Source organism: Humulus lupulus, chromosome 2 (genome assembly GCF_963169125.1).
Source record: "Humulus lupulus chromosome 2, drHumLupu1.1, whole genome shotgun sequence".
Classification (NCBI taxonomy): Eukaryota; Viridiplantae; Streptophyta; class Magnoliopsida; order Rosales; family Cannabaceae; genus Humulus; species Humulus lupulus.
Window position 1 is genome coordinate 56,622,122 of NC_084794.1, and position 72,089 is coordinate 56,694,210.

The 72,089-nt window shown below is 34.6% G+C and overlaps 1 long non-coding RNA gene across 1 annotated transcript; it reads left to right on the forward strand.

Annotated features, from left to right (window-relative positions):
- The first annotated feature begins 25,720 nt into the window (after window positions 1-25,720).
- On the forward strand, window positions 25,721-26,979 carry LOC133816045 (uncharacterized). The gene is made up of 3 exons (XR_009884978.1): window positions 25,721-25,782; window positions 25,880-25,972; window positions 26,693-26,979. It is a non-coding gene; the product is annotated as an uncharacterized LOC133816045 (long non-coding RNA).
- The last annotated feature ends 45,110 nt before the right edge of the window (window positions 26,980-72,089 follow it).

The following is a 72,089-nucleotide window of genomic DNA, read 5'->3' on the forward strand; positions in this document are numbered from 1 at the left end:
CTTGCGGATATGCTGCTAAAGAAAAAATCTTGGTGATGTCGTATTTCTCACATAAATTTGTGAAAAGATCACTGTCGAACTGAGTTCCGTTGTCAGACACGATCTTCTTTGGAAGTCCAAAATGGCATACAATGTTTTCACTACGAAGTCTAAGACTCTCTTCCAGGTTATGGTCACCAGAGGCTCAACTTCAACCCACTTCGTAAAGTAATCGATAGCGACCACTGCATAGCGAACTCCTCCTTTTCCTATTGGTAATGAGCCAATAAGGTCGATCCCCCATATTGCAAATGGCCAGGGCGACGATATCATGGTTAGCTCCATAGGTGCTTCTCGAGCAATGGTGGCAAAATGCTAGCATTTGTTGCATTTTAAGACGTACGAGGCCACATCTTTTTTTAGAGTAGGCCCAAAATAGCCTTGCCTCATTATTTTTAGAGGCCGGTTTTGACCCTCAGCATGATCTCCGCAAAATTCTTCATATACCTCTATTAGGATAGTTTGTGCTTCCTCCGACAAAACACACCGCAGAAGGGGCAGTGAATTTCCTCGCCGGTAGAGATTTCCGTCCACCATTACATACCGTGGAGCTTGATACAACAACTTCCGAGTGTCTTTCCAGTCATTTGGTAGCTTTCTAGTTGTAAGGTATTCTGCTAGAGATGTCATCCAGGTCAGTTTTGTGTCTATCACTCCGACCTCGGCGAACTCTTCATTTATACTTGGTAGCTCCAAGTATTCCTAGCTAGTGTGGTGGATACCACTCAGGTCGTGCCAGTGGGACCAGAAGAGACTAGACTAATTTGCGAGTTTTCTAGATGTATTTCCAGAAGATTTACCAAGATCATTTCTAGTTTTCTTTCCAATTTAGAGTACTACCAAAAAAAATTCTTCGTTTGGCTTGTACGAATTTTAATAACGTATATCTCACTTGATATAATTATATATATATACTAGATACAAGCAACGTATAATACATGTTTGCTTAGTTTTATTTATAGAATTTCTTAATTATTTTTTATTAAATTTGTAACATTATCATATAAATTTTAAATAAATGAACAATAATATATAAAAAAAAATGACATAAACATATTAAATGAAAAATAAAACCAAAACTTCATGATTTTTTTAAATATATATAATATGATAACTTTTTTAAATGATCATTTTTTTAATGAAAATTAAGATTATGTATTATAAATTATTATTATTATAAAGATATTTTATAATATTTAAATTTATATTAATATAAGTATTAAATATCTAGTTTTGTATTAAATATTATTATAATAATAATATTTTATAATATTTAATTCATATTAATATAATTAGCAAAAAATTAAGATTATATAATATTTTATAACATTTAAATTTATATTAATATAATTATTAAATAGCTAGTCTTGTATATATTATTATAATCATGATGTTTTATAACATTTGAATTTAAATTTACATTAATATAATTATTATATATGTAGTCTTATATTAAATATTATTATAATAATGATATTTTATAATATTTGAATTTATATTAATATAATTGATAAATATCTATTTTTAGTTAGTTTTAAAGGTATATTACATTAAATATTTATAATATTCCGTTAAAGTGAACAAAACAAACAGTTAAAACAAAAAATTTATGTTATTTACACACTTTTTATATAGAAGAGATATAATATGATAACATTTTTAAACATAAATGATAATTTTTTTAATAAAAATTAAGATTATGTATTATATATTATTATTATAATGATATTTTATAATATTTAAATTTATATTAATATAAGTATTAAATATATAGTGTTGTATTAAATATTATTATAATAATAATAATATTTTATAATATTTGAATTCATATTAATATAATTAGTAAAAACTTTGGATTGGTTTTAACTGTTTGTTTTGTTCACTTTAACGGAATATTATAAATATTTAATGTAATATAACTTTAAAACTAACTAAAAATAGATATTTATTAATTATATTAATATAAATTCAAATATTATAAAATATAATCATTTTAATAATATTTAATATAAAACTACATATATAATAATTATATTAATATAAATTCAAATTTAGTTAGATTTAAAAGTGTATTCCGTTAAATATTTATAATATTATGTTAAAGTTAACAAAACAAATCATTAAAACAAAAAAATTATGTTATCTACACATTTTTTATATTGAAGATATATACATATATATATATATATATAAATAAAGATATAAATAGTTCTCCACCTTCATTATGCATTGATGATTTTTCTTTACTATGTATAATCTTTGCTCCAATGATTCTGAAACATAATGTCACATATAAATAATATGTATATTTTCACTTTCTTATTTCAGATAATATTGAAATGTTGCTAATTTGATTAATATATTTACGCATAGCACAATTAGAAATTTTAAATATAAACAATTATATATATAGAGAGAGGAAATTGCATTTTATATGGGATTTTTAATAGAGTGTGTAAAAATATGGCTTTTTTAAAAAAAAAAAAGTTAATCTATGGCTTTTTTTTAAGAATTTTCACTTTTATGGGTTTATTTCCCCATATTTTTGTATAAAAGTTGGTTTATGCCATAGTTTTATTCTTAATCAAATTTGGAAGGGTATGTTTGTAATTTGATTATTATTTTTTTTAGGTTATTTGTTTTTTTATATTGTTTTTATATGACTAATTTTATAGTAAATTTTTCTTTGGTTGTTTTGCAAATTTTTTTTGTAATATGAATTGTTTTTAAAATTATTATTTATTTATTATAAACATGTTTTTTTTAAGATTGTACGTTTTTTCTTTTCAAATCCTGGGTAGGGTAACTAGTTACTTAATTGATCTTAAAAAAAATCCTAGAGCTAGGTTAAATAACATGCACCAGGAGGGGTAACCAGTTATCCTGAGATGAGTAACTTTCTGCCATAAGAGGGGTAACCAGTTACCTAAGAGGGGTGACGAGTTACTCATATTAAATATGAAAATAAACATCAAATTTGAAGGAAAAAATGGAAGAACACTTCATTAAAAAAGGAAGAAGAAGTAACTATGATTTTAGTAACATAAGTAACTAGTTACCATAAAGAAACCATAAATACACACACACCAGAATGTGAAAGTAATCAGTTACCCTCAGAAATATACATACAAAGAATGTGAAGGTAACCAGTTACCCATTCACGTTTTCATATTTTTATTAGTTTTCTTTCCAAATTTTGGTATTCCTATAAGTGTTACAATAAAAAAAAATGCTGAAAAAATTAATTTGAATTTTTTTTACATATAGTGGAAAAAACTGTAAAACAAATTACAATAATAAAAGATAATAAATAAAAAAAATAGTAGAATAATTATGTAATGTTAAAATATATGTGTGAAAAAAATGAAAAAAAAAAAAGAATGAGAAAATAATAAGAACAAAAATGAAAAAAAAAACAAAAGAAATGATGAATGAAAAAAAATAGATGAAAAGAAGAAGAAGAAGAAGAAGAAGAAGAAGAAGAAAAATAATGGAAAAATGAAAAGAAAAAAAATATGAATGAAAAAATTGGTAGAAAAAAAAAAGAAAAAAAATGGAAGAAGAAAAAAAAGCTCATGTGTGAAAAAAGAAAAAAAATTGAAGGAGAAAATAATAAATACAAAAATGAAAAAAAATAGAATGAAAAAAAAAATTGAAAAAATATGAAGAAAAAAAACAAAATAATACAAATGAAAGAAAAAAATAGATAAATAAATAAAAATAAAAAAAAATGAAAAGAAAAAAGAATGAAGGCAAAAATTGGTAGAAAAAAAAAAAAGGAAAAAATGGAAGAAAAAACAAGTAAGGAAGAAAAAACAAGGAAAAAAAAATTAAAAAATGATGGAAAAAAATTAAAAAAAATTACCTTTAAAATCAAAGAAAATATAACTATGATAAAAACATGTGACATTTCCATATTTTAGTTAGCTACTAATTGTGTTTTCCATACTTTAACTTTTTCTTTAATAAATTTCACATACAAATTAAAAAAAGTATAACTCCCATATTTTTGCACATTAATAGTATAAAAGCCATATTTTTGAAAAATTATCATATATATATATATATATATATAAACGAACAGTAGCTGACTAATATTTTGAATGTAACACTATAGTTTATGACAACATAAATGTCTATGCGTAAAATAAAATTATGAAATGCAAAAATTAAAACATAATATGGGAAGATAATTGGAAAGAAGACACGAAGAAAAATAACACAAATCAGCTAAGTTATTATTAAAATTAAAATATTATACCTAATGAAAATTTTAACTTGAAAAATTATGTTTACGTGGAGCTGAATTGTAACTTATGGTAACTAAATTAGAAACTTATGGTAATTAAATTCTACATTGTAGTAACTAAATTGTAACTCTTGGGAACCAAAATTAGTAATTAATAATAATTCAATTGTAACTCATTGTAAATAAATCACCACTCAAAATAACTAAACTGTAACTCTTTGCGACAAATTTAGAATTATAGTTATCAAATTGTATCTCTTTGTAATTAAATTGTATCATGCATCATCAATCTTCATTTTCACTATATTCATGTCCCCTGTTTCGCTTATTACCTTGTAAAAATGACCACTAATCCAAGCAAAGCCATGAGGATTTTTTCAATAATAACATATAAAATACATGCATTTCCTAGGTACTTAAGGTTCTTCGATTAGTGACTTATTTACATTCTTTAATGGTGGGATATCTCTGTTCATCTAATCTTTCATTCTAGAATTGTTTGCATGGCAGTAGTCTCTACATTTCTTTCATTCTCTTATATCAAATGTTTAAGTTCATGTATATTGATGGTGACTCATTTTTCTTTAACTATAATGTCTTCTCACTTTTTCCGGTAACCTTTTTTCAATCGATTTGGATTACACCTTTTAAGATCGATAGTTTCTAGGAAAACTCCATAAACTAACCATTTATTATTTACTCTAATATTATATATTCATATATCTCTCCCAAAGTTTTTTACAAATATAACCTCTTACCTAGTTGAAAAGTCGAAAATACCCTTAGTGCTCCTTCTTTCTTTTCTCCTCTCTCTTTTCGGTCTTCTCTCACTATTTGCAACCATACTCTCATGGATGGTTATGTTCTTTCTTTCTCCTCATCTAATTTACAGTGTATCTTCTTCATCTATTTTGACGTTTTGTCGTCTCTCTACTAAAATTTAAGCTTCTCCCTAATTTTCATTCAAAAAGAGACCAAAGTTGAAGGAAGAAAGTATTTTTGATGATGGGTAAGTGTTATTGGTGTTTATGGGCTATGGATTTGTTATATAATAGTTTGTAGTTGTTTTTCGAACTATTATGGGCTGAAAATATAACAAAAAAATAAATTTTATGTTGAGATCTCATATATTTTGCAATTTCTGTGATTTTAGGTTTTTTTGGTTCGAACCAAGTTCAAACCTTATTTGGATTTGGTTCGGACCTTATTCTGACCAAATTTGGATATAGTTCGGACCTTGTATATATATATATATTTGCAGTTTTATCTAATCACATTTTCTCATATGTTATACAGACCAATCACAAATAAATATTGTTGTGTTATATGACGGAGAGTGGGAACAACTTGTCAATGAAGATTGGTCATTTAGTGCGAAACAAAGCAAAGGGATGAAGCCAAAGACTATCACTTACAATAGTCTTGCTGATCATTTGTATACTTTAAATATTTTTCTAGTTTTCTAGTTGTAAGTGACATTGATGTGATAATGCACTTTGTTATTAAAGTTAGTTTAATTTTTATTTAGACCATATATTTATGCCAAATTCGGACCTGACCAATTTCAGACTTGATTCTGACCAATTTTGGACATGGATTGGACGTGGTTTTGACCAATTTCGAACATGGGTTCGGACATGGTTCTGACCAAATTCGGACATGGGTTCAGATCTGGTTCTGACCAATTTCAGACATGATTTGGACTTGGTTCTTACAAATTTTAGACATGATCCAATTGGCTGGGGTTGCAACCCCCCCGGCAAGAAAAGGTTGATGGCTGCTACAACAATTGAGAGAGGAAAAGAGAAACTAAGGGGAAGAGAAGGAACCCTAATGTTAACTAAGGGTATTTTCGACTTTTCAACTGAGTAAGAGGTTATATTTGTAAAATACTTTGAGAGAGATATATGGTTATAATATTAGGGCAAATAAGGGTTAGTTTGTGGGTTATTTAATTTGAATTTTTTTTAATACCTTTTAAAGTTAGTTGTTTGAAGTTATATAATTAAATTTTATATACACACTACACTTTTTACTAATTTTATCTTTTAAAATTAACTAGCTAATTTTTTTTCCAAAACTATATTATTTACATCACGTATCATCATTTTGTATTTCTTATAAGTTTTATTCTATGATTTTTTAAAAATATATATTTTCATTGATTATTATTAACTCTATATATAACTTGTAATTTTTATAATTATATATTATATGGAGATGGGTTCTATGGACAAAGTCTTTTACACTAAATTTTACATCAATTTTAGTCTACAGTATCAATAAAAGCAAACGTTAATGTTATAACTTAAATTAGGAAAAGATAAAACTTAAACAACTTAATTAATATTTATAACTTATATTTCATTCTCTACTGTGCGTTCACACCACTGTCTCGGGCACTTTAGTTGTCATCCTTCACAACTAGAATTTGAGCTACTATTTTATTTTTAAAATATAATTTTATACGTACGGTAATAAAATTATATATAGCTATTTGTTGAATGAACAAGTGTGAGCCGCTCTAATATACGAGGACTTCCTAGACCTGGTATTTTGTACATATATTTCTTGATTTTCTTTTTCTTTTTCTTCTGTTTCAGCTATGAAATTTTTGTGCAGTTAAAGGTTCGGTTTTTCCTATTCAATGTTTGACTTTACTATGAATAAAAACTCTTATAAGAAATAAATTAGAGAAAATCTTATGGCTTCATGTTTGATAAACTTGAAAAATTAGTAACTGGATTTAATAATCATGATGCACCAAAGCTTGAGATTTTGCTTTAACAACTAGAGATTATGTTTTTGGTCCATAGCCAGTCAATGAGCTTGATGTCTCTGCAACTAGTCAAGGCTCTAAAATAACTATATATAAATGTATTTAAACTCTTATCTTTTCTTTTGTATGTGTACAGGGATTTTTTTTAATGTAAATTATATATGAAAAATATTAAAAAAGAAGACATGAATACCACCTTTTGTTGCTATCATGGCCCATATAAAAAATTTCATAAATATATAAAAAAATGAGAATAGGGTTTGTGGGAATTTTGTACTGAACAGAACCAAATTAACAACTAAAACACAACAATCTAATAACCAAGAGCACAATCAAAATTAGAAAATTAAGAACTTAACAATGCAGAAAACAGTAAATAACACCAATGATTATACTGGTTCAAGACCAATAGATCGATGTGATCTATGGCTCTAATCCAGTTTTGGAACACCACCAACTTCCTCTTTATTGATAAGAACAATTCCTTGGTACAATACAGTCAAGTAGATTCAACTCTCTTGGATCCTCTCAAAGTGCTTGTCTTTCTCTCAAGAACACTCAGACCCGAGCTTGCATATTCATCAACATATGCAGCTCATTACAAAACCCAAGAACCCCAATCTCACTCTTTACTCTGTACCAAAACTCTCTCTCTTTCTTGCTCTTTTTCTGTGTCTCAAATGAGGAGAATGAAGCAGTATATATAGGCAGCTGAATACGAGTGACCTTGAAAGATTTTTCAGCTGAGATGGATTAGTTAGTTAAAACAGGAAACTAACTGACATAACTGACTTTCTGTTGCTAATCATTTATAGGAACTATACCACAGGGTTGAAAGAGTTGGGATTTTAGAATATTTAGAGAGAATTACATTGAAAATGAAGATATAGTTTTTGGGTGGATGGCAACGACTAAAGTGGTGGTAACGATGGCGTTGAGGTATGGCGACAATTGAAGAGGTGAGGGCAGTGGTGGCGAACGGAGAAAATGAATAAGGAAGGTATAACTTTTAATTAAGTTGTTTAAATTTTGTCTTTTCCTAATTTAAGTTTTAATATTATCCTTTGATTTCATTTCATTCAATGACCTAAAATTGATGTAAAATTTAGTGTAAAAATTGATGTCCTTAGAACCTATCCTTATTATATTTACAATAGACTGTCAATTTTATTTATTTATTATAATCATTCACAATTATCTAAGTTATTAGTTAATTGAATAGGCGAATTTTTGAGTTCTCACGCCTGATTTAAGATTAAAAATATAACTATAATCTTTGAAGCATCTAGGAATTAATGGCTTTTCAGAGATAAGTGTTGACCAATATTTTGCTCAACGACATTGAGTCAATTTATATGACACAAATTAATTAAACGAACTAAAATCAAGTAAAACAACACAAATAATTTATAGTGGTTCGGTCCCAAGAGTTGGTAATGACCTACGTCCACTTGCACTTTTATTAATCAATGAAGCATCAGACTCAAGATTAAGAAGAGGCAAGGTTCAACCGAGTTTCTTAAGCCTCAGAGAAAAATACAATTCAATAGGGTTTTATATGTAAAGTGTGCACTGATTCAACTTAGAGATAATGACTGGGAGAGATTTCTATTTATAAAGCCTCTTAATGAGCTATGGGCCCTTACAAATTTATATAGGTCCTACACGTGTAGTGTGAGATTGCTATAACTGATTACAAATTCAAATAATACGGGAAAAATAAATTCAAATATCAGTTACATAAATATCTTGGGATACTTTATAATATCTCCTGAAATCCAGATCTTCAGGTGGAGAACGTCTTGTATGGCGAGCAGGGTCTGTCTTCGAGCAGCTTCAAGGGACAACACCATCTTGCTTCTTCTCGAGCAGGATACTTGGATCAAGCAAATCATGACTCATTGTTATGATATGGTTCCCTCAAGCAGCTATCCCATCTCGACCAACGCTCAGGATTTAATGCATGCCAATGATTGTCACATGTCCTCTTCAAATGCCACGTCACTATGTCTAAATTTTGGTTAAAAATTTGCCCCCCCCCCCCCCCCCAAGTTTATCCTGATGCGACCAGCACTGGATCAACTTTCACACTTCGAACTAGGTTGGCACCTCTTCACATTCGAACACTTTAAAACTCATAACATCACCTATATAGGCAATGATCGCGTCTCCTCGATAGAATAATTGACGACTTTTGGAGTCCCTATGCAGTTTGACACCTTTTCCCAACGCAGTCATGATTGTACTTTTTGGAGAAAAGTTGGCAACTTTTCACCTACCCCACGTGACTGACGTCACATAAACCCAAAATTCATGATGATTTTCCTTTGCTAACACCATATGCTCGCATGCGAGCCATGGGCCTATAAATAGGCATGCATTTATCTTCACATTTTTTACACTTTAAAAAATTCTCAAGCTTTTTCTCTCAAAATTTCTCTCAAACCGAAGCTCTGGTCTTCATTTTCTCCCCTTAAATTTAATCCTTTCTTAAGATCCTTCTCACAATCTTCAATACAGTAAGTTTATTGAACTTGCAATCGTGTTTGCTTGAATTTTGTAACCTCTTGTATTACTTTGCACCCTGTGTTCTTGATGTTCTTGTTAAAACTTTTGGTTTTTTTTTGTAAAAATCGATGATTTTCTGGGAACATTTGTGTTTGGGAGGTAGGAAAATGATTTTAGGCTTCAGGTTTTACTTGGTTGTGTTAATGTGTTGAGAAAATTTTGAAGAATCGAGGAGATAGCGACTGTTAATTTTTGAAAAAAATTGGTAGCGACTTTTAAGTGACCATGGAGTCACCCTAACCCTATGCCCTTATCTAAGTGACCATAGAGTCACCCGAGGCCTATACACTAGCTAAGTGACCATAGAGTAACCCGAGGCACTATACCCTAGCTAAGTGACCATAGTGTCACCCGAGGCCCTATACCCTAGCTAAGTGACCATAGAGTCACCCAGGGCCCTTTGCCCAAGCCCTGGCTAAGTGACCATAGAGTCACTCGGGGCCCTCTGCCCTAGCCCTGGCTAAGTGACCATAGAGCTAGCCAAGCGAACCTGGCGCTCAATTTCCCAACGACCATAGGGTCGGTCAAATGTATTAGCACGTTCTTGGGTGGCCCAGCCATACGACCAACGCTTAGTGCGCTAATGCCTCCATTGACTAATAAGTCAATGCCTTAACCAAATAATCATAAAACTAAATAAATAGATACAAATACAAATAAGCATACTCCAGATAACACAAGTATGCATACATAATCATCATTTCTCAATTCATTAAGAACACACACGGTAATAACTATGCTCTTTAGCGGGGCCGAGCCGTAATCATACAGATATTCACATATAGCATGCACTGGGTGCAGTTTTCTTACCTTAGGTCCAATGCTAAGAAAAATAAGAACGACCCTCGAGGACGATCCTGGTCCAGAGCCCCTGGCGATAACCTAGTCACAACCAAAGTATAAAATCACATCAATCAAATGCAAGTAAAGGCTTCCGAACGGACTCCTAACCTTTGGGACTTTCAATTCTACTAAACCAAGTCTTAGAATCAGTCCCGAGCCCTTAGGGTTGAGTTCCCGCAACTCTAAAACCCATTTTGGCCAAATTCCCCAATTAGAGTTGTGGCCCGCTCCAAGTCAGAGAGCCCCGAGCTCTCCTTGGATGGACACGCGTCATGGCGTACTATACCCAACGTCGCGGCACTAAGGCAGTTTCGGAGACCTCTTCGTCCTTGTAGTTCATACAGGCCGCGGCGCGAGCCCCTAAACCTAGAAATTTCCAACATTTTTCCGAGCCAAAATTACAAAATTCTATACCCAAAATCCTATAAACCCATAATCATCAACAGTTCACTAAAGCATCAGCAATACTCCATAAATCAAGCCCAAAACTCAACCATAAATCACAAACTCAATCTTCAATTTCACAACTCAAGAGCACTCAATAAACTCATAAAAACTCATTGATTTTCTGGTAAAAAGTTACCTCAGATGCTAAAATTATTCTAGGGTGGCCTTAGCTTGAATTCCTAGCTTCAAACTTCCTTGAATCCCAAGCCAATCCTCCAGAAACCTAGAAGAGTGAGAGAGGGATAGTTACGGGAGAGAGAGAGAGAGAGAGAATGTGAGAGTTTTCTGTTTTTGGGTTTATATCTAGCCTTTCTTAGTGACTAAGTCACCTCTTGACACTTAAGGCCAAAAAAAATCATCCCCGATGGAAAAATTGTCATTAATCCCGAACCTCTCACAAATCCTCGAATAATAATATTATTCCCAATTAATCTCTCTATCTCCAAATATATTACCAAATATTCATTCCCATTACTCGATATCCGGTAATATACTAAATACCCAAAATACCCCTAGACTCGCCCCGAGTTAGGTATTAGGTCCCGTTGTGACTTTTCCGCTACCTTGTCACTAGAATCGCCTCGTGCCGAGAACTCAAATGCATCCACATAATAATGTGGTCTCAATCACATATCACACACATATATATATATATATACTCAGATATACCTTTATACTATTTTAATTGACTCTAGTGCTACACATTCGTTCGTTTCTAGTAGAGTGATTGATAGACTATGTCGGCCTTGTGATTATTATACTGTGGGGTTTGGGACATTATTACCTACTGAGGAATTAGTAGTCTCCAGGAGATGAATTAGATCATTACCAGTGATAATGGATGGCAGAGAGTTGTCAGTTGATTTGATTGAGCTAGCTATGGACGATTTTGATATGATTCTGGGTATGGATTGGTTGGCTAAATATGGGGCAACTATAGACTGCAAAAAGAAGATGGTAACCTTCGAGCTTGAGGGTTAGGATCCCTTTGTATTTGTTGGCACTGTGCATGGACCCCGTGGACCTATTGTTATATTATTTTATAATATAATGTAATATTATATTATATTATAATATAATGTTTTAGATTAAATAAATGTGACAAAGAGTGTCACATATTGTAACATATAATAGAGAGTTACAATATTTAGATATATGAGATATATCCAAATAATGTAACATATTTGGTGTTACAAATTTGTAACTTCCAAATATTACCCTTTATTGTGTAAATTTGGTGTTACATAATATTGAAATGAATTTCATAAAGCCATATGTGAAATGGCTGTTAGAGATATGATTTTAACCCCAATAATGTGTTTTGGGGGTTACAAAATCATTTGGGAGGGTTTGGAACCATTTGGAAAAACAACACATTTTTAAGTGTTGAAAATGGTCAGTGGCCGCGGCCACTGAATGTTGGTGGCCACAAGCTGTGGTACAGAGACTAGTGGCCGGGGCCACTAATGTCTCAGGCCGCGGCCACAGGCCAAAACTGACCATTCCAACAATGAACAATGAACTCATTCCAACAAGAACTGTAACGGGGTGGCGGATTTGTATAGACTACCGCAAGCTCAATAAGGCAACAAGGAAGGATCATTTTCCTTTGCCTTTCCTTGATCAGATGCTTGGCAGATTGGCAGGCCATAGCTACTACTATTTCTTGGATGGGTATTCTGGGTATCATCAGATCGCTATTGCACCGGAGGATCAAGAGAAAACAACCTTTACATGTCCTTATGGCACATTTGCTTTCAGGAGAATGCCATTTGGACTATGCAATGCCCCTGCAACATTTCAACGGTGCATGATGGCCATATTTTCAGACATGGTAGACCGATGTATTGAGATATTCATGGATGATTTCTCTGTTTTTGGCTCATCATTCGACCTCTGTTTGGGTAACTTGGAGAACGTGCTGCGTCGTTGTGAGAAGGCAAATCTGGTGCTGAATTGGGAGAAATGCCATTTTATGGTGAAAGAGGGGATTGTTCTTGGCCATAAAATTTCAAGTGAGGGAATTGAGGTAGATAGAGCAAAAAAATTTACCATTGAAAAGCTGCCTCCACCAGTTTCAGTCAAAGGAGTTCGAAGTTTTCTTGGGCACGCTAGGTTCTATCGAAGGTTCATAAAAGATTTCTCTAAAGTGTCCAAGCCTCTCTCAAATCTGCTTATGAACGGAGTTGTCTTTGATTTTAATGACGAATGTTTGAGGGCTTTCAATTTCTTGAAAGAAAAGCTTATTTCTGCTCCAATTGTGATAGCTCCGAATTGGGAATTACCTTTTGAGTTGATGTGTGATGCCAGTGACTATGCGGTGGGGGCAGTTTTGGGACAGCGGATTGACAAGGTATTCAGGTCTATCTATTATGCTAGTCGAACTCTAAATGATGCTCAGCTGAATTATGCTACTACAGAAAAAGAGTTGCTAGCTATTGTGTTTGCTTGTGATAAATTTAGACTGTATCTGATTGGTAACAAAGTGATTGTCTACACTGATCACTCTGCCATTAAATACTTGATGTCAAAGAAAGATGCCAAGCCCCGCCTGATTAGATGGATTCTTTTGCTTCAAGAATTTGACATGGAGATTCGTGACAAGAAGGGCAGCGAGAATGTGGTAGCTGATCATCTCTCTAGACTTGAGGTGGAGGAGTCTAAAAATAAGAAAGTGGTGCAAATCAATGATCACTTTCCTAATGACCAGTTGTTTGGGGTGAGTGAGACTTTAGCTGTCCCTTGGTTTGCTGACATAGTGAATTTCTTGGTTGCCAAGATTGTGCCTCCTGAGATGTCAAAGCAGCAATTAAAGAAATTCTTTTCTGAGGTAAAACACTATTATTGGGAGGAACCTATTCTCTATAGGCACTGTGTTGATCAGATTATCAGAAGGTGTGTTCCTGAAGAAGAAATGCAGTCCATTCTTAATCACTGTCATACTCAACAATGCGAAGGGCACTTTGGAGCATCAAGAACGGCGGCCAAGGTTTTACAAAATGGTTTCTATTGGCCTTCATTATTCAAGTATGCCAATGTTTTTGTCAAGGCTTGTGATAGATGTCAGCGAACTGGTAATATCTCGAGGAGAAATGAAATGCCTTTACAGGGGATTCTTGAAGTGGAACTGTTTGATGTATGGGGCATCGATTTCATGGGGCCCTTTCCACCCTCTTACAACAATGAATATATTCTATTGGCAGTAGATTATGTATCCAAATGGGTGGAGGCTGCAGCAACTAGGGCCAATGACGGTAAAACTGTGCTTAATTTTCTGCATAAACATATTTTTACTAGATTTGGCACTCCCCGAGCTCTGATTAGTGATGAAGGGAAACACTTTGTGAATAAGAAACTTGATGCATTGCTGGCTCGTTATGGAGTATATCACCGAAAAGCCTTGCCTTACCATCCTCAATCAAATGGGCAAGCTGAAGTTTCAAATAGAGAAATCAAAAGCATCCTTGAGAAGACCGTTGACAGTTCGAGGAAAAATTGGTCGAAAAAGTTAGATGATGCGATTTGGGCTTACAGAACTGCATTCAAAACACCAATAGGCATGTCTCCTTACAGGTTGGTGTTTGGTAAATCATGTCATCTACCAGTTGAATTGGAACATAGGGCATTCTGGGCTATGAAGAAGTTGAATTTTGATTGGAGTGCCGCTAGTGAACGAAGGCTGCTGCAACTGAATGAACTTGACGAGTTCAGAAATGAGGCTTATGAGAACGCCAAGATTTATAAAGAGAGAACAAAGGCTTGGCATGACAAGAACTTAATCAGGAAAGAGTTCCAACCAGGGCAGCAGGTACTTCTTTTTAATTCAAGACTGCGACTGTTTCCTGGAAAATTGAAGTCAAGATGGTCAGGGCCATTCACTGTTGTTCAAGTTTTTCCATATGGTTCTGTAGAATTTCGGGGCAACTCAGGTGATTCCTTTAAAGTCAATGGTCAGAGATTGAAGCCCTACCTGGGTGGTAGTTTTGATCAAGCAAAGTCTATCCTCCTTCTGAAGCCTCTCTGAAGAGGGGTTCCGCGTCCGGCTAAATGACGTTAACGACAGCACTTGTAGGAGGCACCCTATGTTTTACTTGTTATTTATTTTACTTTTGTATTTATAAACAATGGATTTTTGGTTTATTTTTGGACTGTTAGAATCGTGAAAAATGTGAAAAATAAAAAAAATGGAGAACCCTTAAGGGCCGCGACATAGCCATGTAATGTCGCGGCATTGAAACCCATTTTTTCCCAGACAATCGAGGCGGGCCGTGGCATAGATACCATCATGTCGCGGCATTCGAGGCTGAAAAATTGATGCGGGCCGCGGCATGGTCAAAGTAATGCCGCGGCCCGTGTACGAAATCTGGGGTAAAAAGCCCTAAATTAGCCATATTCTCATTCACTTTCACTTTCACAATCTACCATCCAACTCAAACCTCCTTTTCTCTCTAATTCTTGAGACTTCCATCAGCCAAAGAGACAAAAAGAAGAAGTTTTGTGCCATTCAAGTAAGTGTCTCATATCTATTCTAGTGTTTTTTTATTGGAGAATAGATTACATTGTGGTATTGTGGATTGTCCTATGCTTTTCTTGTGAGACATTTAAGGGGTTTGTCAATTGCTTTTCTGGGAATTAGTGGTTGGGCTGTTGATTTTGTTAATCAGAAAGTTTTGGGGGAGTGACACCAAGGGGAAGTTGTACTCAAGTTCTTGAAAACCAATTTGGGGGTTTAGTTTGTTCTTGTTTTGAAAGACACAATGGGTCCTAAGAGAAATCCTCCGAGAGGTACCTCCTCAAAGAAAGCCTCCTCATCCCGCACTCAACCACCACCAACACCATCTCCCCCGGCTGATTATGACACGAAATTATTTGTCAATAAGGAAGCAGCTGACTTGTTTAAAAAGATTCATAAGAGATCTGTGGTAAGGGAAAGGGGATTTGAGCTTCATGAGGCCACTGTGGTACAAAACCCTGCCTATGATATCATCAACGCTGAAATATTGCGACGTAATTGGGGTTTCTTTTGCGACTCTACCTATGTGGGATCAACCAACTGCTCTCAGATTTATGAATTCTTTGCCAACTTCCCATTTCTTGATGCAGAACAGAACAATTTTGTCAGGGGTAAATTGGTGCCTACGACATCTTATTCATTTAACCAATTACGGGACCTCCCTTCATTGTCTGCACAAGAGGACGAACATTGGCAGTTGGCCCATTTTGATGAGCCAGACTATGATGCTGTGGCTGCAGTTTTGAGTGTGGAAGGTGCACGTTTCAACTATCATAATGGAAAGCCCAAAGAGTTGTACAGGTGGTAGCTCAATCCAATTGCAAAGGCATGGGTTTATTTTGTAAGTTCACATTTATTGCCGACCTCTCATCTGTCTTCTGTTGATAGAGAGCGCTGCTTGTTGGTTTATGCTATCATGACCCAAAAGAAAGTTGATGTTGGCCGAATAATTCGCTACAGTATTCGCAACATCAGCAGATTCAATACTACAGCTGGTGTGGCCCATGGTACCTTCCTCTCGACCCTATGCAACACTTATGAGGTACCAGTCTACCCAAGCGATCTAGTCCAGAGGCCAATGGGGGCAATCAATCAGACTATGTTTACGGCTTTCCCTTCGGCTTCTCTTACGCCACCTGCCTCTAGCCAGCAAAACAAGCGTAGCCGGGCTGATGAACCAGTGGACATTGATCCAGCTGAAGGGGAGGAAGCAGATGAAGCAGGTCCCAGTAACCCACCTTCGAATTTGGAAATTGGTGGACCGATTGATGAGCACACGCAGCGCACGCATGCTCGATTGGATTACCTTATTCAGCAAAATCAATACTTAATCCAATCGCATCATGCGCAAAATCAGCACTATAATGACTTCATGGTGCAACAAAATGAGTATGGGCGGGTTCACATTGAGGAGTTGAATGCTTTAGTAACAAGGTGGACTATGAGCTCTGCTGATGAGAATTACTTCACTCCTCCGCCACAGTACTCTCCATACCAGTGGCCGCCTCCACCACCTCCTCCGCCATACTAATGTGGCGTCAGGTAAGTTCTCTTCCCTTGTCCTTTTCTTTATCACATTGGGGAAAATGTGCATCTTAAGTTTGGGGGGGAGCTTATTTTGTTTTATTTTTGTTTTGTGCGTTGTTTAGTTTAGTTTTTAGTCTGTTGCGTTATTTTCTGTGTTGTTTAGTGTAATTGTTAAACCATCATTCGTGTTTGTTGTTGCTTTGTCTTTGCTCGTGAAAAGGAAATTGAATTCAACTGTGTGCTTGGTTCAATTGTTTTAGAGTTTAATTTAAAAGTTTTGTGGGAAATTTTTAATATGTTTTGAAAATGCAACATTTTGGATTTTATTATATGTGTTTGACTAGGGTTGGTGGAATGACAATTTGAATTTGATAGAACTTGCATTATTTGGCCTTTGAGGCGAAATCCTTGATGACATGTGTTTAGAAAAGTGATTTAGGCAATTTTATTGGATCGATTGTGCCTTTCAAGCCAACCTTGATTTAATTATCCTTAGTTACCCTTTTTGAGCCTTAAACTTGGTTTTTGTTCTTGATTATACTATTTGAGCCTAAATTTCCTAACTTCATTATTTTTTTTTCCTTTTCCTTTGTTATCATAAGCATATAATTTGTGGGAAGGAAGAACGAAAAATATTGAGGTATTGGTATGATTTGAATGTATTATGATTGTACAAAAAGAAGAGAGAGAGAAGTTTTTAGATTATGAAAAAAAAAAATCAATTTGTCACACTCCTTGATTATATTTATATAGAAAATATTAAGTTTGGGGGAGTGTGATTTGAAAGAAATGATATGAAAAGAAAAGAGGAAAATGATGAAAGTGTTGTAATCTCTCTCTCCAATTGTAAAAAAGGGTGATTTTTGGTGTGGTGAAGAGAAATTTGGCTGGTTTCAAGGTTTTTATGCTTATGGTAACGACTGACCCTAAATGACAATTTCATCTACCCTTGCCCAAGCCTAACGCTATAACCTGTGAAAGTCATTTTGATTTCAAAACACGTGTTATTGACATTAGTGGAGAAGGTCAAGTAATGCAAGCATATTGAAGAATTGGTTTGTGGAATTGTCTGGAATGAGTTGAGCACATATGATAGAGTCCAATTGTTGTAATCATTTTCATCATATATTATTGATTTCCCTAATTGAACTTTACAAATTGGACTTTAAGGCAATTGAGCTGAAATTCTGGTTATAAATATTGCAATTGAGATTTCATGAGTTTTGGCAGAGCAGTGTAGATGGTAATGATGGTTTAGCTTGTTCATTTTGTGTTTGTTTCTTTTTGTTAGTTTAACTTGGTCTTTACTCGAGGGCAAGTAAAGGTTAAGTTTGGGGGAGTTTGTTGAGTCTAGTTTTTATCATGTTTTGGTGATGTTTTTAGTAGTCTTTTATTTCGTTTTTCTTTCATTTAGTGCGGGTTTATGCTGTTTTTGTCTGTCTTTGTGAATATCAGGAAGAATTGAGCACGTGGAAGAAATGTCATTGAAAGGGAAGAAATAACCAAGTTTTTCATCATATTTCGAGAAAGAATGGTTCTCAACATAATTTGGAAGTGTTGGTGAATTTTTGGGATGAAAACTTGAAGAATTGAGAAATCCGTTAAGAGCCACGGCATGAGCAAAGTGGAGCCGCGTCTAGGTGGGAAACAGAACCAATGTTTTTAAGGAAATCCTCGGGCCGCGACATGGCTAGAGAGGGCCACGGCATTGAAGGGCATCAACCCAGATTTTGTCGACGCGGGCCGCGGCATGGTTGACTAATGCCGCGGCATGGAGAGGATCTTTTGCCCAGGAAATTGGACACGGGCCGCGGCATAGTGTTTGGAGAGCCGCGGCCCGCCTCTTTAAAATTTGAGTCCTAGGTTTTAATATGGCGAAAAAGAGAAGAGAAACAGACGTACGGATTGGGGATGAAAGCTGATTTTGGAAGGCTGAAGCTTAGAGTATTTTCACATGTTTTTCTTCTTCTTCCTGATGTTATCTTTAATTTTTGTTGTGATTGGCATTATGATTATAAACTAATTTTCTGTTTAGGATGTTTAATTGAATCACTTGAATCCCTGTTATGAATTAATGCAATTTCAATTTTCTTCTTCTTCAATCTTCTTCAATTCCATATAACCTGTTCTTATAGATTGATTATTGATTGGCCATCTATAGTCATATACATATGTTTTTAAGTCAAAATCTGAGAAGTGAGATTTAAATCTACTGTGGTTATATTGGACATAATTCTAATTTAGAACGAAAGTATCTGAATTAATTGTGTAACTGTTATTAAGTTGTCGAGATTAATGCTACCTTTGTGGTTCAATTTACCATAGAAATATAGGAAATTGTCACTTATGTTGAGTTTATAATTCATAGTATGATTATAGGCTGTTGTATCAACTTGTTAATTGAATTAGGTAAAAAGAAGAAGAATTCACACTTTGCATTAGGGAATAATAGGGAGGATAGTTGATGAGATTAAATATCCTAATTGTTTCTTCAGTGATTAAATTAAAAGTTTTACTATTAGTTATTATTCCATTTAATTTTCAATTATTGTTTCTGCACTTTATAGTTTCTTTTGTTGTATTTACAAAAATCAAGAATTTTAATTCATCAAATAGAACAAGAAATTAATTGACTGGTAATTGATAACTCAGTCCTTGAGGACGATACTTGGTTTTACCATTTTATTACGAATTGCGACTGTGTGCACTTGCATAGCAAAAATATCGCAACAGCTTTCTTCTTATTCTCTTGTTCTATTTACTTGTAACTTTTGTTTAGAGTTGTAATCTTCCTTTCTTTTGTTGCAAACACCTTTACTTTATTTGTAATCTTTTGCTTAGAGTTGTATTCTCACTATTCTCCTCTTCATCATCATCTTCTTCCTTTTCTTTGTTTATTGTAACTTTCAGTTATAGAGTTGTAACTTTATTTCATCAATAATTATTTATTTGTAATATTATTGCAAAGAGTTGTATTATCTTACCATTTCCATTGAGGCAAATACTATTTTTCCTAACATTCAAAAGCTTATCCCTTTGTTTGTTTCAATGGAAGGTGAGACCATCAAGATAATGAATCAAGACCTAGTGAGGTTGGATAGGTTTGATGGGTCCAATTTCACTAGGTGGAAAGACAAGGTGAGATTCATTTTGACCACTCTCAAAATCGCCTACATTCTAGAATCCACTCTAGAACCTCTCCCAACGCCATCCGACAACAACACTCCCAAGGAGGTGGAGAAAAGAAGGAAGAGGGAGGAGGAAAATCTCTTTTGTAGGGGTCATATCCTCAATGCCCTTTCCAATAGGCTCTATGACCTCTACACCGAGACCAAATTGGCCAAGGAGATATGGGATGCACTTGAGAAAAAGTTCAAGGCGGAAGAGGAAGGTACCAAAAAGTTTTTGATATCTCAATACTTTGATTTCAAATTTTTTGGTGATAAACCTATTCTTCCTCAAATTCATGAATTGCAAATAATTGTTAACAAATTGAAAGTATTAAAGATTGAGCTTCCCGAGGCCTTTCAAGTTGGTGCTATAGTGGCTAAATTATCACCAACTTGGAAGAGCTATAGGAAAAGAATCCTTAATAAAAATGAGGATTATTCTTTGGAGGAAATCCAAAAACATATTCGAATCGAGGAGGAATCGATATGTAGAGATAAACTTGTGGAGGGGTCTAATGGAGAGACTTCCAAAGAAAATGCGGTGTCACAACCAAAACATCCCAAAAACAAAGGGAAAAAGGGTAACGAGAAACCTTTGGGTCCAAAAACCAACCCAAACAAGTTAAAGGGCGAGAAAGGTCCTTGCTTTGTGTGTGGGAAAAAGGGTCACTATATTAGAGAGTGTAGGCATAGAAAAGACCAACAAGGACCTAAGGTGAACGCAACTCAAGAGGAACATAGTTGCTACCCTTAGTGAGGTGAATGCGGTCCAAGGCAAGGTGAAAGGGTGGTTGTATGATACATGTGCCATCGTCCATGTCACCTACAACTAATCATTGTTCAAGACCTTTGAAGAGTCAAAGGGCAACCATGAGATTGAAATGGGCAATGAGGGAAAATCCAAGGTACTTGGCAAAGGTACTATTGAAGTCTTTTTCACCTCCGGCAAGAAAGTTACATTAGTGAATGTACTTTATGTTCCCGAAATGAGTAAAAACTTGGTAAGTGGTGATTTTCTTGGCAAGCCCGGCATTAAAGCCATTTTTGAGTATGGTAAACTTATACTTACCAAATCAAATGTATTTTTTGGAAAGGGGTACTCTTGTGCCTGCTGGGCCCGCGGCCCTTGATTTGCTTGGCAAGCCCAGCCCTGACTTGATGAAGCAGGTGGGGCTCTTTGTGCCTGTTGGGCGCTGCGACCTTTGCTTCAGGAAGTTCTGGGGGCCATGGCCCAAGGTGTTAGGGCCACAGCCCTTGCCCAGTCTTCACCCCGTTTGCATGTTTTGACCCCGAGAACATAGTTTTAAGCCTCGGGATCACTCCTACTACTTGGATTAGTTTGGATTGATGCCCCAGAGGCTAGATATTGGTTTGGAAACCTATGTTGATCATTTTATTGATGGTATCCTATAATGTGTTATGATTAGGTAACCGCTAAAGGACTAGAAGCTAAACCGTTCTCAAGGGTCGTTCTTTTATTCATTCTAGCTCGAATCAGAGGTAAGAAAACTGCACCCCATGTGTGACATGCATGGTTATTCTTGAGGCATGTTGATTTTGTAAATGTGGACATGAATTGGTTATTGAATGCCTAGCAAATCTTGCTCACTTGTGCATAGTACTGACTCATTAGTCAGATTTGGCAAAGGTGTCAGTATCAACTGTGAAGCTGTGACTCATTAGTTAGGTTCGGCAGTGGTACTGGGGACTGGTCACATAGTGTTGACTCATTAGTCAGGACGGCTTTAGCGTGTTCAACGCAAGCTAATAAAGATTAGATCTAATCGATATCTGCATTGGATGACTCAAAGAGGATTAATGCCGAACCCACCTCAAGTTCGATGAATATTATAAGCGCTTGTGTGACTTACCCATTAGTCACTCATTTGTTAAGTTAGAGACTTACCTAACAGTCTCTCGTCTGTTTAAGGCTAGTGGCTTACCTAGCAGCCACTCTTCTGCTTAAATTAGTGACTTGCTTGTCAGTCATTCAGTATGGTTTTCTAGAACCTCAAGTGATATTCACTCATCTGTTTAAGAGTTATAAGCTCTGTGTGGTTATAATGATAATCATTTGATATTGTTTATATCCAATGCTGTGTTTTCTTGCTGGGCTTTGGCTCATGGGTGCTATGTGGTGTAGGTAAAGGGAAAGAAAAGCTCACCCAGCCTTGAGTGGAGAGCTTAGGTGGTGATGTGTACATATGCGGCCGCTTGACCACCACGGCCAAGGAGTTCTCAGAGGAACTAGGGGGTTTACCCTATTTTTTCCGCTTAGGTCGGCGTGATTGTAATTTTGGAACAGTAATGACCTTTTTGAGTTGTAAATAACTTGTAAATGTTCTTGTGGGCCCATGAACAGTTTTATGTATTAAATAAAACATATCCTTTCCTCTTTATTGATTTTCACCTTAGCCTGTTAATAACACTTAGAACACGTTTTTAACCAAAGGACTCGGGTTCACCGTAACGGTTCTGAGGTAACCAGGGCGTTAAAACTTGGTATCAAAGCATGCCAAGGTTAGGGTTCCTGTAAACTGGCTGGGCATGTACACACATCACTGAAGTCAAGCTCAACTCATGGTTTGGTAACTATTTATGTAGTTATATGTATAACTGCTTAAATGTGGTATATGTGCTTTACCTGTATGCATGAGACCCCTTGTTAAACCTATGCCCTGAAATATTATATCCTCAGCAACTGTGTGCTAATTAGTACTGAAATTGCTAGAACATACTCATCAGTATTGTTGATTATGAATTATTATGTGATACATGCTGAGTGCTGAATGCTATAAACATGTATCTGCCTGTACATATTGTATGACTGTGGAATATGATAATTGTCTGCTTGTTCTTGGACCGTAAGGTGACAATAGGTTTAGTTATTACTACCTGACTGGCCGTATTGATCAATGTTTCAGCAAGGTATCATATAAGAATGAACCCAGGGCAGACAGATACTTCAGCTGGCCAAAGTGATCAGGGCCAGAATAACAATAACAGCCAGGGTCAGGAAATGACCAGTCTCAGATTCCACAGCCAGCTCCCATTACAAGAAAAAATGCTTTTAATAACACCAAAAATGTGTTATCAAAACCTACGATAACTCTTTCTGATGTGTTAAGACAGACTGTGTTATCGTAGGTCAGGGTACTTTACATAACACTTAATCAGTGTTCTACAGATGTGTTATTGTACTGTCAACGATAACACAATTTCTTTGTTATTTTAATATATAGATAAGTGTTGAATTATGTTATTTATAGTCGATACTATAACACTTTTTTTGTGTTATACTACACTTTAGTATAAAACTTTTTTTGTGTTATACTACACTTTACTATAACACTTTTTTTGTGTTATACTACACTTTAGTATAACACATTATTTGTGTTATATAATGAAGTTTCCATAACATAATTCTTTGCATAAAAAGTGTTATTGTAATATATATTATAACTTAATTTTCGTATTATTGTTATATTTAGATATATTTAAATTTTCATTATATATTTTATTTATATTACACTAATTTATTCTATTATATTTTAATTTTTTTATATAATTAAAATTAGCTTTCTAATATATACTAGCATCATCAAATGAACTTGATTTTCAAATAACAAAAAGTAAGAACATTCTACATTGAATTAACAATCCACAATTTAGTTTAAAACATGCAACACTGTCATTAACAACAAAATATTCTTTAAGTATTCAAGGAGTCTAAAAGTTACTACTTTCAACACAAAGAAATAAACAAAGTTACTACTTTCAAGGAGTCTTAAGTATCCTTTTATACTTCGCTTGTCATATCTGTAAAATAAACAAAGAAATATTTTATTGTTATTATCTAGCATCACAAATTACTTCTAGAAAAATGCTATGGAAATTATATCCAACAAAGGACACCACATACAAAATAATAGATTCACAACTACACCAAAGCAAACAAAGAAACCAAACACTAAATTATAAGACATTAGTTATTTTTTGAGTATGAAAATGTACCTCTTGGAATAACTTTTTTAGAAGGCCTTGCAACTGTGGAACCAACTGCTTCTTGTATTGTAAGCATTGCATGATTAGGACGAAATAAGTAAGACTCTGGTACAATAGCAACATCAACCCATACTCGCATAAAATCTGGTCCAAGAGGCTTTCCATGTACAGTTATATTTGGATCACTAGAACCCCAACGACCTTCAGCAACAATTGCATCTGCCCAGTCAAGCAAGTAGCAAGCATTCTTCCCTTCTGTAAAGTTATGTCTTTTTTCTAGTGCAATACTCTACCAAATTTATTTTAAAGACAATATATTAGTTTCTGTAATTGTTCTTCTAAAATGAAAATTTAAAACAATAACAACTTTTATAATTTACCTTAGGGGACTGAAAGTTGATGTCTTAGATTGTGACATTTGTTGCATGGACAAAGAATCTTGGCTGGAAATCCAAGATTCGTCATGGCTGTCTCAACAAACTCTCTAGCTTTTTGCTCATATTCCACCGTTACTCTACAATTTTAGAGCATACGTCAATAATCAAGCACTAACACTTAAACTTATATCCAAAATAAACTATATGATTTTGGTTACTAACCTGTTAAGATGGATCCAACTTTTATCCATCTCCAATGAATTTGTATTTGATGTTGTTCTCTTACTAAAATCTTGTTTTTTGTCTAGGTTTAACAACTGTTAGACAAGACAATCACATTATTTGCGGTTGTAATATCAGGGTCATGACAAGGTCATTCACACACATGCTTTTAAAAGAAAACATGCCTTGGTTGAATTTCAGTATATTTGGGTTATTGAAGTTTAAAGCTTTATTGAATTTCATTCAGGGGCAGAGTTGCTTGTTCAGAGTTAAATGATCACTTTTGCTGAAGATTCTAGAGTGGAGTTAATTAATTAATTCCAATTTACAAATTTGTTCTAGTTCCCTGTAGAGTGTTTGGGATTTCTTTATGGTCTCGTACCTTTTCTGATTGTTAATGGATATAAATTTATAATTGATTCCAGATTTGTGGTTTATAGATCATTATTAGTTCTCAGTTTGATTATATAACCGTGTATGGTGAGTTGTGTTCAGAATAAGTGGTAAACATTTCTAGAAGAACCGGGTTATTTTAGATTTAGAGAGAGAATTAAGATAGAAAATAAAATAGAACTTTAGAGAGAAATAGAATAATAACAGAGAAGGTGAACATTTAAAGAGAATCAACAGAGGAAGAATTCAACAATTCATTCATTTCTTACTAGTGTCAAAAACAGTGTCAAGAACTTGAAATGGGTGGCTATCTTCAACAATAAGTACTTTAGGGCCTTTACTTTGTCAATGTTCTTTTTCTTTTTTGATTGGCATTTGTGGTCTTTATATGTAATAGTCGCATATCTTATTAGATGTTTTAGAATGCAGTGCCTATTAATGACTTTCTAGGATATAATATAGGTGATACTTCATCATCTCTAGTTATTACAACTTTAAAGAAAAAATAGGTATTCTTAAATTAACATTCTATAAAGTCACTAATAAGCTAATGTTGTTCTATAGAAACAATTATACTGTGATGATTTCAGGATTATGTTGGGAACAAGCGGTTGGAGTTATCTGGTCAGCTTATTTCCCTACTTTTTGAGGTAAACATATATTTTCCCATCTAATGCTTTGCATTGTATAATAACTAGATCTTTAACTTTTTAAATTTTGTTTGGGTGTTTTTTTTTAATATTGTAGGATTTGTTCAAGACAATGATTAGTGAGGTTAAGAAGACTGTGGATGCTATTTTAACAAAGCCCAGCAGGTCTAGTCGTTTTGACTTTTCTCAGGTAAGCTCTGCTAATTACTAATTTTTTTTAACAGAAATGTGATGAGAAATATTTTTATCACTAATGTTTACTTAGCTCTCCAAAGTTTCTATTAGGAGGTTGGAGGATATTGGAACCAAAATGATTAACTTATAATTTATTTCTTTTTGGGTACAGATAAAAACACTGAATTTTTTTCCATTAATTTGATGGTTTCAAGTGAATATTTGTTATCTAATTCTTATCTAGGGTGCATGTGAAGTGGACAACTTAAAATTTGATTGACTTGACTAGGTTTTCTTTACTACTGGAAAAAGAAATAGATCTTTGATGCGTGTATGATTACACAGGAAAAAAACTATTGTTTGGTACTGTCCTAAGCATTTTTAGACTAGGCTTCATTTCATTCTAGTCTAGCTTGTATCCAAATTATTAGATTCATATTCAACAGATGTATTCAATTTTTCTGCAGACTGATTTTAATTTTAGCGACAAGTATGATAGGCTCAAATTGATATCAAACAATAGGATTAAATAAATAGAGAGAATTCAGGGGGACTGTATTTTTGAATAAGGAAATATAGAAAAACCTAGGTATGCAAGACCAAGTTCTCTCTAAGTGCAAGAATTTTACTACAGAAAACAGATTGCAAATATGAAATTTTGATGGAATGTAATTCGGTTCTTCTTTGTGTTATTTGAAAATCGTGTATCATTTCTTTTGTTTTTATGCTAATGCAGTGGATAGTGAGAGATAGCATAACAATGGGACTTGAGAGGAGCCTTTCTACTGGGAATTGGGATGTTAAGCGATTTAAGATGAGCCGGAAAGGCATGACACAGGTTGTATACTTCCCATAATTTTAATATTTTTTCCTGTATATATGTTCTTTCAGCCAATTTTAGTTTATCCAATTTTCCTGCATACTTGCACAATGTAAAACTACTTGAATCCCTGGTTTCATTACTCAAATCGTTTAAAATACCTTCTGGTTCGAAATAGCATTTTGTACTAGTCTGATTGTTTCTTTTCATCGAGTATTTAGGAGTACTGAAATATGTTTCTGCCATGATTAATAAGTACTGTTTCATGGGTCATAAACATTAAAACTTTGGCTGTTAATCAGGGCAAGCAACATGGGGAGGAGGCATTATTCTTGAATATATTAGTAGCTGGCTTCCATGCCATTATATGTTAAATTAATGGCTGATTGTACATGCATAAGAATTTACATAATTGTTAATAATGGAATCCAATATTCCATATGTAAAAATCTTGATTTTGTAAGAAAATGGTTAGGAGCTGACTTCTAGTGGGTTAAACGAGTTATGGGTCAAACTAATTATGAATTTTCTTGTATTTTATCTTGCATTTTAGGATGTATAGATGTCCATAATGTGTAAAAACGTGCAAGAAGGTTTTGAATTGACCAAGCGATAGCCTTTGCAAAATTTGTGTGTAGTCTGGGAAAAGCATTTAAAAAATGAGGTAAATGGCTGATTTTGGACAATTATTTCGGTGGAAAAATCATTGCATTTTTGGATGATTTTTGGAGAATACATTATTTTAATATTTAAGAATCAAATGGCCAAATTTCAAAGGAGAATTTTAAAAGAGCTGTGAGTTATGAATTTTCAAAAAATTTGATAAAAATTTATGAGAATTTACCATAGTTTCTGGATAGCCAACTTTGAGTATCCGTTTTACCAAGTAAAAATGCCTAAAATGATTTTATTTTTGGTGTGAGTGTTTTTTACACAGCCTATTATGGTCATAAAAAAATTTGGACCAAATTAATAAACCAAATAGATTTTATAAAGTCTCAAAATTTGTTAAAAAGATTGACCTATTCCTAGATAGCCTTAAAGTAAGATTTTTGAAAATAAATGTCACTAAGTAAAAATAATTATGTTTGTGTAAAATTTTACAAGAAACTGCTTGATATAGCCAAGGTTAATTCTGTGAAGTTTGAGAATTTTTGGAGATGTAGTTTTCCAATTATAATTTTCAAACTAATCCAGTTATAACTTAGGACTTATAAAGTTTATACTTAGAGAAACATATGAGGACTTTTCTAAGTATTTAACTAAGAAAGCTACAAATTTATATTGGTAATGGTAAAATTTACTTTAGCACACCAAATGATTATTATGATTAATTAGATATTAAAGGGGTAATATTTTAGTAACTCACTGTTTTATTTAAGAGAAAATTTAAAAAAGGTCCAATACCCTAACTTTTAGAGTGCCTATATTTTCAAAAGTAGGTGTGATTTTTTCATTAAAGCTTCAGCACATGTAGACATTTTACTTTTTTAAGGAAAAGGGTTTTGGTATATGTATAGTTTGTCTTTTAATTTGAGCAATATTATCTCAATCAGATAATTATCACCTCTTAACAGAATGATAATATTTTTTTACTGTCTATGGTTTGTTATGGTTGATATTCTTATTCATTGCTCACTTTGTTTTGACATACTGTATTATGTATATCTAAGTATGTTTGCGAAATTATAAGCCTACATTATTTGTATTAATGAATTTGTAGCAAAGCAGATTGTTTTGCATAGCAAAGTACTCCAACCCCATTCTGAATTTGTTCGGTCATATTTTACCCTTAGGTGGCTAATAACTTTACCATTTTCAGGAGCTCTGGGAAGAAAACTAGAGTGCTTTTGTTAGTCTTCGGGTTTTAGAAATTACTGATGTTTTCCACAATGGCTGCTTCCCATAGTATTGCTACAGACTATGGAAAACTTGATTGATTCTAATTTGCTATCTTGAGAACTAAAGAAAGCATAAAGAGATGATAAATTGTGTAGCTGGGTTTATAGCTATATGATCTAAAATAGCATGAATATGTAGTTTTAATATAATAACTGTAATCATAAAGATTTATATATGATCTAATGCTTTAATATATTTGTATGCAGTTGTCTAGTAGATTAATTAGAGAAAATATTATCAAAGAAAGTTAAGTATAGTTATTTTCTTCTAATTGTTTCTGTATAATCTTTCTAATTTCAGAAAATTGAGGATGGGACTTGAGAAGCTAGCTTGCAAGTTATGATTAAATGAGTTTCAAGTATGGTTCATAGTCTCTCTCTTTGTTTCTTCTTGGCTAGTTGTTTATCGAATACATTTTAGCGCCCCTACTGTTTAAAAGGTTCACTTTCATGAAGAATAATAATAGTAGGTTATTTTTTTAGCTTCAACTGTCCACTGATGTTTTTATTTTCATGTCATTTTATAGAAAGAACTAAATCAATAGTTTATTGGCAATAGGGATGGAGGAACTATCAATTTTTTTTAACAAGATAAGGTAATATTCTGGTAGGAAACTAATTTACTATCATGAGATATTGTTTCTTTTTTCTATTGTTTTGAAAGCAGATTTTTTAAATGGATTTGGTTAAGAATTAGCCTTAATATTAGTACTAATTGGAATTGTTTTAGTGGGACACTCTAAATTCCAATGAATAATCATTCCAAAAGCCTTGCTTTAATTTATGCATCACGTGTAGGACAAATCATGATGACTAATTATATAAATGCTATAATGATAACCAGATGCTATAGTGAATCAATGATAAGATCATCTCAGTGATTCATTCATTCTAAAGTTTATATATTCTCTTTTTCTTTTTTTACCTATTAAAATTCATTCCTTATTGCTCAAATGGTTTTGATTATTCTAGTGCTGAGATTTTTACTTGTATGTTATAGCAGTTACTTGATTTTCTAGTACCATGATTCTTAGTCCCACTAAAGATTTCTTGGTCTAAATCTATTACTAATTTCTAGTACTTTAGTTTCATTAAGCTTTCAAGAGATTCTAGTGTTGTTTTTAATTTAAAAATCAGATTCTAAAATTGTAGCCACTAACTAATTGGGTTTGGATCAAAGACAAGATTTTAGCCTGGGTTGTGGCAATTAAATCTAATCTATACATATGGAAATAATGAAAACAATATGACTAAATGAAAATTTTAATCTATACATATAATGAAAAATCTAATCTATACATATAAAAGCTTACCTAACCATCTATCAATACCAAGTCAAAAAATTCAAACAACACACAATAAGTTTTCTTCCTTATATCACCGCAGCACACAAACAAATTTTCCAGAACCTACTTCTCTAATACACACAAGTTTTCAACCTTCCGTTATCACCGCAGCACACAATTTTAATCTCAGAACCTACTTCTCTATGGATGAATATTTAAGATATTCAAACTCCTCTAACATTTTAAAGATATTAATAATAAGAGTTAAAAGAACAAATTCCGTACCTCTTGCAAATTACCTTTGCAATGCTCCTTGCCAATTCGATCCCCAGCCTAAAGAATATAATCAATACTTAAAAGATTAATACAAAATTAAAATTTGTCAATAGATATTAAACAAGCATGTATGATAAACTAACAAACTAAACAACATGGCAAGCAAGCTCAAACAACCAAAAATAAAAGTTGGAATATCAAAAAAATGTAACATTTCATGGGAGTGTTATTACTGCTACCAATAAGCCTTAGAAAAAACTGACGAGCAGATGTATTAATAACTCGCACACTATTGAGAATCTCATGTTTTGACCCCTGTATTTTTTTATTATTTGAACTCACCCACTTCGTCAAAGTTGATATTGATACCAAAATCTTAAAATAAACTTTAGCAAAGTAGACTCAACATACATATCAGCATATTTAGTCTCACACAAGCTCGTTTTTACAGATGTGATTTCTCTTTTACTTTGCAAAAGATTTATATACATTTTTTATTGTTTTTTAGACTAGTTTTACAATCATTATCAAAATTATGGAACTTTATAATTAACAATGATAGAGAACTTTTAGTAGAACAACCAAACACTGATATAAGCACAGGAAAAAGAAGAGTTGTATTCTCATTTATACATGGAAATGAAATGAAACATCAATGATATGAGCCATTCATGGTTCAGTGACTTCAGTATGAAACAGTATACTAAATGCAGATGAAGAGGTTTCCTACTGTAAGCAAATGCAGAGGCTATAAACTTATGTTTTTTTTTTTTTGCCTTTCACAATTTCAGTTGCAATTGGTCTGTTATGGGGCATTTTGTACTATTTTGCTAGCACAAGACAGCAATAGTGTTTTAAAATACCTATTTTAAGATCTTCATGTAATAAATCATGGACTATATGCATATGCTCTAATTTCAATTATTCTTGATCAACATGAAATGTCATCAAACTGTTTAACCATAAGCAATAGATGTACTCCTGATGTAGTAAGATTATTCCAATATGATTATGACCAGGTATTGTTTTATGAAACTACAGATTGGGATGGAGGATGGAATGCTGAAATGGGTTTTATGAAATGGATAGAAAACAAAATAATTAAATTGTCAAATGTACTATTTTTTTTTTTACTGAAATAGTCTAAAATTAATAACAATTACATGAGATAAGAACAAATAATTCTTATCTAAAAATGGTTCAATTAATGAATTAGAATTTCATTACCAAATAAGACAGCCGTGCAGCCATCACCACATACCAAAGACAGTTACTTACATGGAATAAAATTCCCTACTAAACCCAATATCACAACACTATCTTTAAAAGAACTGTATAAAGAAAATATAAATATAAATATAAATATATTTTATATTTAACAGGTAATATATGTAAATTTGTAGTTTATATATTTAAAGATATCCAAGAGACAATATATACTGATTCGATTTTTGAATATACGGATGACATCTAATGGAGTTGGTCAATATATTTGTAACTTATATGTTATGTTTTCTGCTTATATATTTGGATTGGCATGTTTTGGTGCTGGGAAATTTTTGCAACACAATGACTTGAGTCCATGAATTAAAAGTTCATTCATTTTGCAACTATTTCATATAAATTGGATTAATTTACATGTACTTTAGCTAAACAATAAATTTATTATGTTAAAAAAAATTAAATAAGGCACTCATGAAACAATAATAAAGGAAAATTCAAACACTGCATGGATGGATTGGTATCACACACCTAAATCCAAAAAAGAAAGACTTTTCGACGTTTTAAATTAATAAGTAAAACCCCATAAAGTTGATTTGATTAATTTTGAAAAATCCATGTTTAACTATAAAGGACACCAAATTCAAAATCAATGTACATTTTACCCAAAAATAATGATAGTATATCTCACAGTGCTTAATCAAATCATAAAATGTATATATAGACATGGTTATTTGTCAGAAGTTACAATTTTATCAATCTTTGATACAGATCTGTGAGAGTAGTGATCACATCAAATATTTCTTTTTTTTTTTTAAAGAACACATAAAAGATTTTATTTTTTTTGAACGAACACATCAAAGATTTCTTGAGCAACCAAGGTTTGAACTTTTACAGGATATTATTACAATGTTCAACATGCATATAAAAAAATTCTAATAACAACTAATTTTTTTTACAAGATTATTAGTTTATTAAAGACAAGAAGAGCAAATAAAAATTAAGGTTACTTAAGTTGTTTCTTCATTCATATATGGTCTAATAGAATAAGTAAATATGTAGAAATTTTCATGAGATTATTATTTGATTCATATTTACTTGTAAGAGCAACATGAAAATCTGCTTTCTTTTTCAGAAAGATTGATCAGTGATTCAGTGAAGTACTGAACTTAAACAAATTATTGACCCAATAATAATAAGTAAAGAAACAGATATAAAACAAAACCCATTTTCTGAAACATTATTAATAATTAAAATTCAAAAGTAAGTTTAATTCCACTCACCTTACATAAATATGCATAGATTAGATTATATATAGCTAACAGAATCAGAAAAACTGATAGTGAAAGCACAACGAATACGAAAGAAAGAAAAAAAACAAAACTATATATGTTTTATCAAATGGATAAAGAGCACCCCAGTAACAAGCTAATAAAAATTGTTTGTTGCTGAAGCACTAGTATCAAGCTTCATGAAAACAGAATGTTATCAAGCTTCATGAAAACAGAATGTTAAAAAATACAGTAAAGGTGCCTAATTTGTGTACCTGAGAATGAGTGAAACAGCTGGTGGGTTTGAGGTATTTCTCAGAATAGAAGAGGCTCCTCCATTGATAGAGCAAAGGAGAACTTGGTATAAAGAGAGGGCTGACCTGCAAGAGCAAGCTATGGGACCTGCAAGACTGAAGAAATGCAGATTAGAAATGCAAAAGAAATGCAGATTAGAAACAAATGTCCGATAAAACAGAGCAACAATCTACACAAAACCCATACTGCAATAACAAAAACAAAACAAGCTACGGGAAGACATGTAAGAGGGCTGACCTGCAAGAGCAAGCTACGAACGGACCACGAACGGAAACCGAGAGACCGAGTGAGAGACTGAGTCTACGGGAAACCGAGAGAGATAGGCCACGAACGGACCAGAAACGGAAAGACGAAGAACGATTGAAGATTGAAGGGACTGAGAGACCAGGAAGGGGAAGACCGAAGAATGATTGAGGAAATGGGTATAGGGGAAATGGGTACACGGGTTGAAAAAAGTTAAGTAAAAAAAAGTTAAGTAAAAAAAAGCTAAGTCCTTTAGCGGTACCTTATTTTAAGTTGCTGCCTGAAATTTTTTTCACTTACAATAACTATTTTTAAATTCTATTATAATCATGTGTTATGGTAATGGGTGTTTGGTGTACCTGTAAACTGGGAGCAGTTGTTTAATGACTTGCAGGCAACAGTGTTGAAACAGGGAGAGGAGCTTCGTCTCCTAAGACAGCAGCAAGTGCCTGTAGTGGTTAGTGTATCAGAGGCACCTCCTATGTCGGTGCTGTTGGTTTTTATTGATCAAATCAGAGATTATGCGCAGCGGAACAACAATCAAATTGTCAGATTATTCCCATAAGATTTCTAGATCTACTTCTTCACACTCATATATATATTGAATCAAGGACAAAAATAGAAAAATTACCTCAGGTCCTTCCTTGCTGCTATCTTTTCGTATGGTTGAATCCTTGAGATCTCACACCAAGATCTTCCAAAATGTTCTCAGGCACACAAAGAACGAGTGTGGGCTCGCTATACAAATAATAGGCAATAACTATTTATCAGATGTTCTCAACACATGAAGTCTGATAAAGTTTGGACCTAGGTTTTGTGAAGAACAATGACCTTTGTTTTTGTCACTTATCTTTTCTCTGAGAGAATCCTAGATATTTTTCTATCCCTGAAAAATTATGTTCTGTGAAAACTGATATCCAATATTTAATAATATCCAATATATTAAAATATTTTTTATTTTAAACAAATTCAAAATAACTTATCAGTTATCAGATTTTTGTTTAAATAATAATATTTTAATCATATTAAAATATCTCATTATTTATTTAATATTTAAATAACTAAAATTGTGGAATCAAGAGACTAAGTCCATCTCTTATGCGTGTAGCATAGTGCCTGTGCACTGTGCCACACGTGTACCACATGCCTGTGCAAGCATGTGATTTTTCCCAATTTTTATTATTATTTAAATACCAAAAATCCCAAAAATAAATTAATTCAAAATTAATTATATTTTTGTTAAATCAAATAATTAATTAATTACACATAATTAAACAATAATTATGTTTGATACATAGAAAAATATTTTACTTATCACATAAGTCCTTTTTGCCCATTTTTTTGTATTTGCCTTTGACAGTGATTGTTTGAGCCATTTCGGGGACCATGGACCTATAACATTAAGCTCCAATAAATTGAAACTAAATAATTAAACTATTTAATTATAATAGTTAATTTATTAATTTTGATATTACTCCACTATAAATTCAGAATTGCACTCTTTATGTTATAGATATACTTTTACAGAAATCTTTTTCTTAAGTCGTCCATTGATATAACCATCTTACAATAGTTCAACCCTCTAATTAATTAGTTCATAAATTAGAATGGGAGATGTTGACGCCGTTTTTCGTCAACAGTGAAAGAAGAGCACGTAAACAATAAACAGTAATGGCCAATGAAAATACGATAATACAAAACACGATTTTTTACGTGGTTCAGTAGTTAAATCTGCCTAGTCCACGAGTCTTTGTTATTAAACTCAAGATGATCTCTGAAAATTCTCCAAGGATGAATTCTTCAGAGTTTTCTTTCAAGATCATCCAAATTCCGGTCCTTTACAATGGTACATGACCTCTCTATTTATAGAGAAGATTCCATAATACTATCACATATTTTTGGGTAGTTACTCTTTTTATGCAAATAAATTAAATGGCCTTAAATGCCTGTAATCCGATATAAAAGGAAACGTCCCCCGAAGACCAGGGGGCGTATAACTGATCAAATAATATCCCATGATTTTAGGGGATTTACAGTAATAAATGTAGACCGCGTCTCTTATAAATGACTCATTAGGATATCCAAGGTCATTATCCTATATCACCAAGGTCCTATTCTCCCAGGTCTCTTATCGACTTTCGAGCTAATAACATCTCCCGAGGCCACATGACTTCGAGATCGTACGCGCGTCAGGCTCGGAGCCCATGATCCGAAGTCATCTCTAAGAACAGATGCACCTCGGGGCCTACCTTTCGAGCTCATGGGAATTTCGAGGCTACCATCTTCGAAGTCGTCTCTGCTTTGCCAACTCGATGTTTATATTTCGAATCATGTTCCAGACTTTACAAGTTCTTTCACTATGCATCCAGCTTTCAAGGTCACACTTCTCATGGCTCGAAATCTGGGTATAACATCTTGCCCCCTCAAAAGTATTTGTTCGAATCCTAAGAAAAGGAAACTTTTGAAGTACTTTCTTCGGGAACCGTACCGTCACATACTTAAGAATGGACACGCGTCAGTTGGGTATTGCTCTTTCATGGTACTCGAGTACCTTGGAAATCTGCCCATGATCATTCGTCTGCCACCTTTTCGGTACCATCATGTCATCGATCCCTGACCGTTGGATTTTATGAGGATTCTGGCCAATGGCTCAGATTAATCCTTTTTATCACTTTTCTCCCTCTATATATACAAGGTCTTCTTCTTCCTATTATTTTACACGCATCAGAAACAAAAGAGAAGGGACGAAACCAGAGGCCATCCCAGAGAATTTCTTGCTTGTGCATGTTCTCTCAGCCGAAAAAACAAAGGACCTCCAGTTTGTTCGAGACCGTGAGCTCATATCTGCAGCCTCTCCTTCAGTCAACGATTTCTCTGCAATCGCCATTATTGTGTAAGTGTCCAATTTTTATTTTCCCTTATACTAGTTTCTGTTCATATCGTTCTTGTTATTTCTGTGAATGTACTAGTTTATTTTCTTAGTACGATACGTTAGGGAATTTTTGACCGATAGGCTTTCACGTTTAAGTCTCCATATTGGGTTTACATCACTGGTTCCATACCCAGTTTTGGTGTTGGAGCAAGATCACTTTTTTCTGGGTTTTAAAATTTTAAAAGACATTTCTTGTATACCAAGATATCGAGTATAAAACCTTGGCCTTGCAGAATGCACGATACCCAAGATTACCCTTTCAGGATATCCGCCACTCTTTTTCCCCTGATTTTCGGGATTTTCAAAAAAAAAAAAATTGTCCACTCTCCTCCTTTTTCTCGTGGAATACATGTTCTGACTCTTTAATAAGGGTCTTAGTTTCGAACTCGCTTCGTTCTTAAGCTCCGAGCTTGTCCTGTCAAGCTCGTAATTTTTGAACTCTTGCATGCATGGCCCTCACAATTTTTTCTTTCTCGCTAGATGTCACAGAATCTGGAAAGACGGTGGGGGTTGTTTCTGGCAATCCCTTACTCGCCAAAAACCCCGAGCCCAGAATCGCTGTTTGCTCGGAATCAACGTCGAATTCGTGAGTACGACCTCGTGCGCGAGAAGGAGGATATTCGAGCTCATTATCGCCGCCAAATAGACGAGGTCATAGAGAAGAAAAGGAGGATCCTTCGAGAGGCTATTTATCCAGAACCCAACTCAGGGCCCAGGCCGATCCCACTTGACCCTAAATTGACAGTGACCGTTGCGTATAGCCCGGGAGAGCTCCAATTTTCACTCATGGGGGAGCCTTCTACCTCGCAACCGAGGAGAGACATCTTCGAGGCCGAGCACTACTGGACCTCGGTTACCTCGACAAATCAGATAACTGATATTATGGCCTTCCATGGCCTTAGGTTGTCAAGCTCCTTGAGGTGTCGAGCTCCGACCGTTAGTGAACGGAGCTGCTATGCCCCTGGGAACCCTGACAACAGGCTGAGGTACGCGGCATGGAGTCAGGAACACATGAAGGCAGGAGCGCTATTGCCTTTGAAGTCTTTTTTCAAGGACTTCACCGATTTTGTTGGGTTGGCTCCATTCCAGCTCAACACCAATTTTTACAGGTTTCTATCTACCCTGAGGTCGCTATACCACGAGCTGAAGTGGGAAGGACCCTCGCCGCAAGAGATTTTGTATCTCTTCTGTCTGAAAAGTAATCCCTCCCGAGCTCAGGGAGGAGATGGATTTTACTACCTTTCGAGCTATCCCAAAGAGAAAAAGGTGTTTAAGGATCTCCCTAATCATCCACCTGATTTCAAAAAATCCTTCTTCTGGACAGATGGCCTGTCCCCGTCTTGATGCTACTCATTCAGGCGGATTCGTAAGTATTCCAACCTTCTTTCATCTCTGTGCTCGGGTTCTTATTTGTAGGTTCGTACTTAGTTGCAATGTGTCTTATTTTCCAGCCAATTTTCTCCGCCCTATACCCGACGACGCCATGAAGGAGCATAGAGAGACTCTGCTCCAACTCCCTTACGGCCGGAGGTCTCTCTCGTACCTCTTACACGAGAGCAAGCTCCGAGCTTGCGGGCTTTTGGGAGATGGCCAGTCCACCTCAGACTGGTCCAACAACAAGTATGATCATTGGGAGCAGGTGCCTTTGCCCACAGGCATCCTCCCTCCGAGGAGAGAGGTGAGGCCTTCACCTCCAGCTTGCCGAAGAAGTCCGCCATCGGGGAATGAGGCTAATGATGAAGCCTCGAGCTCAAACTCGGATGAAGAAGGTAAAGTCATCCTTAGCTCGAGAATGTGGTCCCCCACCTTATTAAAACATAAACCTGATAGGTTAGTTTTAGGCCCGGATGACATATACCACTTCTACATATGGACTCGGGTAGACGACCGAGTTCATAGGTTTGATAGTTGGCTCGGGAAGTATGACACCATGTACAGTCTAAACGAGGTGTGGAACGGGATAGCCATCCAATATGGGACCAATGATTATAGGGACCTTTCGAGGTTGACACCCACCTATAGGGAAGGTACTCCCCCCGCCTCTTCTGAAGATGGGGGAATTTCGTGGTCCCCGAGCTCTAGTTCGGGGGAGAGTTCCAGTTAGGTCTTTCTTTACTTGGTTTTTTCTTTTTTTTTTTTCAAGTTTATTACCAGGATGTCTAACCTCGATTGGAACTGTGCAGGTGCCATGGATCTTGACCTTGACGCAGTGCTCTTTAGTGATGAGGGAGCTGGAGCTCAGAAGAGTAAGCGCCCGAGAGCCTCGCGGAGGTCCGACCGACCATCCAAGGTCCCCAAACGCTCCGAGAAGACCCCAACGGCTCAGGCTACTGCGAGCACAACCGAGGAGCAGATCATCCAGGTTGATGCATCTGGTTCAACCTCGCCCATCCTGTCTCCTCCAACCGATACTCAAATAACAGTCGGTCGGTCTCCGAAGAATCCTTCCGTATCCAAGGTCCTACTGCCGACGGCCCGACCTCATGTTGAGGAGTTTGTGTTCAACGATGCTGCTGAGACCCAAGGGGCTGTACTTAGCTCGGACGTCCTTTCTCGAGTGGGTCAGAGTTTTTCAGGCTTCGGCGCCGACCATTGGGACCTTGTGCACAAGGCCCCAGACTGTAATACTCTTTATGACAAGAGTATTGAACTTACTGCCACAGTAACCTTCGTAACTCTCCTTTAATTGTTTGTGTCCCATCTCGTGATCTAATTCATTCTTTGTATTTCAGGCCCTTGTCGTTTCAGCACAGCTTAATTATAAGCTGACCAACGAGGTGCACGCGAGTATGTCTCTGTCCCAAGAGCCAAGGGATCTGCAGCTTAAGATGGCTGATGAACTCAAGGACTCGAAGATCGAACTCGAGAATGTGAAGATCCGTCTCGCGGAGCTGGAGAAGACGAAAGCCGAGCTTGAACAGGCGAAGACTCGTCTTGCCAAGCTGGAGAAGGCTAATGCTATGCTCGAGGAGGAGAAAGCTGCTACTTTCGACATCATGGAAAGCGAGAAGGCCCGCCTCCTGGACGAGTTCAAAGAGCAGAAGGAGAAGGCAGTCGACCAGGCCATGTACAAGATTTGGGTTGACAATGCCGACCTCGATACCAGCTTCCTGGGTCCTCTCAAGGCCAAGTATGTAGAGCGGTGGAATGCCCGTCTTGAGGCTAGTGAAGCTGCTCGAGAGGCTGCTCAGAAGGATAGTCATGCTATTCGTCCTGGGGGGTCTAGTGACGTTGACTCTGGAAAAGCCAAGGGAACTGCTCCTTCTTGATTCTTACCTCGGGGCCGCGTCCCTCTATTGTTTGTAACTATTTTAATTTATGCCTGTAGGGCTGATACAATTTCTTTTTATATTAATTTATATATGCTTTACATTTCTTGGCTCGAAATATTTTGCATATTTTATATTAATGAGTTTATGTTTATTTCTTCATACAAACATAGTTTGGATTTAGGCTCGAAACTCGATGCATTCACGCATAGTTTGTTCGAATTATCCGCTTCCGATCTCGTTATTCATCAAAGTCGGATATTACTTTAACCACGAACTCGAAAGTACTTGTATGGTGTGTAATATAAATGGTCTAGTTATATCCTTTTGCTTAGTTACTTTTCCTCGTCCTCGATTATTTCTCCGAAGTTATGAGTTCGAAACTTTTTTCCCATAAGATATTCCAGCCTCGATCTCGACTTATCTCGAAGTAGGTTTAAATTCTAGCTCGACGATTAGTTTTAGCTGGTTTGTTCCAAACCTATTAAGTTTGCACATCTGGTTAAATCCAAACGTTATTATCTTTTGATAATTTGGTTGTCCAAACTATCTAAGCTCGCGTATCTGGTTACATCCAAATTCTTTTATGTTTTTGATAGTTCGGTTATGTCCAAACTATCTAAGCTCGCATATCTGGTTACATCCAAATTCTTTTATGTTTTTGATAGTTCGGTTATGTCCAAACTATCTAAGCTCGCGTATCTGGTTACATCCAAATACTTTTATGTTTTTGATAGTTCGGTTATGTCCAAACTATCTAAGCTCGCGTATCTGGTTATATCCAAATACTTTTATGTTTTTCGTGTATGTTATTTTATTTTTTAAGCTGATGGTATACGTACCAATGATGCCCCCTTAATATCCTATGAGTGTGACCATAGGTTATTAAATTAAGAGAGATTGCAAAAATAAAAAGAGATAACATATTGAACGAAATAGATCCTTATTTAATGGAATTCAAAAATAGACAAATTAGTACAGATAATCAATCATGGTTACAAGCAACACACTTTTTATACTACTGATAGTAAGGTCTAAGGTGTTCGCCATTCCATGCTCGCGGTACCAGGCTCCCGTCCAATCTCGCAAGTTTGTACACACCGGACCGGATGACTGACTCTATCTAGTATGGTCCCTCCCAATTCGGCCTGAGCACACCAGCTGCTGGATCTCGTGTCGCCGAGAATACGCGTCTTAACACCAGATCTCCCACACCGAATTTTTGATCTCGAACCCTCTTGTTGAAATACCTGGTAGCTCGTTGCTGGTAGGCAACATTCCTTAGCTAAGCCTCGTTTCTCTTTTCTTCAATCAAGTCTAAGGTTTCTTCGAGATGAGTGTGGTTTGAGTCTCGGTTGTAAATTTGAGTTCGGACTGTTGGAATTTTGACCTCAATAGGCAACATAGCCTCACATCTGTATGCTAGAGAGAACGGGGTATGTCCTGTTGAAGTTCGAGCAGTGGTCCTATAACCCCATAGAACTTGGGGCAGTTCTTCGGGCGAACGTCCCTTCGCTTCCTCCAACTTTTTCTTTAATGAACACTTGAGAGTTTTGTTTACAACCTCGACCTGGCCATTTGCCTGAGGATGAGCCACCGACGAAAAACTCTTTATTATTCCATTCTTTTCACAAAAGTTGGTAAACAAGTCGCTATCGAACTGGGTTCCGTTATCGGACACAATCTTCCTCGGCACCCCATATCAGCATACAATGTTCTTTACCACGAAGTCAAGGACTTTTTTGGAAGTTATTGTTGCCAATGGTTCAGCTTCCGTCCACTTTGTGAAGTAATCCACCGCGACTACAGCATATTTTACACCACCTTTGCCAGTTGGGAGAGAGCCAATGAGGTCGATTCCCCATACCGCGAATGGCCATGGGGATGTCAACATGGTTAGCTCGGATGGTGGAGCTTGAGGAATCGTGGCGAATCTCTGGCATTTGTCGCATTTCTTTACATATTCGAAAGAATCTGACTTAATGGTGGGCCAAAAATACCCTTGGCGTATGATTTTCTTGGACAGGCTATGCCTCCCGGTGTGATCTCCGCAGAACCCTTCATGAATTTCTTCAATGATCTTCTTAGCTTCGGGTGGGGTTACGCACCGAAGTAACGGCATGGAATATCCCCTTCTGTATAGCTTTCCGTCCAAAATGGTGTAACGGGGAAGTTGACACATCAACTTTCGAGCCTGGTTCCGATCTCTTGGAAGGACTCCGTTCTCGAGAAATTCAACTATTGGGGTCATCCAGGTAGGCTTTGTTTCGATCATACACACATCTTCCTTCTCCGGCTCGTTAATGATAGGTGTCGAGAGGTGTTCTATGGGGACAACGTTTAGTTCATCATTCTCAGCGGAGGTAGCAAGCCGAGCAAAAGCATCTGCATTTGAGTTCCGCTCTCGGGGAACCTGTTCGATTGCATAAAATTTGAAACACTCTAATGCGGATTTTTCCTTCTCTAAATAAGTTGCCATCCTCATGCCATGAGCCTGGTATTCTCCCAAGATCTTATTAACCACGAGCTGGGAGTCACTGTAGCAATGTATTGCTCTAGCTTTGAGCTCTTTTGCTATACGAAGTCCCACGAGTAAAACCTCGTATTCGGCCTCATTATTCGACGCCTTGAAGCCAAATCTTAAGGTAGAATGAAATCTGCTCCCTGTGGGGGTAACCAAAATGACCCCTGCCCCCGCTCCATTTTCATTTGATGAGCCGTCGACGTAAAGTTTCCACAGCTCGTGGGTCGGGGTTATCACCTCGTCGTCGGCTATGCCAGTACATTCCACTATAAAGTCAGCCAAAGCCTGAGCCCTAATTGTCGTCCTCGGATGGTAGGTGATCTCGAACTGCCCGAGCTCAACCGCCCATTTAAGAAGTCGACCTAAAGCCTCCGGTTTGTACAAGACTTGTCAAAGTGGTTGATCAGTCAACACATGGATGGGATGCGCCTGAAAGTAGGGGCGGAGTTTACGAGATGAATGTATTAAGCTGAGTGCCAGCTTTTCCATCAAGGGGTATGTTGATTCTGCCCCCAGTAACCTTTTACTGATGTAATAAACAGGTCTCTGCACCTTCTCTTCTTCCCGTACGAGTACTGCGCTTATCGCGTGTTCGATGGTGGAAAGGTATAGGTACAGTATTTCTCCCGTAACAGGTTTTGACAGGATGGGTGGTTCTGCAAGGTGCTTTTTGAGCTCCTGAAAGGCCAGCTTGCACTCCTCCGTCCATTCAAATTTCTTACCTCCCCTCAATAGGTTGAAAAATGGAAGACAACGATCCATAGATTTCGAGATGAACCTGCTTAGGGCTGCCATCCTACCAGTCAAACTTTGGACATCTTTGTGTCTTTGAGGTGAGGGCATGTCAATTAGGGCCTGGATCTTGTCGGGGTTGGCCTCGATTCCACGAGAGTTCACGATAAAGCCCAGAAATTTTCTTGAAGATACCCCAAAAGTGTACTTCTGAGGATTTAGCTTCATGTTGTACTTTCGGAGCACGCCGAAGCACTCTTCGAGGTCATCAACATGGTTCTTGTTGAGTTGAGACTTGACAAGCATGTCATCAACATAAACTTCCATGTTGTTCCTTATTTGTTCTGAAAACATCATGTTCACAAGCCGCTGGTATGTGGCCCCAGCATTCTTGAGCCCGAATGGCATGACATTATAGCAGTATAGCCCCTTATCCATTATGAAGCTCGTATGTTCGTGGTCGGGGGCATGCATGGGAATCTGGTTATATCCAGAATAGGCATCCATGAACGACATCAGTCCATGCCCCGCCGTGGCATCCACGAGCTGATCGATCCTTGGCAATGGAAAACAATCCTTTGGGCAAGCTTTGTTGAGGTCCGAGTAGTCAATGCAGGTTTGCCACGTCCCATTAGGCTTTGGGACCAACACCGGATTGGCTACCCAGTCAGGGTAAAAGGCATCCCTAATGAACCGGTTTGCCTTTAACCTGTCAACCTCCTCCTTTAATGCCTTCTTTCTGTCTTCGTCCAGTTGGCTTCGCTTTTGTTGCTTCGAAGGGAAGCTTTTGTCTATATTCAGTGCGTGGCTTGCTATATTTGGACTTACTCCCACCATGTCCGAGTGCAACCATGCGAAGACATCCTGGTTTTTCTTCAAAAAGCAAATTAATTGCTATTTTGTCTCATCTTGGAGGTGTTTTCCAACTTTCACCTTTTTCGAGGAATCGGCTTCCTCGAGCTGAATTTCTTTGAGCTCCTCTAAGGGTTCAAGGTCAACTTTCTCCTCAATCCTTGGATCGATCTCTTCGTCAATTTCTAAGATTGTCCCGTCTTTATTTTGAACAATGACGAGTGTTTGTGCGCTCATCTGTTTCTTTCCTCTCAAGGAAATATTGTAGCATTCCCTCCCTGCAAATTGATCTCTCTTTAGCGTTCCGACTCCGCTGGGGGTTGGGAACTTAAGGGCCAGATGCCTTACCGATGAGACTGCCCCCAGCCCGACCAGGGCGGGTCTCCCGAGCAGAACATTGTAGGCTGAAGGTAGATCCACTACCACGAATTCCATCATCTTAGTTGTCGAGACTGGGTAGTCTCCTAAGGTTACGGGTAGCTCGATGGAGCCCATGCAGGCGATTCCTTCTCCCGAAAAGCCGTATAGAGTAGTTGCACACGCTTTCAGGTCACGAAGGGAGAGTCCCATCTTCTCGAGGGTTGCTTTATAGAGGATGTTAACTGAGCTCCCATTGTCTATGAGAACTCGGTGGACCCTCTTATTTGCCAGCTGGAGAGTGATGACCAGCGAATCATGATGAAGGAACTGAACATGGGACGCGTCTTCCTCAGTAAAAGTAATTGGTTGGGATTCGATCCTCTAACTTTTTGGAGCTCTAGGTTCGGGTTCGTAGGGAGACCTGTCCCCGGTCTTCAGCTCGTTAACATATCTCTTTTGGGCATTTCTGCCCGTTCCTGCAGGGTGAGGCCCTCCCGAGATGGTTATTACATCATCTCCATCAATCGGCGAGGGCCTATCCTCTTCCCAAGTTCAAGAATTATTGTTTGGTGCGGGCTGCGATGCTGCAACTCTCTGGTTCGCGGTCGCCTGATTAGTACTCTGGTTCTTGACATATTGTCTAAAGTAACCTCTCGAGATCAATCCTTCGATCTCGTCTTTCAGCTGTCGACATTCATCGGTAGTATGCCCGGTGTCTCTGTGAAATCGGCAATACTTGCTTGAATCCCTCTTGGACTTTTGATTTCTCATCTGGTCCGGACGCCTAAAGGGGACCTGGTTTTCATTAGCCAGGTATATGTTCTCCCGAGACTTGTTGAGCTCGGTGTACACTCTATACACGGAGAAATATCTCTCCTCCTTCTTTTTCTTTCCTCCTTCGGCCTCGGGGTTACTTCCTTCGTTCTTTTTTCTCTTGGAAGGGTTTTCCACAGCAGGCTTCGGAGCTATCGAGTCCACCGAGGTTGAGGCTAAGTTTACGTTTATCGTTGTAGTTTCGGGCTGGGAAGTCACATTAAGTGTCGACCTCGCTTCCTCTACATTGACAAACCTCTGCGCTCGTCTATTAAACTCGGTTAGGGACCTCACCGGTTTTCTTTGCATATCGTCCCAGAGGGCGCTTCCTGGCATTATTCCGACTTAGACAGCCATTAAGTGTCCACTGTCATCCACATTCCGAGCTCGGGTGACTTCCAAGTTAAACCTTGTAAGGTAACTTTTTAATGTTTCGCCTGGTTGTTACCGAACATTAGTTAGGGTTGACGCCTCAGATCGAACCCCCATCATGGCTTTGAATTTCTTTTTGAAGTCTTTAGACAGCTGCTCCCAAGAGGTTATTGAGTGTCTCTTATATTTTTCGAACCAGCTTTTAGCTGATCCTGTCAATGATGCTAGAAATAACATGCATCTGAGCTCGTAACCCACGTTGCTGGCTCTCATTATGGTGTTGAACGTACTCAGATGACTATATGGGTCGGTCTTTCCCTCAAACGTCGGGACGTGAGGGATCTGAAACCCTTGTGGAAATGGAGTGTTGGAAATATGGGGAGCAAATGGTTCAAGCTCCTCATCAGAATCTTCATATCGATCACTCTCTTGCTCGTTTTTCAAAAGCCTAAAGGCCTTTTCAAGCTGATCGATTCTTTCTTGGACTGGGTCCGCAAGAGGTACTGTCTGGAATCGGTTGTCATCGATCATAATTCCAGGCTCGCGCCTCCGCAAGGGATCTCTACGCCTATTCAAGCGACCCCTTAGGTCCGAATTTATCGGGTCAGCATTACCCCGACTTTGATTCAGGTGTTCTCGCAGGTCGGGGCGATTTCTGCGGCTTCCAGTATTCTTACGACCTCGGTCATGCTTGCTGACCGACCTGGTATCTCCAGAGTCGTCACTGGTAAAACTCGTCGCATTGTTATTTCGAGATGGATTCATTCCATGCCACCTCGTCTCCACCGTGCGAGACCGAGATGTTTGACTTCTTTCTGATGGGGCGCCTCTCCGCTCCTGGAAAGCTTCCCCGTTTCCTTGTCTCCCTCCCGTACGCCTTTTGCCCTGATCTCAAACTGGTTGAGCATTCCTGCGGGGGGGGGGCGAAGGATATCTTATAGGTGATGGAGGGAACCGTATGGGTGACGGTGGCTGCCATCCATTTCGCGGCCTAGATGGTCCGGAGTTTTCTCGAGATGGGTTGGTCGCATTTGGTGCGCTCCTAGGGATTTGAGTCCGAGCCTCTGCAGGGGCTCGGTTGTTCTCAGTTCCCGCAGGTACTTCCATAGGTGGATTAATCGGGGCCCTAGCCCGAGTATTTCTCTGGGGCCTAGGGGGAGCGAATGGCTCTGCTGGTGCCGGAGGTTGAGCCGGTCTTCTTCTGGCAGCATTTTTCCGTGGGCATCCACGGGGCCTACGGGGAGGAACATGAATGTCCCTTGGAGGCGGGACTTGGTTTTCACGCGGAGGCGGGGGCTGAGCCACCTGCGCCTCTGCGGCTATCCTTGCCAAATCCTCATTCCGTTTGTTGGCCTCTGCCAACTGCTGTTTCAATTGCCGGTTCTCAAGTTCCACAATGGGAACATACCGCTCAGGATTGTAATACATATCCTCATCCCTTGGTGGAGCGTGTGGTCCCCGGGAATCGGAAGATTCACTTCTTTCTTCAACATCTGGGTTTTCCATTGGTTGTTTCCCAGGACATCTTGGGTAATTTTCTTCAGGAGCGTTCTGATCATTAGTGGCCATGACTTACTCAGGGACTGAATGCTTAAGGCTCTCAATGAAAGCACCAAACTGTTGACGCCGTTTTTCGTCAACAGTGAAAGAAGAGCACGTAAACAATAAACAGTAATGGCCAATGAAAATACGATAATACAAAACACGATTTTTTACGTGGTTCAGATGTTAAATCTGCCTAGTCCACGAGTCTTTGTTATTAAACTCAAGATGTTCTCTAAAAATTCTCCAAGGATGAATTCTTCAGAGTTTTCTTTCAAGATCACCCAAATTCAGGTCCTTTACAATGGTACATGACCTCTCTATTTATAGAGAAGATTCCAGAATACTATCCCACATATTTTGGGTAGTTACTCTTTTTATGCAAATAAATTAAATGGCCTTAAATGCCTGTAATCCGATATAAAAGGAAACGTCCCCCGAAGACCAGGGGGCGTATAACTGATCAAATAATATCCCATGTTTTTAGGGGATTTATAGTAATAAATGTAGACCGCGTCTCTTATAAATGACTCATTAGGATATCCAAGGTCAATATCCTATATCACCAAGGTCCTATTCTCCCAGGTCTCTTATCGACTTTCGAGCTAATAACATCTCCCGAGGCCACATGACTTCGAGATCGTACGCGCATCAGGCTCGGAGCCCATGACCCGAAGTCATCTCTGAGAACAGATGCACCTCGGGGCCTACCTTTCAAGCTCATGGGGATTTCGAGGCTACCATCTTCGAAGTCGTCTCTGCTTCGCCAGCTCGATGTTTATATTTCGAATCATGTTCCAGACTTTACAAGTTCTTTCACTATGCATCCAGCTTTCGAGGTCACACTTCTCATGGCTCGAAATCTGGGTATAACAGGAGAATTACCATTTAACCTTTCTAATTTACTTCTTATTCCTTAAGTACCATTAGTTCACTAGTGAATAATTAATCTATAATCTAATTATAGACTTGAGCTCAAAATCATTCAGTTCCAGAATTAACCCTTAAGGGAACTAATATACGATCCGTTAGGAAAGATTAGATTCCGTATTGTTGATACATGTTCCCAGCCATCCATGATATTAAATCTCCAAAACAAAAGTCATTAGCATCATTCTTTGAAGAGACCTTAACGAATGAATCAAAAGATTTAATAAACATGAACAGGAGTTCATGAACACTCAGGATTTAGGTTGATCTATAAATGATCATCAGTTATGATATGAATTACAAGTCTTTATTGTTGAATGGTTTTTGGATAAAGACTTTAATTCATATCGGTCCATGTCATATATAATCATATTATATAAAGCACATTTACCGAGATGTCTTACCACATCAATAATCTGAATCTAGATTATTTGTATCATTATGATACTCAGTAAACCGTACTTACAACTCCAATTAAAGAATTCCATAACTTTAATTTGTCGTTGTTGACTATTTTTATTCATTCATGTGATCTTAATTCTCTCGTACTAATACAAGATCACATCCTCAATAATGAATATGGAATTTTTCTGATATTTACAAAATTATTCAAACAATAATTTAACAATCTAAATATGACAATAATAATAAACCATTGTATTTATTTATTCACAGAAAAAACAAATGTCTTTACATGCTTTTAGGACACACTCCTAACAGGTGCCAGGGCGCGGCTTGGCCACTGGTAGCCGAGGAAAACTTAATATTCACTGAGCTCGGTTTAAGCGGGCCGGAGTCAGTGGGATAACGGAGGGTGCAGCCTGAGGGCGCAAACCCTAGTTATCATATGTGATTTGGTGTATGATATGAATTGATATGTTTAGTATGTTGAATACTTGACTATTCTGAGTGTTGATATGATTAAGAATATGTGATGCAACATAAGATATTGATTTGTCTGTTGATTCCTTATGCTTTGTTGTTGTGTTTTCTTGCTGGTCCTTGGCTCACGGGTGCTATGTGATGCAGGTAAAGGCAAAGGCAAGCTGGACCAATCCTAAGATGGAGAGCTGCGAGGTTGAATGTACATAGCCAGCTGTTCGATCGCCATGGTCGAGGAGTGGATCAGGACAGGGATTGCCTAACTGTCTGTTTTGCCTTAATATGGCTTGATATAGTATTTAGTTCTTGAATCTCTTGTAAACAGTTTCAAACTTAGCATTTTTTTGGGATCCCGTGTAAACAGGAAATGTTCCTTTATGAAAAATGTGACTTTTGAGACCAAAACATTTTAACCCTAGTACTTGTATAGTTTCAGTAACACTATTTTAAATTAAACGACTTGATTAGCAAGTCTAGCACTTTATAAACACACAGTGTAACGGTCTTGGCTAACCAGGGCGTTACATTACCCTTTATTGTGTAAATTTGGTGTTACACAATATTGAAATGAATTTCATAAAGCCATATGTGAAATGGTTGTTAGAGATATGATTTTAACCCCCAATAATGTGTTTTGGGGGATACAAAATCATTTGGGAGGGTTTGGAACCGTTTGGAAAAACAGCACATTTTTAAGTGTTGAAAATGGTCAGTGGCCACGGCCACTGAATGTTGGTGGCCGCAGCCTGTGGGACAGAATGTAGTGGCCGCAGCCACTAATGTCTCTGGCTGCAGCCACTAATGTCTCTGGCTGCAACCACAGGCCAAAACTGACCATTTTTTCAGTTTTTTCAATCTTTGTTGAACGGCTCAGAAAAACCAAATAACTCCCAAATCTCATTTTTAATTCCATATTAATCCAATTAAACATTGGTAACAGCCATGGAAGTTGGTGGAATTTGAAATTCAAAGGGTGTCTCTAAACTATAGCTCACTTGAAAGACACAACATTTCTATTCATTAGAGCACTTGGCTAGAAACACCTTGAGGCTTGATAATTCCAGAAAGCATTTCTAATATCTGAGAGAGATCCCTTAGTGCTTGAGTTAGGGGGAAATAAGGTTTTGGACAAAGGTTTTAAACCTTGTTCAAGTTGGTGATCTTAGGTTGTGTAAGTGAGAGTTTACTTTTATTTCTGTTCTTACATTTTATTCTATTGCTTTCTTCTTATTCTCTTGTTCTATTTACTTGTAACTTTTGTTTAGAGTTGTAATCTTCCTTTCTTTTGTTTCAAACACATTTACTTTATTTGTAATCTTTTGCTTAGAGTTGTATTCTCACTATTCTCTTCGTCTTCATCTTCTTCTTCCTTTTCTTTGCTTATTTGTAACTTTCAGTTATAGAGTTGCAACTTTATTTCATCAATCATTATTTATTTGTAATATTATTGCCAAGAATTGTATTATCTTACCATTTCCATTGAGGCAAATATTATTTTTCCTAACACCTATGATATCAGCATTAAGAGCTAGAGACCTATTGTGAGGTGGTTTCATAGGATTCCTGACTAGTGTGGTGGATATCACTCAGGTCGTGCCAGTGGGACCAGAAGAGACTAGACTAGTTTGTTAGTTTTCTGGATGTATTTCCAGAGGATTTACCAGGATCATTTCTAGTTTTCTTTCCAATTTAGAGTACAACCAAAAAACAGTCTCCATTTGGCTTGTACGAATTTTAATAATGTATATCTCACTTTATATAATTATATATATACACTAGATACAAACAACGTACAATACATGTTTGCTTAGTTTTATTTATAGAATTTCTTAATTATTTGTTATTAAATTTGTAACATTATCATATAAATTTTAAATAAATGAACAATAATATATAAAAGAATGACATAAACATATTAAATGAAAAATAAAATCAAAACTTTATGATTTTTTTAAATATATATAATATGATAACTTTTTTAAATGATAATTTTTTAATGAAAATTAAGATTATGTATTATATATTATTATTATTATAAAGATATTTTATAATATTTAAATTTATATTAATATAAGTATTAAATATCTAGTTTTGTATTAAATATTATTATAATAATAATATTTTATAATATTTAATTCATATTAATATAATTAGTAAAAAATTAAGATTATATAATATTATCATAATAATATTTTATAACATTTAAATTTATATTAATATAATTATTAAACAGCTAGTCTTGTATATATTATTATAATAATGATGTTTTATAACATTTAAATTTAAATTTACATTAATATAATTATTATATATGTAGTCTTATATTCAATATTATTATAATAATGATATTTTATAATATTTGAATTTATATTAATATAATTAATAAATATCTATTTTTAGTTAGTTTTAAAGGTATATTACATTAAATATTTATAATATTATGTTAAAGTGAACAAAACAAATAGTTAAAACCAAAAAATTATGTTATTTACACACTTTTTATATAGAAGAGATATAATATGATAACATTTTTAAACATAAATGATAATTTTTTTAATAAAAATTAAGATTATGTATTATATATTATTATAATGATATTTTATAATATTTAAATTTATATTAATATAAGTATTAAATATGTAGTGTTGTATTAAATATTATTATAATAATAATAATATTTTATAATATTTGAATTCATATTAATATAATTAGTAAAAACTTTGGATTGGTTTTAACTGTTTGTTTTGTTCACTTTAATGGAATATTATAAATATTTAATGTAATATAACTTTAAAACTAACTAAAGATAGATATTTATTAATTATATTAATATAAATTTAAATATTATAATATATCATCATTTTAATAATATTTAATATAATACTACATATATAATAATTATATTAATATAAATTCAAATTTAGTTAGATTTAAAAGTATATTCAATTAAATATTTAAAATATTCTGTTAAAGTTAACAAAACAAATCATTAAAACAAAAAATTTATTTTATCTACACATTTTTTATATAAAAGATATATATATATATAAATTATATAAATAGAACTCCACCTTCATTATGCATTGTTGATTTTTCTTTACTATGTATAATCTTTGCTCCAATGATTCTGAAACATAATGTCACATATAAATAATATGTATATTTTCACTTTCTTATTTCAGATAATATTGTAATGTTGCTAATTTGATTAATATATTTACGCATAGCACAATTAGAAATTTTAAATATAAACAATTATATATATATATATATAAACGAACAGTAGCTGACTAATATTTTGAATGTAACACTATAGTTTATGACAACATAAATGTCTATGCGTAAAATAAAATTATGAAATGCAAAAATTAAAACATAATATGGGAAGATAATTGGAAAGAAGACACGAAGAAAAAGAACACAAATCAGCTAAGTTATTATTAAAATTAAAATATTATACCTAATGAAAATTTAACTTGAAAAATTATGTTTACGTGGAGCTGAATTGTAACTTATGGTAACTAAATTAGAAACTTATGGTAATTAAATTCTAAATTGTAGTAACTAAATTGTAACTCTTGGGAACCAAAATTAGTAATTAATAATAATTCAATTGTAACTCATTGTAAATAAATCACCACTCATAATAACTAAACTGTAACTCTTTGCGACAAATTTAGAATTATAGTTATCAAATTGTATCTCTTTGTAATTAAATTGTATCATGCATCATCAATCTTCATTTTCACTATATTCATGTCCCCTGTTTCGCTTATTACCTTGTAAAAATGACCACTAATCCAAGCAAAGCCATGAGGATTTTTTCAATAATAACATATAAAATTAATGCATTTCCTAGGTACTTAAGGTTCTTCGATTAGTGACTTATTTACATTCTTTAATGGTGGGATATCTCTGTTCATCTAATCTTTCATTCTAGAATTGTTTGTATGGCAGTAGTCTCTACATTTCTTTCATTCTCTTATATCAAATGTTTAAGTTCATGTATATTGATGGTGACTCATTTTTCTTTAACTATAATGTCTTCTCACTTTTTCCGGTAACCTTTTTTCAATCGATTTGGATTACACCTTTTAAGATCGATAGTTTCTAGGGAAACTCCATAAACTAACCATTTATTATTTACTCTAATATTATATATTCATATATCTCTCTCAAAGTTTTTTACAAATATAACCTCTTACCTAGTTGAAAAGTCGAAAATACCCTTAGTGCTCCTTCTTTCTTTTCTCCTCTCTCTTTTCTCTGTCACGATTTGCAACCATACTCTCATGGATGGTTATGTTCTTTCTTTCTCCTCATCCAATTTACAGTGTATCTTCTTCATCTATTTTGACGTTTTGTCGTTTCTCTACTAAAATTTAAGCTTCTCCCTAATTTTCATTCAAAAAGAGACCAAAGTTGAAGGAAGAAAGTATTTTTGATGATGGGTAAGTGTTATTGGTGTTTATGGGCTATGGATTTGTTATATAATAGTTTGTAGTTGTTTTTCGAACTATTCTGGGCTGAAAATATAACCAAAAAATAAATTTTATGTTGAGATCTCGTATATTTTGCAATTTCTGTGATTTTAGGTTTTTTTGGTTCGAACCAAGTTCTGACCAAGTTCGAACCTTATTTGGATTTGGTTCGGACCTTATTCTGACCAAATTTGGATATAGTTCGGACCTTGTATATATATATTTGCAATTTTATCTAATCACATTTTCTCATATGTTTTACAGACCAATCACAAATAAATATTGTTGTGTTATATGATGGAGAGTGGGAACAACTTGTCAATGAAGATTGGTCATTTAGTGCGAAACAAAGCAAAGGGATGAAGCAAAAGACTATCATTTACAATAGTTTTGTTGATCATTTGTATACTTTAAATATTTTTCTAGTTTTCTAGTTGTAAGTGGCATTGATGTGATAATGCACTCTGTTATTAAAGTTAGTTTAATTTTTATTTAGACCGTATATTTATGCCAAATTCGGACCTGACCAATTTCAGACTTGATTCTGACCAATTTCGAACATAGGTTCATACCTGGTTCTGACCAATTTCGGACATGATTTGGACTTGGTTCTTACCAATTTTAGACATGATCCGATTGGCTGGGGTTGCAACTGATGTCCACGTTGACGATGTCGTCAATGAAGACCCCCCCAAGAAAAGGTTGGTGGCTGCTACAACAATTGAGAGAGGAAAAGAGAAACTAAGGGGAAGAAAAGGAAGCTTAATGTTAACTAAGGGTATTTTCGACTTTTCAACTGGGTAAGAGGTTATATTTGTAAAATACTTTGAGAGAGAGATATGGTTATAATATTAGAGCAAATAAGGGTTAGTTTGTGGGTTAATTAATTTGAATTTTTTTAATGCCTTTTTAAAGTTAGTTGTATAAAGTTATATAATTAAATTATATATACACACTACACTTTTTACTAATTTTATCTTTTAAAATTAACTAGCTAATTTTTTTGCCAAAACTATATTATTTACATCACGTATCATCATTTTGTATTTCTTTTAAATTTTATTCTATGATTTTATAAAAATATATATTTTCGTTAATTATTATCAACTCCTATATATAACTTGTAATTTTTATAATTATACATTATCACTACAAAAAATATCACTTTTGCCGTCGCGTTTTTGCGTCGACAAAAGTCGTCTGGGATTTACCGACGCATTTTTGCGTCGGTAAATGCTGACTGCAAAATTCTGTCAGTAATAAGATTTTTGTTGGCGCAAAACAAAATTGCCTTGCAAAATCACGCAGGCAAAAGTGCACTTTTTAATGGCATAAAATTGCACAGACAAAGGGTAAGACTTTTGGCGGCGCAATTTTGCACCGGCAAAAGTCTATTTATTTTTACCAATAAAGTCTTTAGCCGACACAATTTTGCACCGAAAAAAGTAATATATATTTATTTTTATAAAATTAAAATAAAATATGAAATATTTAAATATTTTTATTTGATAATTTTAATTTATATTGAATTAATTCTCTATTCATTTTTAATTCATTTAGTAATTATATTAATTTATTTAATACAAATTCATTTGTAATAATTAAAAATTAAATTATAATTATTAATGTTAATTGTCTCCACTAAACATAAAAATATTAAAGTAGCATATTAAATTAAAATATACATTGTGGTCTAATAATATAAACTAGAAATAAAGAAAAAATGTCTACAAATGGGTAGTGATGTGCTCATCATCCCCGCCTTTGTCAGATGCACCAACGTCGTCGTCATCTTCATAACATCTGGTGACCAACGATTCCTAGCACTCATCTAGTTTCTGTCGCTCCATATCTTCAACCAAAATAATTAAGAAAACATTAATAATTATCTTAAATTGAGGGAAATCATAGTCATAATTTCATGACTCTTTGTCTCTCTAATTATCATTAGGTGAGAATAATATTTACAAAAATAAATATTTATAATTACCAAAGAAAATGTAGTTAATTATGATTTCTTATTTTTCAAATATAAAATTATGATGTGTTATGCAAGAATAAATTATTATGTCATATGCAATTTTATTTTTTTCCTTATAAGTAAATTAGTAATATTATATTACAATTAAACTTTTATTTAATAATTTAGTTGATTATTAATTATTACAATATTATTTTAAAAAATCATTTAATTATTTATTAATTATAATTAAAGTTTTACTAATTTATTTAGTTAAATTATAATTATATTTAATTATACTTAAACTTTTGTTACATCAACCTATTAATTAGTAAGTAATAACAATTTTATTTTTAAATTATTTATTTACTAATTAAAGTAATTATTATTTTTAATTTTTTAATAATAATTAAATTTTAACTTATTTATTTTTTTATTTAAGTGTCATTATATTTGCACCCCAAAATTTGATTATTACACACAATTTTCTTAAAAATTAATATATGTTAAAAAAAATTCAACTTGTGCTTATATTTTTTCTAATTTTTTTTTATACTACATATTCTAAAAAATACATAAAAAAAATATTTTTTGAAATATTTAAATAAAAAAATTAACATAAAAAATATATATAAAATTTTGTTAAAAAAAGAGTTTTTTTTTTAAATTATACATTATTTTAAATAAATTGATGAAAATAATTAAGTATTTGACTAATTAATGTTAATTTTCCTAAGTCTAAAAAAATTTGGTCAGCATAACAGCTATATTCTTAACTACAAAAAAAATTTTAAACCTACAAATTACACACAAAAATCCAGAATATTCCTAGAACATGTAAAAAATAAAAACATAACAAATAATAATTTCCTATCAAAATTAATCATACACATATTTATCTTAAAAAATATATACAAACACATACATACACATATTTATCTAAAAAATACAATTTCATAAACATATATACCACTATATTAGGGGCGACGCATGTCGCCCCTAATAACCCGAAAAGTCGTCCCTGATATGTATTAGGGGCGACATGTCGCCCCTGATTAGTCGCCCCTGAAAAAATGTCCCTATTAAAATAACAATTGTACATATTCATAATACATTAAGATAACAAATATTCATATTGTTCATATAATTTAACAATAATTAATAATAAAATAAACCTAGTCTCCTAAATCAGCTGCCTCGTCCTCCTCCCTATTGTCTTCTTGTTGTGGTTGTTGCGGTGGCTGCGGTTGTGGTTGCTGCGGTGGCGGCATCGGCCAAGGATATTGGGGAGGTAATGTGGACGATCCAGCTCCATACATGTAGGGATACGAAGGCTGGGAGGACGGTGGAATCGGCCACGGATAAGGTGTTGCTCCGTACATATATGGAGGTACCATATGTTGAGACGGCGCTACCCCGTACATGGAAGGATGGGTTGGAGCTGGAGGTTGAGAAGACGAAGCCCTAGAAATATTGTCACTATCAGGCACAGGCGACATCTGAACGTTTGGTGGACGAAATGAAGGTACAAAAAATTGAGATAAGAAATTAACTTGATCAGTCAATTTCTGTATATTATTCTCCAATTTTTCTATATATTCTCTTAAATGATGAGAAGGAACTTGAGACTCGCTGAAGTGAGAGTGTTGGGTAGATGATGACCCCGACCCCTTCAATTTGCGGCCCACTCCTCGCTCATGTCCACGCCTTTGGCCTAATACTTTTTGTAGTACCTCCACCTGATCAACTGATGTCGGACTATCATTATTAGAAGCATCAGTGGATGTTTGCTGAGTTTGTAACTCAAAATCAGCCTTCAGTTTTTCCTGTTTTCGAAAAATGTTAGACACTAACATTAAATATAACTCTATTAATATTAAAAAATATAATTCAAACTTACATAATCTTGGCGAGCATCATCGTTCACGAAATCATTTGTTGCTTTCTTCCAATGATATTCCTTCCATGACTCAATAAGGTCCGAGTTCGTCTAAAAAATATAACCCAAATGTTAGAGAACATATAATTTAAAAGAACGTAATTTTGATAATATTTTTATCTTTCACTTACTTTTTCGAAACGGATGGCTGCCAGTGATTTTGTACCCTGCATTGTAGAATACTTTTGTTTCTTCCGATTTTCCTTATTCTTTACGGAGCGCGCAATAAATTGTGGACTTGTAAATAACTGACAGATCTGCTTCCACTCCTCCTTGTTAACATCATTGGTTGGGTTGTTTAGAACCTTATCCCAATCCTTCGGTCTATTGTAGTGTTTCTCAAAGTGTTCGTGTCTTAGTGTTTTCCTATTACGGTATCGGTCTTTCATCTCTCGATCGATACCATCTAAACACTTTAAGAAATCCTCGCGGCCCGCTATTTGATAATAGTACTAAATTGAAAATTATACATATTAATAATATATGTACTATATTAAAGACAAATTTTTAAAAAATATATTTAATACTATTTTTACCTGGATTATGCCAAGGACCTGAACCTTGTATTGTTTAGGCACTGATTCCCATGAATCGAAATATCCGGGAACTTTCATTTTAATTTGGGTTCCCACGAGGCGGACAAAAGCAGCATGCTCGCCCCCAACAACCTTGTATGTTTGCGGGCAAAACGTTACTTCCAGTGGTTTTCCATTTTTACGCCGCCTCTCATCTAGATCTTTTCCAATAGCTGCGCCACGACCCTTTTTCTTAGTTGGGATTCCTGTATTTTTTTTATTAATAATACATAGAATATTAGTATATACATGATAAACATATGTGAGTAAATAAAATAACAAAAAAATTACCTGACTCGCATGTAGTCAGGATCCTAGTAGGATCCGGTGGAGGATCACCGCCAGAGTCTCCACCGTGAGCTCTAGCCACATCTGCTGACATCTGCTAACACGACAGTAATTTAACCTATCTATTTTAATATTTAATTATTATTTATAATTAATTTATTGAGTATTATTTCAATTGATTAGGTAATGTGAAACATGCTATTTGGAAACAAACTTTTTATTTCTCAATATGTATAATACATTTAACACTAGATACAAAACTAAGTAGAATAGTCACTATCCTCACTAATTACATCAACATCTATCGGGCACACATCATCAGTATTATCATCACTAAGGTTGACAATTAATTCATCCTCATCTTCTGCTTCTTCTACGCTGTCTGCCATATCATCTTCATTGTCATTAATAAATCCATCATCTTCTTGAACAACTAAAGAAGGTCGATGGGCCATGTTGACTTGAGTCGCTGGTACATCAGATTGCTGAACAACCAACTCTCTGAGATCCATAGTCAAAACAAAATTCGATGAGTTGGTGTCATGTACAACATCAACATCAGCAATCATATCTGAAGCATCTGGAAAGTCCCAAACTTGCCGATGATTCACTTCTTGGACAACTTTCCAATCTCGTCCTCTAACGAGATCATCAATGTAGAATACTTGTTTTGCTTGACTAGCTAGTATGAATGGTTCATCTTTATACCATTCACCACTGACGTTGATACTAGTAATATTATTTACAGTGATGGTTTTCTTTTTTTTTTCGGATCTGTATTGAACCATTTACATCGAAATAATACCACCGAATAAGAACCACTAAAAGACAACTGGAGTATTTCTTCAAGTTGCCTGTAATAGTTAAAACCTTCTATTCTAGTAACACACACTCCACTATTTTGTGTAATTCGATTATGATCTCGATTGTATGAAACAAATCGAACTCCGTTCACTATACATGCTTGGTAGGAGTAAGAGTTGTGGAATTTCTAACGTTTAAAATATGTGCAAGTATACACAATCGACAACAAGTAATACAGTGACAAAGCGTCAAAGTTCGTATCCACAGGGACTTTTTAACTAAATTAATGTAAAATCAACCAAAAACAACTTATAAAATAGTAACCAAAACAAAGGAAAGAGTGGGTAATTAACTCTGAAAATAATTGTAGACAAACAAAGGAATTAAACCAAAAATCAGAGATTAAAATGACAAAATACTGGGTGGTTTTCAGATATAAGAAAAATGGATTCGGGTGATTAATTCCCCTCGGTTCGTTCCAGTTGTTACAGCAATGTCTCAGCAATGGGTTAGCAATTATGACAGTGTTAACAAATTTCGTAAAACCCAGCAAGTTTTTCCCAAAACGTGCAATCTAATGTCTATACTCCCCTTCTATACATTCCTGCATGAAATCAGATTATAAACATTCATTTAAGCATCAATTCTTAAGTTATGCAAGGTAGCAAAACATTCCTATTCTACTACTCAAAATCACCTAAAACTAGATGAATCTCTTGCATCAATTGAATGAAATCAGCTAGAGTTCCCTTTTCCAAGTTAGATCTAGCTTAGTAAATGCTAAAAATGGCCAATAATTAACATTCAATAACAGTAAAGCACATTCAATTGAACAAAGACATAATCACTTAGCCATTGCATTTATATGTTGAGTTCATACTTGAGGGTTCATAATCACCCAAACCCTTAGGAAATTAGTTCATAGTTGCAAACTTGAACATGAAAATAATACAGAAGTAATCCATGGAGTTTGCAAAAATTAAATGAAATTAATACAAAGAGAAAGAAATGGTGTAGGAAGAATGAGTTGTGAGCTCAAATCCTCCTTATGGCATCTGCCTTCTTCTCCTCTGCTTGGTACTTTTTTCTTCTCCTTTTTTTCTCTGTACTTCTCTCTGAAAAATATGCAGCAAAACTTCAATGATAATGGGTCTCCCCTAATATTTCGGCTGGTACCTCCCTTTTAGGGTACTTGGTTTACCCTAATTAGCAAGTCAAAGTCAATCTTGCCTCCTGTCCTTTGCCACACCACCCAGCTGACTTAATTGTACAATACTCTCGCCACCTCAGCGCCACTTATGCCTCATTAAGTCCAGCTCGCATTTGTCACGTTTCCTTCCTGGGCTCTGCCAATTGCTACGGTGATGCTGCAGCATTGAAGCAGCAACATGCATTTTCCAGACTTGTTGTTTCCTTTTTGATTCCAAAGTCCCCGATCACTTATTTCAGCTTCCTTTCCTGTTTAACACATACACTAAACTACAAAAATCACTCAAAAATATGACAATGCAAACACAAGGTCCCTAGCTACACAGACACACTAAATTGAGCACAATTACAAGAAATAAAAACTCATTACTCTTTTGTTTGGTTCAAAAATTAAGTTTAAAGATGTGAAAATAACTCTAAATCCTAGAGTTATCAGTAAGCCAATAGATCTGACCAAGATGCTAAAGCTAGTAATTCATCAACATGCTCTAATGACCCAAGCTGGTGCAAGTCATATATCTAATAATAAAGAAATATATTAGAATGAGAATGTAATTTGTAGTATGCAATTTTCTAAGTACAAGTTCCCTTCTTATAAAACCATGAACGAAACTCTCTCTTATGTATCAATTTATGATTGGCAGCCAGATCTCTTTGTTGCACCTCAGTTAGGTGTTCCCTGTTAATTAATTAACAATGTCAATATTGTTAATTAAGGAGTAGATTGAACAAAGGATAAAATAAATATTAATTTTGTACTTACTCTAAATACACTTCAGTTTCTGGAGAATTATCCAATATGAACCACTCAGCTTTATTCCGAGTATTTTCATCGAGGGGCACAAGAATTCCCTTACTAAGAGGACGACATTGAGATTCAAACACTGTGAGGTGTCGATTCCCATACGGTGCATCTTCATTACGATCAGGCTGATTAAATTTTGTTTCCACAGCTTTGAAATACATTGAACAAAATGTCAAAGCCTCATCTGCAACATATCCTTCTGCTATAGATCCTTCAGGACGAGCTTTATTCCTGACATAGTTTTTTAATTTTTTCATGTATCTTTCAAAAGGATACATCCACCTCATAAATACAGGTCCTCCCAATATTGCTTCATCAGGCAAGTGCAAAACCAGATGGATCATTATGTCAAAGAATGCTGGAGGGAAAATCAACTCCATCTTGCATAAAATAACAATCAAGTCATCCTTAGCTTTCTCCATATCAGAAACGTTCAGTGTCCTAGAGCACAATTGTTTGAAGAAATTACACAATTCAGTGATGGTAGTGGATATAGATTCTGGTAAAAACTTGCGAACACCTACTGCAAGTAATCATTGCATTATCACATGACAATCATGGGACTTCAACCCAACAATGTTTGAGTCATTGTCTGTGACTTTTTTCTTTAGATTAGAACAAAAACCATCGGGCAACTTCACTCCTTTCAAAAATTGACAAAAATCTCACCTCTGTTCAAAAGTGAACACGTATGGAGCATGCAGTTTCATTAACCTTTTATTGGCATCCTCGTAAATCCACAACGATTTCCTAACCCCCATATTCTTTAAATCATGTCTTGCGTTAGTGGTGTCCTTAGATTTATCATTATCTAACAAAGTCCCAAGGACACTGTTGCACACATTCTTCTCAACATGCATCACATCAAGGTTGTGTTTTAACTGATTTGAACTCCAGTAATCAAGTTCATAGAAAATATTTTTTTCCTCCAATTACTTTCCCCTGCACCTCGCTTGCGCTTCACCCCCCCAAATCTGTCATGTTTACCAGACACTTGAAGCGGTAAAGCATTGACTTGATCTAAAACTTGTTGACAAGTAAACTGTTGTGGAGGATTTCTTTTCTCAACTTTGCCATCAAATTATTTGTCCCTTCTATACTTATGATTACTCCTCGAGAATCTCCTATGACCGACATACGATGTCTTACCAATCACTCGAATGGAAGTGGTGTCTTCATTGCACGTTGGACATGCTTTATACCCTTGCCCGCTCCAACCAGACAAGCTACTACAAGCAGGGAAATCGTTAATTGTCCAAATAAGGGCTGCACGCATCTTGAACAATTCATTCCTTGTGCCATCTCTTGTGTCGACCCCGTTAATCCACAATTGTTTTAACTCATCCACCAAGGGTCTTAGAAATACATCCATGCCTTTACCCGGTGATTTTGGCCCAGGAATAAGCAGAGTTAGCATAAAATACTCCTCCTTCATGCATAGCCAAGGGGGGAGATTGTAGTTCGTCAAAATCACAGGCCACATGCTGTATGATAAGCTCATGTTTCCAAAAGGATTAAACCCATTAGCAGCCAAGCCTAGACGAACATTTCTAGGATCTTTTGCAAAATCAGGATGGGTGGCGTCAAAGTCTTTCCATGCAGACCCGTCAACCGGATGACGCATCACCCCATCTTCTATTGATCTCCCAGTATGATGCCATAACATGTCATTAGCTGTATGTCTTGAACTGTACATTCGCTTTAATCTGGGAGTCAACGAAAAGTAACGCATCACCTTGTGTGGAACCTTTTTCCCCTTCTTCTTTTCATTGACCCATCGACTACTCCCACACACATGGCATGAATCTTTGCTTGCATGCTCGTTATAAAATAAGGAGCAATCATACTTACACACATGGATTGATTGATATCCCAACCCTAACTTGCTCAGCTTCTTTTTCGCCTCATAGTGTGTTGGGGGAATTTTATTATCTTTCGGAAATGCAAATTTTAGTAACTTCAACAATTCATCAAAAGAGTTATTTGGCCACTTCCCCCTAACTTTCAAATGCATCAACTTCGCCAAAAAGTTTAAGGATGATATCCAATCACAACTCGGATATAACTAAGCTTCAATCTCGTCGAACAACTCGTCATAATACTGTCCCATTCGACTGCCAGACACACCATCTGCTTCCTCTGCATTTGTCGGTAAGAGGAAATCATCAACGACGTCAACCATCTCGTCTACGTCTTCATTCTCCTCAACTACCTCATTGGCGACACTAGCTTCCACCTCACCGTGGTAAACCCACTTTTGATAATTCTGTTGAAAACCCTTATCAAAGACATGAGCCTCCACTGTATCTATAGTTTGTAGTTTAACATTCAAGCACCTCACACACGGGCATAAAATTCTCCTGTCGCAGTCTACGTGTTCTTTTGCCATTCTCAAGAAGGCTTGGAGACCGTTCCAATAAGCATCACAGTTACGATTCCTTAATGTCGTCCAAATCTTATCGATCGGCATCTACGATACAAGAATAAACAATAATTAAAAATTATTGACTATGTGTGTGTGCCCTAATCCACCTTTTCACTATACTTCTATAAGGGTAAAGAACCTATCCCATTCAGATTTGTAGTATACATATAATTTAATCTACACTCTTAAAATTGTTTCGTTTATGTAAAAATTTCGGCAGCACCTCCCTATAGTTCTCATAAGTGGGCAAACTAAAATTAAGTTTGCCCACTTCCGAGAACAAATAAGGAGACACATATTGAAATCTCTATTAACGAAACAATAAAATGAGTACTATATCAAATTATAGGTACACAACAAATCCAAACTATCCATGCGGACACATACAGTCTTGGATAATTCAAAGAAGCATATTTAAGAGTTCTTACTGACTAGCTTCACTGAACGGGTCTAAGGCTTTTCGTGATTGAAAATAATTAATAAAACATTATCACTAAGTGATAATATATAAAACTTATATCAAATCTTTGGTGATCAAATTTTATCACCAAAGAAAAGCAACAAAAAAAGAAATATTTTTTAACACTAGATGTTTTATGATGTCTTATAAAATCTTATGATATTAAATTATAATTTTGTAATTTATTTTGAAATTATTTATCTAATTATTTAATTTATTTTTAAATTACCAAATTTGTTAATATTAAATAAAATTATAATTTTTTAATTCATTTATCTAAATTTTTAATTTATTTTGAAATTATTTATCTAACTTTTAATTTATTTTGAAATTATTTATCTAATTATTTAATTTATTTTTAAATTACCAAATTTGTTAATATTAAATAAAATTATAATTTTTTAATTCATTTATCTAAATTTTTAATTTATTTTGAAATTATTTATCTAATTTTTTAATTTATTTTTTAATTACTAAATTTGTTAATGTTAAATTAAATTAAAATTTTGTAATTTATTTTGAAATTATTTATCTAACTTTTAATTTATTTTTAAATTATTAAATTTGTTAATATTAAATTAAATTAAATTATAATTTTGTAATTTATTTTGAAATTATTTATCTAACTGTTAATTTATTTTGAAATTATTTATCTAATTATTTAATTTATTTTTAAATTACGAAATTTGTTAATATTAAATAAAATTATAATTTTTTAATTCATTTATCTAAATTTTTAATTTATTTTGAAATTATTTATCTAATTTTTTAATTACTAAATTTTTTAATGTTAAATTAAATTAAAATTTTGTAATTTATTTTGAAATTACTTATCTAACTTATAATTTATTTTTAATTTACTAAATTTTTTAATATTAAATTAAATTATAATTTTGTAATTTATTTTGAAATTATTTATCTAACTGTTAATTTATTTTGAAATTATTTATCTAATTATTTAATTTATTTTTAAATTACGAAATTTGTTAATATTAAATAAAATTATAATTATTTAATTCATTTATCTAAATTTTTAATTTATTTTGAAATTATTTATCTAATTTTTTAATTACTAAATTTGTTAATATTAAATTAATTTAAAATTTTGTAATTTATTTTGAAATTATTTATCTAACTTTTAATTTATTTTTAAATTACTAAATTTGTTAATATTAAATTAAATTATAATTTTGTAATTTATTTTGAAATTATTTATCTAACTGTTAATTTATTTTGAAATTATTTATCTAATTATTTAATTTATTTTTAAATTACGAAATTTGTTAATATTAAATAAAATTATAATTTTTTAATTCATTTATCTAAATTTTTAATTTATTTTGAAATTATTTATCCAATTTTTTAATTACTAAATTTGTTAATGTTAAATTAAATTAAAATTTTGTAATTTATTTTGAAATTACTTATCTAACTTATAATTTATTTTTAATTTACTAAATTTTTTAATATTAAATTAAATTATAATTTTGTAATTTATTTTGAAATTATTTATCTAACTTTTAATTTATTTTGAAATTATTTATCTAATTATTCAATTTATTTTGAAATTACCAAATTTGTTAATATTAAATAAAATTATAATTTTTTAATTCATTTATCTAAATTTTTAATTTATTTTGAAATTATTTATCTAATTTTTTAATTACTAAATTTGTTAATGTTAAATTAAATTAAAATTTTGTAATTTATTTTGAAATTATTTATCTAACTTTTAATTCATTTTTAAATTACTAAATTTGTTAATATTAAATTAAATTATAATTTTATAATTTATTTTGAAATTATTTATCTAACTGTTAATTTATTTTGAAATTATTTATCTAATTATTTAATTTATTTTTAAATTACGAAATTTGTTAATATTAAATAAAATTATAATTATTTAATTCATTTATCTAAATTTTTAATTTATTTTGAAATTATTTATCTAATTTTTTAATTTATTTTTTAATTACTAAATTTGTTAATATTAAATTAAATTAAAATTTTGTAATTTATTTTGAAATTATTTATCTAACTTTTAATTTATTTTTAAATTACTAAATTTGTTAATATTAAATTAAATTATAATTTTGTAATTTATTTTGAAATTATTTATCTAACTTTTAATTTATTTTTAAATTATATATCTAATTCTTTAATTTATTTTTAAATTACTAAATTTGTTAATATTAAATTATAATTTTTCACTTTATTTTAAAATTATTAAATTATTAATATTAAATTAAATTATTTATCTAATGTTTTAATTTATTTTGTTAATTCTAAGTATTCAATGTTTTATTTATTATATTATTATTTATTTAGTACTCTAACTCTACTAAAATTTCGGCAGCATAACATTTCTATTATAACATATCCCAAAAATTTAAAACCCTACAAAAAACACTCAGAAAATTCCCAGAACATTCACAATATACATATTATTAATCAAATTTAAATACTAACACATGCTACAATTTTATACACATATATAAATTTATCACTAAACACATCTTACTTTGTACACACATTCACATATTAATTAAAATAATAACATAATTAAAAAATAAATACCTTGATGCCACAAAATTATAAATACTCTAGTGACCAAATTTCCAATAGATACTCCTTCAATTTCTACACAAAATCAACCCAAAAAATTAAATTTAAAAAAAATTAAACCTTGACTGAGTAAAAGTACAAAATTAAACTAATAGACATCTGTAATTTATGCTCAGTATAAAATACACAAAACCTTGACTAAGTAAAAGTATCAATCAAATTAAAGCTAAAATGCAACATCGACTTTCATATACATAACAAGAGCAATATTACAAGGATAGTAAACACATACAAGGTAGCATGATTTGGAAAAGAGCACTCCAGATGTCAAAGAAATAATAAATCAAATTGACTAAACCTTCCAGGAGCACAATCAGATACAATAGAAACAATAGTTTTGGCACCAAAAAATCTTTGAAACTATCAGATGTTTGTCATTTTAGACCAAAGCCAGCAAGTCGGATGTGTGTGTATATATATATATATAATTTATCAGATGCAAAAAGTGAGGAGAAATAATAAGAGAATGAAAAATATGAAGAGAAACAAGAAACAGAGAAAATCCACTCTATTGGATTTCTCCTGGGCATTTAATCAAACATAATCAATTCTAAACTATAACAAACAAATTCCTCTACATATATCCTATAACATTTCCAATCAATCACATTAAAAAATTCCGAAAACATTGCTCCCCACTTATTCAAACCCAGAGATTATATTACCGAAAAGCATCACACATATTTATATATTATACATATATATATATATAAATAATACGGGTTATACATATTTATATATATAGGTATCTGGGTTTACATATTTATATATATTGTATATATAAGCAGGAGGCATATTTATATATTATATATTATGAATGCTGAGAACCACGAAAGAACAGAGGCAAAAATATATACCAGAGCTCTCTTTGGAGGAGTGATTGTGGGGGGTTCACGGTGGTCGGTGATGAGCGGCGAGTGGAGGAGCGACTGTGGGGGGTTCGCGGTGGTCGGAGATGAGCAGCGAGTGAAGGAGCGACTGTGGGGGTTCTACATATAGAATAGAATTTGGGTTATACATATTTATATATTATACACATATATATAATCTAGGTTAAACATATTTATATATTATATATACATATATATATATATACACTTGGGTGGGTTTCGGGTTACCTGTGTTTTGGCAGAGAGAGCAACTCGTAGCCAAAAGGGAGAGAGACCTGAGAGGGTGTCGCCGATCGTTTGGAGAGAGAGTCGAGAGGGAGTCGCAGACTGTCGGCGTTAGGGAGAGAGACCCGAGAGGGAGCAGACCGTCGGCGTCAGGGAGAGGGAGCCGAGATGGAGTCCGAGCATTAGGGAGAGAGAGCCAAGATGGAGATGCTTAGGGAGAGAGAGCTATGGAAGGAGGGAGATGGTTTTTGTTGATTTTTGGAGGCTGAAATTTTTGAGGGAGAAAGGAGGGAAGGTGGAGGCGCGGTTGGGAATTTGACAGAAATGGGGTAGAAGTAGGTTATTTTTTCAATATTAGGGGCGACACGTGTCACCCCTAATATTAGAATATGTGTCAAAATTAAGCTTATCAGTGGCGATGTGTCAGAATATTAGGGGTGACACGTATCGCCCCTAATATTTAGAACATGTGTCAAAAATAAAAAAATATCAGGGGCGACTGCCAACCTGTCGCCCCTGATATTTCCTATATTAGTGGCGACATAGTGTCGCCCCTGATATTGTCGCCCCTAAAACTCATTTTTGTTGTAGTGTACCTAAGAAAAATATATACAATATCTATTTTTTTTAATAACACAAAAACATCCTACACAAATAATACGATTTTTTTTAAACATATACATATATATATACACACACACACAAAAGTACATATTAACAAAAAAATTACAAAATATATAATTGACAAAAAAGTATAACAAATATAGAAAAAATTACAGTGGGGGCTCGGCAGAGGGGCAGAGGTGATCGGGAGCTCCTTCACAGTTGCTCTTGGCAATCCCTAAAAAAATAACTTAGCAAACAAAAATATATTTAAACCATTAAAATAAAATAAAAATTAAAAGATAATACCATGGATGGTGGTGGTGGAGGTCATGTGTAGGGCGGAAAGGGGCGGAGAGGGCCATGAAACTAGAGAAAGGGAGAGAGTAGAGAGAGAGAGGGAGAAGGAGAAAATCTGTAAAAATTTCGAAATGAGGAAGAATGGGTGGGCGGCTATGTTTATCACTAAGACTTTTGCCAGTGCATTTAGTTACGTTGGCAAAAGTAAAAAATTGCACTGGCAAAAGTTGCCCCAACTGCCCTAATTCAAAACGACATCGATTCATTTAATGAGACTTTTACCGACAGAGATTTAACTTTTGCCGGCGCAACGAAACGAGCCGCCAAAAGTCAACCCAATTACCATAATTAAAACGTGGACTTTTTCCGGTGTGTTAGGTGAAACGCGCCGACAAAAGTCTTTCCCACATGAGTTTCGAAATGGGCAACGCAAGAATTTTCCCGCTCAACTTTTGCCGACGCATTTCGCGAAATGCGCCACTAAAAGCCTATTAATGTAATTTTTTTAATTAGTGTAATTGTAAATCTTGAGTCACATTAGCCATAATTAGACCATTAATTAGGTTTGAAATATTCCATAGTTAACCAAGGTTTAAAAACACTACTACCCCGGGGTGAGATCGACTATGATTCACACCGATAACAGAACTTTGACAACTAACAGTCAACAAGAACAATCTTGGTTAGTGAAATTGTTAATCTTGGAACATCCCACGATAAATCAGATTGTTGATTAGGTCTGAAAAACTCTATAATTTTCCAAGGTTGCAAGAAACTACTGTCCTGGGTTGAGATCGAATATGATTAACACCAACAGCAGAACTTTGACCACTAACATTCAACAAGAACAATCTTGGTAATGACCTAACATTCAACGAACTTAAATCAAGTAAAACAACACAAAGAATTTATAGTGGTTCGGTCCCAAGAGTTGATAATGATCTACGTCCACTTGCACTTTTATTAATCAATGAAGCATCAGACTCAAGATTAAGAAGAGGCAAGGTTCAACTGAGTTTCTTAAGCTTGAGAGAAAAATACAATTCAATAGGGTTTTGTATGTAAAGTGTGCACCGATTCAGCTTAGAGATAATGACTGAGAGAGATCTCTATTTATAAAGCCTCTTAATGAGCTATGGGCCCTTACAAATTTATATAGGCCCTACACGTGTAGTGTGAGATTGTTACAACTGATTACAAATTCAAATAATATGGGAAAAATAAATTCAAATATCAGTTACATAAATATCTTGGGATACTTTATAATATCTCATGAAATCCAGATCTTCAGGTGGAGAGCGTCTTGTATGGCGAGCAGGTTTGTCTTCGAGCAGCTTCAAGGGACAACACCATCTTGCTTGTTCTCTAGCAGGATACTTGGATCAAGCAAATCATGACTCATTGTTATGATATGGCTCCCTCAAGCAGCTATCCCATCTCGACCAACTCCCAGGATTTAATGCCATTGATTGCCACATGTCCTCTTCAAATGCCACATCACTATGTCTAAATTTTTGTTAAAAATTTGCCCCCTCCCCAAGTTTATCCTGATGCGACCAGCACTGGATCAACTTTCATACTTCGAACCAGGATGGCACCTCTTCACATTCGAACACTTTAAAACTCATAACATCACATATATAGGAAATGATCGCGTCTCCTCGATAGAATAATTGAAAACTTTTGGAGACCCTATGTAGTTTGACACCTTTTCCCAATGCAGTCATGATTGTACTTTTTGAAAAAAGTTGGCAACTTTTCCCCTACCCCACGTGACTAACATCACATCAACCCAAAATTCATGATGATTTTCCTCTGCTAACGCCATCTGCTCGCACGTGAGTCATAGGCCTATAAATAGGCATGTATTTATCTTCTCATTTTTTACACTTTAAAAAATTCACAAGCTTTTTCTCTCAAAATTTCTCTCAAACCGAAGCTCTGGTCTTCATTTTCTCCCCTAAAATTTAATCCTTTCTTAAGATCCTTCTCACAATATTCAATACAGTAAGTTTATTGAACTTGCAATCATATTTGCTTGACTTTTGTAGCCTCTTGTATTACTTTGCATGCTTTTTTGATGATTTCGAAACCCAGTGTTCTTGATGTTCTTGTTAAAACTTTTGGCTTTTTCTGTAAAAATCGATGATTTTCTAGGAAAATTTGTGTTTGGGAGGTAGGAAATTGATTTTAGGCTTCGGGTTTTACTTGGTCTTGTGTATGTGTTGAGAAAATTTTGAAGAATTGAGGAGATAGCGACTGTTAATTTTTGAAAAAAATTGGTAGCGACTGTTAAGTGACCATGGAGTCACCCTAACCCTATGCCCTTATCTAAGTGACCATAGAGTCACCCGAGGCCTATACGCTAGCTAAGTGACCATAGAGTAACCCGAGGCACTATACCCTAGCTAAGTGACCATAGTGTCACCCGAGGCACTATACCCTAGCTAAGTGACCATAGAGTCACCCAGGGCCCTTTGCCCTAGCCCTGGCTAAGTGACCATAGAGTCACTCGAGGCCCTCTGCCCTAGCCCTAGCTAAGTGACCATAGAGCTAGCCAAGCGAACCTGGCGCTCAATTTCCCAACGACCATAGGGTCTGTGAAATGTATTAGCACGTTTTTGGGTGGCCGGCCATACGACCAACGCTTAGTGCGCTAATGCCGCCATTGGCTAATGAGTCAATGCCTTAACTAAATAATCATAAAACTAAATAAACAGATACAAATACAAATAAGCATACTCCAGATAACACAAGTATGCAAACATAATCATAATTTCTCAATTCATTAAGTACACACACAGTAATAACTATGCTCTTTAGCGGGGCCGAGCCCTAATCATATAGATATCCACTTATAGCATGTACTGGGTGCAGTTTTCTTACCTTAGGTCCAATGCTAAGAAAAATAAGAACGACCCTCGAGGAAGATCCTGGTCCAGAGCCCCTGGCGGTAACCTAGTCACAACCAAAGTATAAAATCCCATCAATCATATGCAAGTAAAGGCTTCCGGACCGACTCCTACCTCTGGGACTTCCAATTCTACTAAACCAGGTCTTAGAATCAGTTCCGAGCCCTTAGGGTTGAGTCCCCACAACTCTAAAACCCATTTTGGCCAAATTCCCCAATTAGAGTCGTGGCCCGCCCCAAGTCAGAGAGCCCTGAGGCTCTCCTCGGATGGACACGCGCAGTGGCGCACTATACCCAACGTCGCGACGCTAAGGAAGTTTCAGAGACCTCTTCATCCGTGTAGTTCATACAGGCCATGGTACGAGCCCCTAAACCCATAAATTTCCAACATTTTTCCGAACCAAACTTACACTAAAGCATCAACAATACTCCATAAACTAACCCCAAAACTCAACCATAAATCACAAACTCAACCTTTAGTTTCACAACTCAAGAACACTCAATAAACTCATAAAAGCTCAGTGATTTTCTGGTAAAAAGTTACCTTAGATGCTAAAATGACTTTAGGGTGGCCTTAGCTTGAATTCCCAGCTTCAAACTTCCTTGAATCCTAAGCCAATCCTCCAGAAACCCAAGAAGAGGGAAAGAGGGAGAGTTACGGGAGAGAGAGAGAAAATGTGAGAGTTTTCTGTTTTTGGGTTTATATCTGGCCTTTCTTAGTGACTAAGTCGCCTTTTGACACTTAAGGCCAAAAAAATCGTCCCCGATGGAAAAATGGTCATTAATCTCGAACCTCCCAAAAATCCTCAAATAATATTATTATTCCCAATTAATCTCTCTATCTCCAAATATATTACCAAATATTCATTCGCATTACTCGAAATCTGGTAGTGTACTAAATACCCAAAATGCCCCTAGACTCGCTCCGAGTCGGGTATTAGGTCTTGTTGTGACTTTTCTGCTACCTTATTCACTAGAATTTCCTCGAGCCAAGAACTCAAAAGCATTCACATAATAATGTGATCTCAATCACATATCACATATATATATACTCAGATATACCTTTAATAGGTCCAAATTACTAAAATTTCC